The following is a 71,030-nucleotide window of genomic DNA, read 5'->3' on the forward strand; positions in this document are numbered from 1 at the left end:
TGTTCAATGTTTGTGTTCAAGTTTTGCTGTGTTCTGTGCAAGAGTTTAATAAGCTTGCTTAATGGTTACTTGCATGATGTTCTGTCTTTGCATGGTGTGACAGTTTTTACAAGAAAGACCCAAATACTGTTGACTGCTATGGTTTCAGAGCATCAAACTGTATGTAATTTTGCATATTAGCAAATATGTTTATTATGTGTATTTTTGTTGCAGCAAGATGACAGCCAAAATTGCACCTGGAACATGGATGCTAATAAAAAACAAGGTTGGTTATAGGAAGTATGCTAAAGTTGGGATAGTGGGAAGTGTCAAACATTGTAAAAGGTTTTTTTATATATATATTTTATTATTATTTTTTTTTTAGGATATCCCCCAACAGATTGGTGGTGTGGACTGTGGAGTCTTCATGTTGATGGTATTGTTTTATTTATAACTAAATAATTACACCATAATTGGTTTATTTATGAGGAACAAGGCAGGTTTTTTTATTATTGTTTTGCATTTACAGAGAGTGTGTGTGTGTGTGTGTGTGTATAATTTGTTTTCTTTTTTTTTATTCCAGTATGCTCTACATCTTGCCTTGGGAGCACCCTTTGATTTTACATCTGTAAGTAATTATAAAAGTAAATGTGTTTAACTGATGTTGTTGTAGCTGTTAATATTTTAATATTTCAGTTATTTTTTTTCCTTTTTCTTCCAGTGTGACATGCCAAAGATTCGGAGATTGTGGACTCTAATTCTTTTAGAGAACTTTGGGGTTTTCTCTGAAAGGTAAATACTGGACATTTCCTCCAGCCCACCATTTCATTTGCACCCCCTTCTGATCATTTTTAAATGAACCAAAATATGTATATTACAGTGCAGATACCCTTCAAGAGGCTCTTCCACACAGAGAACCAGCTGAGCTTAGCAGCAGTGAGGTATGTCTCAGATATAAAGCCCATATATACACACATATGTACAGTTGAAGTGGATCAAAACCTTTCATCAAAGTTGTATTAAAATCAAAACAATAACCATTCTTGTCTTAGGACAACTTACTGATTAACTCTTTTGATCCACTTCAAATGTTGACTAATCACACACAAATACATATGTAAATACATACATATATAAACATCTGTAAGAAATGTAAAAATTAATTTTTTCTTTAATATTCTGTAATCAAGGAGCTACCAGTAATCCGAGACATGGCAGAAGCTGTGAAATGGATTGATTCCAATAACCATCTGCTCAGAGGGCCGGTGGAAGAGCCTCTTTTCCTCACCATGACTGAGGAGGAAAAGGAAAAGGCCCTCAATGATCTCAGTGAAAGCACAGACTCTTCGAGGGAGCCCTTTACGTTTCTTTTTCAGTTCAGGGATGACATGGAATTAGTTATACAAGAATGTCATGACAAAATGGGCCTAAAACTGAACTGTTCATTTGATACATTTTATTTAAATTAATGCCATATGGTCATGACAATGTGTGAATTGTTTGTTTTGTAAATTGTCATTTTCATTTTATACAAAATTGTCATGGCAAATTGTTTAGCAAGTTTATTCCATAAACTTTAATTATCTAGTTTTTGATTTGTTTCTTTTAAAATTTTGTGTGTTTGAAGATTTTTACAGCAATGTTTTAATTTTTTTGTAGTGAAATGCATGATACACATGTTCTTTGCTTTGAAGTATATTTTTTTATGTTGTGATTAAAGTATATTTCATATAAAATGCCTTAAGTTTCAATTAATTTTTATTATCTCGAACTCGAGGAAATAGCTCACGTAATGCAATTAAATGAATAAGTATATACAATTATATTAAACAATTTTTTTTTAATGTGTCGTTGTAACATGCGCACATAAAGTATAACATTTCTTATGAATAAAAGCCAATTATACTTCAAAACCGTGGGTGGCGCTGCTCTGGTAAGTACGTAAGCTCCGCTCCTCGCTTCCGGTTCTGAAACAGCGGTTCTGAAACGGCTGTGCTGCGGGTCTGCAGATGGATATATCTCACCAGAGCTCGGGTTGCGATTTCTATACCTCTGCAGGACCCGTCCTGTAATAGTCACATGTCCTCCGTTACTTTTCTCAGCGCTGAGAGCAGCAACCAAAGACGGTCGTTTGTGATTACTGTATTCGGATTTTATTAAAAATAATTTCAGCTGATGCAGGACAGGTTTTAATATAGTAAATAAGAACGTGTGGGATTATTATATTTTAATTATTAAACATGTCAGTGTTTGGCGTACACACGAAATCGTCTGGGCCTCTGAGCATAGACATATAAATAACCATAGACATATATGTCTATGCCTCTGAGCACCACCTGCAGGAAGTTACGTTCACTTCCTCGAGCGTGACCATAGACAGTAAAAGTCTCTCCCATAGACATATGGTCTCTCCATTCATTGGCTGTGAAAGCGGAAGTGACTCGTAGGAACCTGTCTATCAATCTCAACACAAACATAAACGCTCGCAACACGGAAAGCAGGTAAGATAACCTTTACTTCATCAACTAGATCTAGCTGTTTTTATATACATAACCCTGTGTCATTACTCCCAACCCGCTCTGGATTAATAAACGCTTCATTTTAAGCAGTTTCTTTGAAAACATAGTCCGTTAGCTGCTCGGTCTAGGCCATGAATGTCGTTACAGATGAGGATGAACAATTGTGCTGTTGTCATTGAGCAGCCTCACGCAGTGTTCACTCGATCAGGTGTTAGACAGAGCTGACAGTGACTGTGTGTGTGTGTTCAGTCAGGATGGAGCTGGCGCACAGTTTGCTGCTCAATGAAGAGGCTCTGGCTCACATCACTGAAGCCAAGAGAGCCGTCTTCATCTTCGAGTGGCTCCGGTTCCTGGACAAAGTGCTCATAGCTGCCAACAAGGTAAAGCCCTCTGTCTGTTAGAGTGAACTAGTGTCAGAAACGACTGTCTGACCCGAGGCGTGTGCTCGTGCCCGCGCAGGTGGATGTGAAGGAGAAGCAGAAGCAGCTGGTGGAGCAGCTGACAGGGTTAATCAGCAGCTCTCCCGGGCCCCCCACCAGGAAACTGCTGGCCAAGAACCTGGCGGTGCTCTACAGCATCGGAGACACCTTCACCGTCTTCCAGACGCTCGACAAGTGCAACGACATCATCAAGAGCAAAGACGACACCGCCGCCTACCTGCCCACCAAACTGTGAGTGTGCGCGCGCGCGGGCACGTGTCTGCAACTCACAGTCCACGGAGGGGTTAAAGAGCTGGAAGGGCATTTAAGACCCCATTCAAATAAGAGAATTATAGATCTAGATCTATCTATTGGCCAGAAAAAAATATAATTATGTGTCATGCCTTAATGTAGCCACTAGATGACGGTATAGCTCTATATATAGTAGTCAACATTTGAAGTGGATCAAAAAAGTTAATCAAAGTTGTCGTAAGACAAGAACACATTTTGATGAAAGGTGTTGATCCACTTCAGATGCTGACTAGTGTATTGTGTCTGTATAGACAGGGCTGTTGAGTGTTTTGTCTATTGTCTGCTGGAGCTGGAGTATATGTGTGTGTGTGTGTGTGTCGCAGCGCTGCGGTGGCGTGTGTCGGGGCGTTCTATGAGAGGATGGGCCGAATGCTGGGCAGCTCTTTTCCTGAAACCATCAATAACCTGCTGAAAGCTCTGAAGAGCTCCGAGGTACAGCAGGTCTCAGTCTTCTGCAGTCAGATGTAGCGCGGGGGGTCTCTGAAGCTGAGGTGTGTGTGTGTGTGTGTGTGTCAGTCTCAGGGTCGAGGTGAGATCCTGCTCAGTCTGCAGAAGGTGCTCGGGGGTCTGGGGGGCGCAGCGGCCTCCTGTCACAGAGACATCTACAAGAACGCCCGCTCGCTGCTGACAGACCGATCCATGGCCGTCCGCTGCGCCGTGGCCAAGGTGAGACGTCTCTCAGCATCCAGAGGAAACAGACCGATGTAGACACACACTCAACACAATGAGTTTTGATTGCAGTTTCCTGTTATTTGTTAATACATGTAATACGGTCAGTTTGTTGAACATCGCTGTCATTTTTATTTTGCAGCTCTTTTTTTAATTTTATTTTGCAAAAGAAATGATTTTTATTCAAACAAATGCTGTTCTTTTGAACTTTCTATCCATCTGTGAATCCTGAAAAATAAAATGCATCCCATTTTCACAAAAATATTGGGCTGCACAGCTGTTTTCTTGAGCAGCAAATCCTCATATTATTCTGATTTCTGAAGATCATGTGACAATGAAGACTGGAGCAATGATGCTGAAAATACACAGAAATAAATGACTTCTGAACAGATATTCACATATAAAAACTGCTATTTTAGAATGAAATAATATTTCACAATTGTGCTGTTTTTACTGTATTTTTGATCATTGAAATGCAGCCTTGAGCAGAAGAGACTTGCGCCTGAAGGTTTGAGTGGTAGTGTGTGCACAGATCGTGTGAGTGGATGTCTAGCAGAGCTCACTGTGGCTGATGGATGCTCATGTGATTGTTCCTGTGTTTGGCCAGTGTTTGTTAGAGCTGCAGAACGAGGCTGTGTTCATCTGGACCACTGAACTGGAGAACGTGGCCACGCTGTGTTTCAAAGCTCTGGAAGGATCTACGTACAGTGTGCGTGTGGCTGTGTCCACACTGCTGGGAACCGCCATGGCCACAGCGCTCATGCCCAAACAGGCCACAGGTCAGCTCACACCTTTGTGTGTACATGATGTATTTTCATCCACCACGGCATATGCAGGAAATAACACCGTCACACTGTTCTCTCAGTCTGCATTGCACAGTCTGGTTTGTTTTCTGTTTGCAAGGTGTAAGTGGAGTATTACTTCATGCTGTGCAGTTTACAACCAGAGCATGCGGCGCAGAACTATGTCTCATAATCTAACACCTTATTTCATTATTTGATCCAGTGGATGGAAGCAAATACATTTGTGAAAAAGAATTTGATTAAAAATGATTACGTTATTATGAGATGCCACTTGCTAAACTAAACATGCAAAACTCTCAGTGTTGCATACTTTATCGAAATGTTTATTGATGCACATTGCATGTATACTTGTTGATTCTCCCAGTCGTCTGTAATTACTGTAACGTTGCGAGCTGGAGACCAAACTGAAGAGTGTTTTCTAGTGATCTGCACAGGAATGTTTTGTGTCTTTCCTCTGCTCTCATTTGGAGTGATCTGTGACTGATGTCAGCGAGGTGTGTCTGCTCTCAGTCATGCGTCAGAACGTGAAGCGGGCGACTCTAGAGGAGGTTCTGGAGCTGATGTCCACGGGCTTCCTGCGAGGAGGCTCGGGCTTCCTGAAGAGCGGAGGAGAGATGCTGAAAGGAGCCTCAGTCAGCCGTGAGGTGCGAGTCGGGGTCACTCAGGTGAGACTGAAAACACTCGCTCTGACTCTGACAGAGATTGATTCTGACGCGTGCAGCAGCAGAAGTGTTTCAGTCGAGGTCATGCTGGCCATGTGTGTGTCTCCACAGGCGTATGTAGTGTTCGTCACCACTCTGGGCGGTCAGTGGCTGGAGCGTAACTTCGCTGTGTTTCTGTCTCATCTGCTGGAGCTGGTGGCTCATCCGCGGGCCACACAGACTCACGTGGAGGCGGTGTATTCCCGCCGCTGCGTGTCCTTCGCCCTGCGGGCGTCACTGGGCGGTCTGCTGGGAGAGAAAGCTCAAATAGCTGCTGCGAAGGAAATCTGCCTGGCCATCAGCAAACAGATGAGAGCCGTGGGTAAGATACAGGTCACACAGTAGACACTTCCTCTGTCTAAATCACAGCTGTGCTCGACAGTGTCCCATTAAGATCTAGATTCAGGTTCAACATAAAAGGTTCCTCTTTTTTGATAAAACACCTTCTCCTTCTTCCTGGATACATTGTTAAACACAATTTGAAGTACATTTGAAGACCACAGTCAATCTCTGAGTTGGCGTCTATTGAGTTTTTTAATAGCAGTGACGAGGTCTCCATACTCTTGAGTTTTAGATAATGACTTAAATCCCATTTAATAACAGCGTGCTGCTTTCTGAAGGCAGTGTTCATGTGATGTGTAATAATCACTCGGAGCAGTGTTAGACCTCCTGACCATGTGTCGTCTCTCTCTCCCCCTCTCTCTCTCACCCCCCCCCCCACTCTCTCTCTGTCTCTCTCCGTCACTCTCCCCCCCCCCCCCCCCTCTCTCCCTCTCTCTCTGTCTCAGAGGCTGTAGTGAACGACCCCAGCAGTGAGGGCCGGGCCGGGGCCGCAGACGTGTCGGCCAGTCAGCATGTGATGGTGTGTGCTCTTAAAGAGCTGGGCAGTTTGGTCCGGAGTCTGAGCGCTACAGCTTCCCCTCTGATCCAGGAACCATCTGTCGGTAGGAGATTGCACACAACCATGCTGTGTTGGGCTGCCAGTCTTGCTCAAGCTGGACAGAATTCAAAATCAAAAGTCTTTGTGTGTTTCAAAATCATTACCATCAATGCTCAAGTGAACTATCCCCCACAACTGAACTGTGAACATCAACAAAGAACTGTGTGTCTCTCAAAACCAGACATGGATGTCCACGTATAACCATTAAAATGATACATAAAACACATGTAACTATATATAAGCACTTGGAACTGCAGCCTCATGTGACTGCAACGTATGCTTCCAAATGGAAATATAATACGGAGGCTAAACATTATATTAACAAATAACTATGTATATCATCAAAAAGTTGATTATTTCACTAATTACATTCAAAAAGTGAAACGTGTATATTATATTCATTCCTTACAAACAGACTGATATATTTAAATTATTATTTCTTTTAATTTTGATGATTATTACTGGCAACTAAGGAAAATCCCAAATTCAGTATCTCAGAAAATTAGAATATAACTTAAGACCAATACAAAGAAAGGATTTTTAGAAATCTTGGCTATCTGAAAAGTATGAAGATGAAAAGTATGAGCATGTACAGCACTCAATACTTAGTTGGGGCTCCTTTTGTCTGAATGACTGCAGCAATGCGGCGTGGCATGGAGTCGATCAGTCTGTGGCACTGCTCAGGTGTTATGAGAGCCCAGGTTGCTCTGATAGTGGCCTTCAGCTCTTCTGCATTCTTGGGACTGGCATATCACATCTTACTATTCACAATACCAGAAAACCAGAAAATCTATGGGGTTAAGGTCAGGTGAGTTTGCTGGCCAATTAAGAACAGGGACACCATGGTCCTTAAACCAGGTATTGGTAAATTTCCTGTTGGAAAATTAAATCTGCATCTCCATAAAGTTGGTCAGCAGCAGGAAGCATGAAGTGCTCTAAAACCTCCTGGTATACGGCTGTGTTGACCTTTGACCTCAGAAAACACAGTGAATTAACACCAGCAGATAACATGGCCCCACAAACCATCACTGACTGTGGAAACTTTACACTGGGCCTCAAGCAACATGGATTGTGTGCCTCTCCTCTCTTCCTCCAGACTCTGGGACCCTGATTTCCAAAGGAAATGCTAAATTTACTCTCATCAGAGAACATAACTGTGGATCACTCAGCAGCAGTCCAGTCCTTTTTGAAGCAAGACGCTTCTGACGCTGTCTGTTGTTCAAGAGTGGCTTGACACAAGGAATGCGAAGCTGAAACCCATGTCTTGCATACGTCTGTGTGTAGTAGTTCTTGAAGCACTGACTCCAGCAGCAGTCCACTCTTTGTGAATCTCCCCCACATTTTTGAATGGGTTTTGTTTCACAATCCTCTCCAGGGTGCAGTTATCCCTATTGCTTCTACACTTATTTTCTACTACATCTTTTCCATCCCTTCGCCTCTCTATTAATGTGCTTGGACACAGAGCTCTGTGAACAGCCAGCCTCTTCTGCAATGACCTTTTGTGTCTTATCCTCCTCGTGCAACATGTCAGTGGTCATCTTTTGGACAACTGTCAAGTCAGCAGTCTTCCCCATGATTGTGTAGCCTACAAAACTAGACTGAGAGACCATTTAAAGGCCTTTGCTGGTGTTTTGAGTTAATTAGCTGATTAGAGAGTGGCACCAGGTGTTTTCAATATTGAACCTTTTCACAATATTCTAATTTTCTGAGATACTGAATTTGGGATTTTCCTTAGGTGTCAGTTATAATCATTAAAATTAAAAGAAATAATTGAAATATATCAGTCTGTGTGTAGTGAATGAATATGTTATACAAGTTTAAAATTTTTGAATGGAATTAGTGAAATAAATCAACTTTAATGATATTCTAATTATATGACCAGCACCTGTATTTATCAGATACACAGTAATCTGAAATTTACACCATAGAAATATCGCCATAGCTTCAGAGTTATTAAACACATTTTCTTAGTAGCTTATGCATCTTATTTTTCAGAAGGGTAGCTTGTCTGTAGTTGAAGTGCTTAAATTGAAATGTTCACTGGAAATATTACCCTTATTTGAAGGGAGAGATCACCCAGAAATGAAGATCCTGCCATCATGTCATTGCGAGTCAATCAGTTTAATCCAAACCTCTCTTCATGAAAAATATTGTTGTTTAAAGATGAGCAGAAATGTTTGTTCCAGTATGTGGGTGGGTAAACTGTAGAATAAAGGTCATTTATCGTGTTAACTCCTTCACGCCCGCACCGTGGGCCCTGTTCACAGACCAGCCGGCCGGCTCTCACTCTCTGGACGTCTTGTGCTTGTGTTGGCAGGTTTTCTGGAGACGGTCACATCCGTGCTGCTGCACCCGAGCATGGCTGCGCGTCTGGCTGCGGCCTGGTGTCTGCGCTGCGTGGCTGTGGCTCTGCCGTACCAGCTCACACCTCTCCTGGAGCGCTGCGCCGAGTGCATCAACAACCTGAAGAACTCGCCCGAGGCTGTGAGCGGATACAGCTTCGCCATGGCCGCTCTGCTGGGGGGGGTGCATCAGTGTCCTCTGGGCATCCCACACTCCAAGGGCAAGGTCCGAACGAGTCACGCTGGACACATGTCATGTGACTATAACTAGGGCTGCACGAGACACAGACTCATTATCACAGTATCAGTATCAAGTTTCAAAGCTTGTGATCTGATTAAATATGTGCTGCATGTTTCAGAGTAAAGCACAGCCCTGTGTTCAGCTTGTGAATGTCTCAGAAGTACTGTGTTGTGATCTGTGTCGGGTTCCTGTGGTGTAACGGCTCGTGTGTGTGTTTCAGATGGTGGTGAGTATAGCTGAAGATCTGCTGCGCTCTGCGGCCCAGAACAGCCGTCTGTCTCTCCAGCGGACTCAAGCCGGCTGGCTGCTGCTGGGAGCCCTCATGACCTTAGGTGAGTCCGTCCAGCACATGACCTCTCTCAGACTCCCGACAGGCTTAAACAGCAGTGTAGTGAGCGTCTCGATGTGTCGTCCTCTCAGGGCCGTCTTTAGTGCGCTACCACCTGCCCAAGATGCTGCTGCTGTGGCGTAACGTGTTCCCTCGCTCTCAGAAGGAGCTGGAGGCTGAGAAGGCCAGAGGAGACTCCTTCAGCTGGCAGGTGATGCTGGAGGGCCGCGCCGGCGCTCTGTGCGGTAAAACACCTCAGTTCATCCCTCAGTCACACACTCTGCTGTATTACTCCATACGCTTGTGTAAAGCTCACATCACTTGTTCCTCGCAGCCATGCGCAGTTTTGTGGCTCATTGTCCAGAGCTGCTGACGGAGGACGTGATCCGCAGACTGATGACGCCCATCGAGTGTGCCATGACCATGATGTCTCAGTGAGTGACACTACACTGTTTCTGTTGAAATGATCGGGCCTGAGAAGTGCTTGGTGACTCAAACTGAGAAACTGATCGGAGTTATGTACAGTGAAGTCAGCTTTAATCTGGATTGTCACACCCATTTAATTATGAAGCTTATCCAGAACATCTGTGTTTGTGTCTGTAACCTTGTCTGGACACAGTGTTATTCATCGGTTTAAAACTTGGAGTTTTGGATTTAAGACCTGTACCACATTATTAATTAACACAATTCTGACTTTATTTCTTGCAGTTCCAAGAACTGTTGCACAATTCAGACTTTTTTCTCACCAGGCCCAGATTCTGAGAATTCACTATTCTTGATTCAAAATGACTATATATAAACTCAGAACTCTAAGTGGACTTTTATAGATTGGTTGAGTCTTTCTACAGTAATATAGACCTTCATCTTTATAGACAAGTGGTTCTCGTGTTCTGCTGTGTTGGGTAACCCTGATGAAATGCACAAACGCATTCGGTCTGTCCTTGGTGTAGTGAAGTGTTGTTGTGGTGTGCAGTGTTCCTGCAGTGATCAAGGTTCATGGAGCTCATCTGAAGGCCAGTGCTGCCATGGTGCGCCTGCGACTGTACGACATCCTGGCCCTGCTGCCGCCCAAGACATACGAAGGCAGGTCCTCCACAGACTCCTTCACTGCTGCGGTCTCGCTGATCTCTTGAGAGCTGATGATGAGTTCTGGTTCTCTCTCGATCCACAGGCAGCTTTAATGCTCTTCTGAGGGAGCTGGTGGCAGAGTTCACGCTCACAGATAACTCGGCTAACACCACCACATCTCTGCTGCGCTCGCTCTGTCATTACGACGACAGCGTGCTGATGGGCTCCTGGCTGCAGGAGACCGATCACAAGTCCATCGAAGATCAGGTAATTACTTTAAAGATGACCGATAGCGGTCCGATAATATGGTGCCCCTCTTTGACTGCGGTGTTTGTGTCACAGCTGCAGCCCAACAGTGCGTCCGGCAGCGGTGCTCTCGAACACGACCCGTCCTCCATCTACCTGCGCATCCCTGCCGTGGAGGCCGTGCCCGGACCGCTGCCGCTCGGGGTGTCCGTGATCGACGCCTCTGTCGCTCTGTTCGGAGTCGTCTTTCCACACGTCTCTTTCAAACACAGGTGCTTTCAGTCAGCAGTGTGGTGGCTTTCCTCCTCTTTATGTGTTTGATGTTATTTGGGGTCACAGACGATAGTGAGACTATATCAGTCCAACTGTAAAAAAAAAACACATACACAACAGTGCATGTTGCCTCCGTGAAGGTAAACTCCTCATGTCAGATGTGTTCATGGCATTAGCCGTTCATCTGTGCATCATTTGTGATCTATGTCATGTGTTGTTGGTCTGTTCCAGGCTGCAGATGCTGGATCACTTTGCTGAATGCATTAAACAAGCGAAAGGAGTCCGTCAGCAGGCCGTGCAGCTGAACATATTCACAGCGGTGCTGAGCGCTCTCAAGGTGTCGTGTCCTGACCGGAGTATCTACTTGTGTAGCTCATCATGCTAGAGCAGAGTACTGATGATGATTGTGTGTTCAGGGTCTGGCTGAGAACAAGAGCAGTCTGGGTCCGGAGGAGGTGCGGAAATCAGCTCTAGCGCTGGTGATGGGTGCGCTGGACAACCCCAACCCCATCCTGCGCTGCGCTGCTGGAGAGGCTCTGGGACGCATGGCACAGGTCGTGGGAGAAGCCTCTTTCATCGCTAGGATGGCCCAGCACAGCTTTGACAAGTATGCACATTCAGATCGTCACATTTAAAAGCATTTCTTGTGGTGTACACTAGATTGGCTAGAAGCAGAACGCAAATGTTCAAAAACCATGAACTGAACGCCAATCAAATCACTGGGTCTCCGTTCCCAACCCTTCCAATCGACTGTGTAGAAAATTAGCTCTAAAGGGAAATATATATAAATAATTACAATTAAACAGCGCGGGTGAATGTCTGAGAAGAGTAAGAGCAGTGCAGAAGACTGATGTGAGCCTCGAGCGGTCGGGGACACAACAGTGACCCACACTTTCAGAGGGAAAGTTAAGACTTTGTCTTCCAGTATGGTATTTTACATGTGTAACTGGATTGTGTGCTGATGAAAAAAACTGTTAACGATTCTTATAGCACTAATATGTTGTTTAAGTATCAGCATGTCATATTCACTCTTATTTACATCAAAATACCAATTCATAGATATCATACATGCGATATGTGAGGTCATGTTAACTGGTGTTTCTACTATAAAGCATGCATAAAACAGTCTACACAAGAACAGTAATGATACAAACAATAACCTGGGATATCCATGTTCATTAATAGAAAGGTTTAGCTATTAACTAAGAAAAGAAGTCTGTTTTGAAGTCACTTCCTGTTTGGTGGAGTGAATATTGGCCCATAAAGCCAGCCGTATCTGGTAATGTGTCCTGGCTGCTATGTTATCCAGTGGTCTAGGGGGTCGTTCACAGACATGATGGTCAGGGGTCAGGGGTCAGTTGGATTGTTCCATCCGTCACCGCTGGTTTTGTCACTGTGTGGATGTTGTGGCCGTTTCCTCCTGTTTGAGTGTCTCTGTCCTCTGTCTTCTGTCCAGGCTGAAGTCTGCGCGGGACGTGGTGTCCAGGACCGGTCACTCTCTGGCTTTAGGCTGTCTGCACCGTTATGTGGGCGGCATTGGCTCGGGCCAGCACCTCAAGACCAGTGTGAGCATCCTGCTGGCGCTGGCCCAGGACGCCACGTGTCACGAGGTCCAGGTGAGCTCCGAGAGACCGCAGGTGTTTGAGAGACTGTGCTGGTCAGGGCAGATGTGTGAGGAGATCCTGTGCTTGTTTCAGACCTGGGCGCTGCACTCCCTGGCTCTCATCGTGGACTCCAGCGGACCCATGTACCGCGGTTATGTGGAGCCCACGCTGTCTCTGGTGCTGACGCTGCTGCTGACCGTCCCCCCGTCACACACAGAGGTGCATCAGTGTCTGGGACGCTGTCTCGGAGCGCTCATCACCACCGTGGGCCCAGAGCTGCAGGGTACCTACAGATACACACAGAGCACTCCAGATTGATTTCCCAGACAGAGACAGCACACCACATTTCATGCACAGCGCACACTTTGTCCACTCGATCAGCTCGTGTTTGATTGATGCTTTCTCAAAGTCTTTTAGTGAACACTATATTATACATGATGTACATTATCTGGATATTACATAAAGAAAAACATCGGGACAGTTAGGAAAAATTTGTTTTGTTAGTAAAATGTGGAATAAATGTAGTCCTAATGTGATGATTAGTCAAAGAAATAATCACCGGATGAATCAGTTTTCACAAGTTGTTAGTTGTAACCAGTGCATCATTTGAATTTCTCCCCATCCCATGTTGCATCAGTTGTGTTGAGAGGAGTGTTGTATCATTTGTTGATCCCAGGTAACAGCGTCAGCATCTCTACGATCCGCTCGTCGTGTCTGGTGGGCTGTGCCATCATGCAGGATCACTCCGATTCTCTGGTCCAGGCGGCAGCCATCTCCTGCCTGCAGCAGCTGCACATGTTCGCCCCGCGACACGTCAACCTGTCCAGCCTGGTGCCCTGCCTCTGTGTGAGTGACACGTACCATCAGGAATAGACCGCTCTCCCACAGAGAGCACACGCAGTTAACTGTGTGTGTGTGTGTGTCCAGGTGCATCTGTGCAGCTCTCATCTGCTGTTACGGCGGGCCGCGGTGGCCTGTCTCCGGCAGCTGGCTCAGCGCGAGGCTGCAGAGGTCTGTGAGTACGCCATGAGTCTCGCCAGGAGAGCAGGAGACAGCAAGGACAGCACGAGCATCAGTGCGTCTCACACACACACACACACACACACACACACACACAGGTTCATCCAGTCCTAGAAACTCTAATCTCTTGGTCATTTTCCAGATCTGAACATCACAGAGACGGGTCTGGAAGGAGTTCTGTTTGGAATGCTGGACCGGGAGACGGACAGGAAGTTGTGCTCGGACATTCATGACACGTTAGGTCACATGCTCTCGTCTCTGGCTGTGGGGAAGCTTCCTCACTGGCTCAAGCTCTGCAAAGATGTGCTGGCAGCTACTACAGGTACAGCCGTTCACTGCCACTGCTTTTGAGCTCTCGGATATAGTGATATAGTCCAGTACAACCAGGTCTTGATAGTCAATAATGCATTTTGTTAATTACTTTAGACTTTTACACGGTAGGATAGAAAGAAATGATCTGAAACTGAGTGAAGCTTCCTCATGCATTTATCCAGATCTCTTTTGAACGACTCTATCTATACCTAATCCTTTAGACTGGTCTTCACTAAATCCAGCCCAGTTTTTCCCTGTTGTAACAGTCAGTGTTCTGAATTCTTCTTATGATAGTTGTTCAGTGTTTTCTTTTCCTCCAGGCGTCCTGTAACAAACCACTTAAAGAACAATCTGAGCTGTGTGACTCATGCACACACAACACATTAATAATAATGATTGTTATCATGGTTCACTTTATTTCACAGTGCACTCAGGGTCTGTTTACTTTAGGGTGAGTGATATGACAATACTATCTTAGTTATTTAAGTGTGCGAGCTGAGACGGGGTATGTCACTCGCTACGCAAAAACAGTACATTTGATAGATTTATTGATAATGTAAGAATCTGGTGATGTGAAATTGCCTTGTAGTGAAAAAGTTCATCTCTGTCACAGACCGCTGCACAGAATATGAAACATTTGGGAGTTAGACAGGCATAGATCAGCACAAAAACACTCTCAAGAAGATAAAAAGACCAAGTAATATAGTTTAAGGTTAGGGTTTAGTGTTAGAAACGGTGCCTAGTTTCCTGTAGTCTGCAGGATGTGTTACTCCATCTGTGCTTGTGTGGCAGAGGTGGGGGGGACGGTTGCATCCGTGGGCAGAAGGAAGGACGAGGAGGAGGACTCGGAGAAGAAGGATGAGATGGACGATGACATCATGTTCACATCACTGGGTCAGGATGACAAGTCCAAGCCGTCCGTGGCTCCGCGCTGGGTCACTCGAGTGTTTGCTGCTGACTGTCTGTGCCGGATCATTCATCTGTGTGAGAACGCAGACAAGGCCCACTTCGACCTGGCCGCCGCACGGCTCGCCAAGACCAGAAACCCTGAAGGTACACCTGAGTCTTCATCAGAGCAGGGGGAGAACAGTCATCCTAGATGATATTTTATTTCAGATCTGGAGAGAGTATGATTTAGCTGCACCTGTCTTCTGCAGGGGACTTCCTGGTGCTGCACCTGTGTGATCTGGTTCGTATGGCCTTCATGGCTGCCACGGACCACAGCAACCAGCTGCGCATGGCCGGCCTGCAGGCTCTGGAGGACATCATCAAGAAGTTCGCCGCTGTGCCCGAGCCAGAGTTCCCCGGTCATGTGATACTGGAGCAGTACCAGGCCAACGTCAGTTTCTGTGTGCCTCGTGCTGTGAACCTCACGAATACACTCATTCAGTTTGATCATCACTCGTGTGTCACAAACATACTCACTTAATGTGTTTCATAAGAAGTTAAATACAGTTTTTGTGGGGTAAACATTTCCCCTTGCTAGTCATAGTATAATTATTGACAGATTGTGATGTGCTTCGAGATTATTGATGATGAAATTATGTTGTGTGTGACTGCATCAGTTGAGACGTGAGCGTGACACTCAAGTGAACATGAGAGACTGGAGAAGTCCTGCATACGTCATCAGAGAGGAAAACACATGCATGACGAATGTTCACAACAGGATCTAGAACGTGCATTTAGAAATAGATGAGGTGAATTGTCTTTTCATGCTGATGTTAATGAATTCCTCTCATTATCTCAATCCCCAGGTTGGTGCTGCGCTCCGACCGGCCTTTTCCCCAGATACACCGTCAGACATCACTGCCAAAGCCTGCCAGGTACACGCTACACCCTTACACTCAGCACAGCCTGGCCTTCAGGAAACTTGCCTAATTTACCCCTCAATGGCTCATATTAATACCTTCTATTCTGTACCTTTTGAAAGGATACTACCCCAGTGACTGAGCAAATGGATATTTTGGCTATTTTGCTTCTTTCTGACTAGTGTTTTTTTTTTTTTTTATCTCATTTTTCTTTTTCTAGTGTCAGAAATCACTTCATCTTATATACAACAAACTGCACAGTTTTGCTCCAGTATTATTATTATTATTATTGTATTCATCTATATTCTGAGGGTTTTAGAGAGGGATTGTTTTTTTTATTCTTTAAAACATGATGGAAATACTGTACGTGTTGTTTTGTCCGTTGACAGTATTTTCTGATTTATGAAGTGATAAAACTAGAAGACCAAAATCTCCTCCAGAAAAGCCCAAAGTGAGCTGAGAACTGTGAACCTGACTTGATCCAGTGATCACATGTGTTCTGGACAGTCATGTTAAATGTGATGATCCCTCGATCACATGTATGGACGTAACACACATCACTGGTCGTGCGAGCGTGTGTTGATGTGCGGTGACTGATCAGCTGATGTCTCTGTCTCTCATGTGTGTTCAGGTGTGCAGCGCGTGGATCGGCAGCGGTGTGGTCAGTGACCTCAATGACCTGCGGCGCGTCCACACGCTCCTGGTGTCGTCTCTGGACAAGGTGCAGACTGGGAAGAGCCCGTCCAGCCAGCTGTACAGTGAGAGCGCCACTACTATGGAGAAGCTGGCGGTGCTGAAGGCATGGGCCGAGGTGAGTTCAGCAGCTGCGCTAATGATCCATGATCCTCCCGCTCTATCATCAGCTGTACTGACAGTCTGTCTCTGTCTCAGGTGTTCGTCGTGGCCATGAACATAAAGAAGGAGTCTCAGTCCAGGCCTGCGCGCCGTCCTCAGGGTGAGGAGGAGGATGAGGGAGATGAAGGAGACGTTCTTCCTCCAGACAGCCTGATGACGCTGGTTCAGCCGGAGCTGCCGTCTCTCAGCCGTCTGTGGCTGGCGGTGCTGAGAGACTACGCTCTGCTCACTCTCCCGGCGGAGTTCTCCAGTCAGCTGCCTCCTGAAGGTGAAGCCCGGGGACCACTGATCCTGCTTCTGAAGGAACCCAACACATTTATACCAAGAGATAGAGGGGACCCACTTTATATTAAGTGGCCTTAACTACTATGTTCTTACATTTTAATTAATAATGTAGTACAATGTACTCATTTTGTACATACATGTTTTTACATTGTACTTATATTAAAAAAAAAACGACATGTAGTTACATCTGTATTTAATTTCTGTAATTACATTTATAATTACACTGTTGACCCATACTTTACACCTTAACCCACCCTTAAACTTACCCATACCTCCAACCCTCTCCCTAACCTTACCCCTATCCCACCTCAATAGCAGCAAAAGTGTTTTACAATACAATATGAACACAGTAAGTACATTGTACTAATTTTTTATGTAAGTACATAGTAGTTAAGGCCACCTAATATAAAGTGGGACCGATAGAGGTTATGATCTACTGTTGTTGGTGGATTGTGATCTTGTCTGTTAGATGGTAGAGAGATGTTCTGCAGATAGAAACGTGTTAAGTCCTCACTGAATATGTGCCCGAGCCTGTTTAATCCGTGAGAGTGACACATGGTTTAAAGAGTGTGTTTGTTCTGGATTAATCGTAATTGTTCAGGTCTTAAAGATGTTGAGTTGTACTCTCTCAGTGGAAGCTGATAACAGCAGTGTCTCTGAACCGTGTGTTCATCAGGAGGGGCTTTCTACACCCCCGAGACCATAGACACGGCGAGGCTTCATTACCGGAGCTCCTGGGCGTCTGTCCTGCACGCAGAGGCGCTGTGGCTCAGCAGCACAGGCTTCGGTTCGGCTGAAGAGTCTGCCCCCCTCACTGCTCCGGCGAACACCGACGACCTCGTCAAAGACAGACTGCACCTTCTCCTGGGTAAACTATCTACCTCTCGTTTGGACTTCAGGTGTGTGTGAAGGGCTCTAATGTGTCCGGTAACGTTTCAGGCATCAGCATCGAGTTCCTGTGTTTCCCTCGGGCTGAGGAGCCCATCGAGGATGTGATGTCATGTCTGCACGCTCTCTGCACGCTGCTGGACTCACCGAGCGCTCGGACGCACATCGCAGAGGACCAGGTCAGAGCACTTCCTCTTCATCATGTGTTTCACGTCAGGCAGTAGTCAAGTCTTCTAACAGCAGTGTGTGTGTGTGTGTGTGTGTGACAGCTGCTGGCTGTGGAGCTGCTCAACGTGCTTCACCGGCTCTTATTGACACGTGACCCACCCAGCGTACAGCTGCAGGTGACCACCGTCGTGCAGAAGACCATCCGGGCAGCCCAGGAGCACCTGGAGCACGTCAGGAGCAGCAAGAGTAGGTGGTGTGTGTGTGTGTGTGTGTGTGTGACTGTCTGCCAGTGCTGAGCGATAGCATCATGAAGCACTAAACAGGAAAATAGTTTAAAAAGAGTGTGTGTGTTGTGTGTCAGCTGGAGAGGCTGGTGGAGATGAGGAGTGTGTGTCAGCGCTCGGTGAAGGAGGAGAAACCGGCGAGCTTGTTCCAGGGAAGTCTCTGGTGTTTGCAGCGATGGAGCTGCTGGTGTTTATCCTGGTGCGTCACCTGCCTCATCTGAAAGCTCAGGACAGCGAGAGCGTCAGACATCCTCCTCAACAGCTGTCTGACCACAGCAACCGTCTGGTGGCAGCCACGGTCACCGTCCTCGCCGAGCTGCCCTCTCTCTGCTCTCCTGCAGGTACACATCTGTGTCAGCTTTCGTCTTCAGAGCATCAGTGTTCACCCAGCACCGGTTTGAATGATCATGTCCAGACCCTAGAATCTGCTGGATTATTTCTAGGGTTAATCGAAGCGGTTTTGTTTCTTGCTGTAGGAAGCATGACCATCTTGCCCACGGTGCTCTTCCTGATCACTGGTGTGCTGAGAGACACGGCGGTGAAGACGGCAGATAACTCTGTGTGTGCGCCGGTGTCTGCGGCTCTGCAGGCCATCAAGACCATCCTCAGCTCTCCGCTGGCAGCTAAGAGCCAGCCGCAGTGGAGCGCTCTGGTCCGGAGCAGTCTGGCCACCGTCCTGCAGCACTCCCAGCCAGGTGAGAGAGAGCACGTGTGTCTGTGTTCAGCATCAGCAGCTCGGCTCGACTGTGTCTGACGCTCTCTCTCTGCTGTAGACGCGTGCGGAGCCGGCGTGGATGAAGTCAGTCTGCTGACGGCCGTCACGCTGTTTCTGCTGTCGGCCAGCAGTGCTCTGGTGGGGGTCTCTGTCCTGCAGGAGGGCTGCATCGAGCGCTTCAGACACGGACTCAACTCTGCTGACCCCTGGGTGAGCGACACACACTGTGCTCTCATGCTGATGATGACGTCTGAGGAGGAGTGTGTTGTGTTGATGAAAGCTCTTGTTTTGGTGTGTGTGTGTGTTGCAGACTCAGGCGCGCTGTTACCAGCTGCTGCTGTCGGTCTTCCAGCACTCGTGTCGCAGTCTCTCCACACCCTACATCCACTTGCTGGCTCCGCTGCTGGTGGAGAAGCTGAAGGCCGTAGAGCACAGTCCCCCGTCCACAGCTGCGGAGCTACAGGCCGTACAGGAAGGAGTTAAAGTGCTGGAGAGCCTCGTGGCCATGGGGGAAGAGCAGAACCGTAAGTGCTAAGAGGGTTAACTGACAAAATCACTGGCCCAACTATGAGTCTACTGTATCAAATCTGATACTCAAACGTCTAAGAGTTCAACATGATCGGAGCTTTCCACACATTCTCCTCTGATTCATAGTTTAGACACTTTTTAAACGTTTAAAACTCTTTTCAGTGTAATTGTACAGTTTGCAGGGTTCTACAGAACAACAGATTTGAGAATACCAAAAACAATCCCCTTCGTGTTAATCTGTGATCCAGCTTCCTCTCCTGAAGCTCTTCCTGTGTGTCTCAAACAGGGGTTCAGTTGCTGGCTCTGCTGGTCCCGACCCTCATCTCGTACCTGTTGGATGACTCCACCTTCTCCACGGCCTCCAGCTCCTCTAAAGGCCTGCACGAGTCTGCCCTCCAGAGCCTGATGCACACTGGTCCTCTGTACCCTGCTGCCTTTAAGACTGTTATCGGGGCGGCCCCGGAGCTCAAGACCCGGCTGGAGGCGGCCATCAGATCCAGACAGGCCAACAGTAAAGCCAAGAGCGCCGCCAGACAACAGCAGCCCACTGTACAAGCGGCTCCCACCATCAAACTCAAGACCAGCTTCTTCTAGACGCTGCACACACTCGTCTGTCCATCACACTGCTCCAGAGTCATGTGACTGCTCCTTACTTCCTGTGAATTCAGTCAGTCTTATGAAGTGAATAAAGGTTACAGTGACATTAGCATGAGCTTCAGGCTGTCAGGAGCATCCTGTTTGTTTTTTGGACACCTTTGAAACGCACCTTAAACGCACCTAAGGTCAAAATGAGGAACTTCCTTTTCAAAGCTCACATAACACACCTGGAAATATGACAAATTCCCATTTACCTGAATATTCCTTTATTACATTCCCATGTGTATTTTTTTTTTTACTGTCCTGCTATGTTGGTGTTTACTTTATTTTATTTGTAATATTATTATTGATTATAATTTAAATCTCTTTTTTTCTTTCTTTATATGATCCTTCTGATTTGTCTGACTGATGAGTGTTGTTTTAATCTACTGTTCAAGATTATTCAGTGTAAAGCGCTTGACCTGTGCTGTGTGTATTCAGACCAAGCGTGTAGCTCTGTAAGTGTAGTAGCAGTGTGTGGGTCTATTCTGTGTTTTAGAGAATGTGTTTGAGCTTTTAATAACTTGATTGTAACGTTTGCTTTCTTCCTGTTATTCTTAAAGAAAAACTATAATGTATGACATTTGTCTGTCCACGTATAATGTATCGATCACTATTTCTGACAGTTATTGATGAGCTGCTCAGTTGTTCTCATGTAATTAAACTAACAGATATAAAACCTAACATACAGAAGTGTTGCCTGGCTTTGTTTTGTGCTGAACACAAGGCCTGATGTAATGAAGACTGCTGAAATAGTCCGTGTTGTCTGATAGCATGCACCGCTCAGGACTCCCAAGCACAAGTTATTGTAATGTATGGCTTTTCTCCACTGACACTGATTCACAAACAGCTTTTTCTAGTTCCTTCAATCACATCTTTGCTTTTCAGATTATTAGAGTAATTTAACTATACTTTCATTATGTAGAGTACAAGTACACAATCTATGAACAGCACCCAACCAGAAGTGAATATAGTAATGCAGACTGTGCAAATTGTCTTATAATTTGAAAAATGATCTTGGCTTAAAGAGAGCATTTTCACTTGAATGAATTTAACTGATGTGAAGTTGACTTGATTTCCTTTTTAATCTTCTGAGTGATGAACCCCACAGATCTTCATTTGAGACGTTTACATGTTGAGTAACCAGGTTTGTTTCTCTCATTGCTAGTTTATTCTGTTCCAGGTACTTGTGTTTTGAGGTTTATTTCGTTTCATAGTATCTGCCTTTTACTTCCTGGTTTCCTGCATTTGCCCGGTTTCATTGGTTGCCAGAGTATTTGGTTATGTTTAGCTGGTCTCTGTTTCTCATGATCCTGTGTTTATATCACTCTTGAGTTGCCTCGGTTCACTGTTGATTATTGTCTTTGTTTTTTTTTTCAAAGCTGTTCTGTTCTTGTTTCCCCTTTGGCTCATTTTTGTCTTCATCCTCGATCTTCTTTAATAAATTGCTGCACTTCAATCCATGCCTCAGTTTATCTCTACTCCTTACCGGGACAGTACAGAATAAGCGACTCTATAATGGTCTATAACGCTCACTCGAGGACCATACACAAGGTGCATCAGATGAGTCTTTCTGTGCAGTTTTCTATGCCCAGATCAAGGCACACCTGCCCATAGATGGTCCTCGGTGTAACTTTTCTGCACATGTTAAATAGGTGTACCTGTGAGAATCCCCTTCATAGTGGGTGGGGTGGAAGTTCTCCCAGAATTCCCTAGTCCTGTAGTCCTGTATGTCCTGAGCCTTCTCTAAGTGTGGTGGTCACTAGTTCTTTAGTTAGTGTATCGTCTCATTGTCATGGCCAGGAAAGCTGTTCTTCTTCTGTCAGTTCTGCCTTGCATATACGGGTCCCCTGACTCCACCAAGAGTTATGAATCTTCTTCCTTCATGTTTCACCATGGTGGTCACCATCTCCGCCAAAGGCATCTACTCAATGCCTTGAAAATCGGATCAACATTTCAGTTCCTTGGACTTCAAGGCTTGGTTTTTGTCCTGACAAAGCAATGTAATTTGTGGGCCCTTATATACTCAGGTGTGTGCCTTTCCAAACTAAATCCACCTATGGTAAAGAGGATCCATACTCTCGTTTAACAGAGGCATCCAATTTGACCAATTCTGGCTTAAACAGAAAGGAGCAAGTGCCTAATGCCAGGTGTTCAGTCTCAGAGGGTTTTGGGGTTTATTTCTCCAGGGCTTAGCAGAGGGGAGGTTATTCTGCTGAGTTGGTGGCTTGCTACAGTGCTTTGCTTTTCCTGCATTCTGGAAATGATGTCCCATAGCAAGGGGGCTCAAAGCCCACACAGAGGGAGTCTGGAGTGGTGCAGTTTTCCTTGGAAGACAAGGAAAGCCTTATCCTTATCTTTTGACCTCTGGTTTTTCCCTAAAAACTGTCTTAACTTTAAGATAACCCCGCTGGTGTCCCAACTTCAAACCTTTTTTAAATCCAACTGTAAAAAAAAAAAAAAAAAAAACATGTTATATTTGCCCAGCAAAGTTTGATGGTGGAGAGACTTTTAAAGGACCCAAAATATGTGTTGCACTTTTATGATGTAATACTTATAAATAATTACAGACTCCCATCACATGTGTTTGCAGTTAGCTCAAGAAATTTGAAAAAAAAAAATTATATTAATCTGTTTCGATCATTCATTCTGTGATCGTTGCAGAAATGTAATATAAATATTATGTAAAGTGACAAATACATATCTTTAGCAACATTATTCTTGAAATAAATAGCAGGCACAACCATATATGTCTGTGGGTACAATATGCATCATCATTTTCATACGCCTTCAATAGATCACACTACAATGTGAAAGCTGTATTTAAAAATTTGTCCACTTGTTTAAATCTCTGTTTTCGCTGGACTCATTGAAGAAGAAAGACTAAAATATAAATAAAAAAGATGTGTAGAGAAGAATGTATCCAGATTAATGTGGACGTAGCCTGAGCAGTGGTTACCCGAGCCAGCTTTAATGCAGTGGGAAAGTAGCCAGTAGTGAAAGATGTGCTGATAAAGTGAGTCAAGAGTGACTAGTGTGGGTGAGATTTAGTAGCTGCGAGGGGATCGGACATTGGACGGCTGGCACAGATAACTTTGGAGACCTTGTTTTCTTTGAGGGGTGAGAAAGAAGAGTGGAAATGTGTGGGTGAAGGTTGGTTGTAGAGAACTGGTTGCTGATGGATGCCATCGTATAGCTGCCAAAGTCATCAACTGTCAGAGAGAGTAGAGAGGAATAGTTTCAATGTTTCAGGAATCAGTGTTCGGTAGAGAACAGTATGTGTTTGTTTGGGCTCATTGAGACCTGTGAGCCTTCTGTATGAGCTGATCACTGACAGGTTCTCACGCCCTCATTTCCATCACCTTTGCTTCATTTCCTGTTTGTATGTCCAAATGACCGGACCGTTCATTCACTCACTGCAAATTCTCATTAGCTGAGCTGTGTTTCCTGTTTCCTGCCATTGTGTGTTTGATTGTGGCTCTAATCTGCAGTTCAGTGCAGTTTAGTTGATTACATTTTAGATTTGGTAGCCTGTTTCTTTTGGGATGTTCTTTTGGACTGGTTCTTTTTGGACTTAAAGGGACAGTTAACCCCAAAATTAAAATTACCCCATTTCTCACCCTCAAGCCATCCTATGTGTATATGATGTTTTTTTTTTCAGAAAAATACAATCAGAGTTATACTAAATAATGTCAAGGCTATTCTATCCTTTATAATGGAAGTGGATGGTAGCCCAAAATTCGAAGTCCATAAAATTGCACCCATCCATTATAAAAGAAATCCACATGGCTCTTGGGTGTAAATAAAGGCCTACTGACAACTTTATACAACTTTATAAACCTTAATCTCTAGCTTCCACTAACTGTCATACACACATTCATGAGAGAGAGGTGTCCAGCGGATGATGTTGGCTAACGCCGTGAAGAAACACGGAAGCGCAGAGGAGAGAGCAAAACAAAACACTGGTCAGGAATTAGTACTACAAAACAAGGATTTGTAAAAAAAATGTTTAGGAGGTTTTCGATATACAGTAAGCCAAGAGGACAATGGTTTTCCTGTGCTCTAAACAAAACTTGTTTCTCACGAGATTAGCATATTCTCACCAGAGCTTATGCTACGCCTGTGTCCTACATCATCCGCTGGATGCCACCAAATGTGAGTACAACAGTTAGCGGAAGCTAGAGTTTAGGGTTCATAAAATTAGGGTTTATAAACATTAGTTATACATAAGTTTTTTTATAATAGATGGGTGCAATTTTTTGGTCTTCAAAATGTGGGCTACCATTCACTCCCGTTGTAAAGCATGCATTAGCCTGGACATTATTTAATGTAACTCTGATTCTATTAGTCTGATAGAATAATGACATATACACTTGAGTAATTTTCATTTTTGGGTGAACTGTCCCTTTAAACTCCACATTTTAGTGCCTGGATCATTATTTCTAGAATTGCACATTAAATAGAAAAATATGTTTTTGTTTTTAAGAGTAAAGGGGTTTTAAATTATAAGGGTTTTTGAATTCAATAAGATAACATATAATTGAGCCTGTTAATAACTGATTACATCAAGAAATATTGCTCATACATCAAGTTGCATATGCATCATAACACTATATATATATATACTGTGTATATCTCAAATCCAAAGCAAAGTGAGGAAAATAAATCAGTTCTTCACTGTGGACAATTACTTGTTTACATTCGATCACTTTGTCCAATAATAATATTAATAATGTTATATTTAGAGTCACTTTACAATAAAGGGAATACATAACAACAACAAAAAACTTTTAGTAGGGAATTGAATACGGAAACTGAGGAAATGCTATGAAGTGAGTGTTCCAGAATTATACAGTATAGGCCTACTGCTCAGATAGAGGGCATTTACGACTAATGCATTAAAACTGTAAAACAGTATGGACAATATGACACTGACATTAAACCCTGGCTTATTAGAATAGAAGCACAATGCCTGGCATCAGTGAGTTTATTAAGGAACCTGTGGGGGGAGCCACATCCTGCCCTTCCCAGAGCCCACCAAACAAACACATCAAACTCCTGCAGCGGGAAACAACCTGTTCACCGCTCCCACATTCCTGCAGCGATGATGGCGTCATGAAGTGTTCCTCAAACATCACTGACATTCCCATACTCACATCAAACCCTCACCATCCACAGGACTGAGCTCCAAACTCCTGACTCTTCTTACAGCAGGTGAGACGGGTTTTATAGTATGTTGTCTAGTATATCATACTCTACAGTGCATGAATCTTAAGTATTATATGAGTTGTGATATTCATTTTATTTTGCACAAACATTTTGTTTTAGAACATAATTTAATAGAAGTAAGTGTTATTAAACCATGAAATCATGAAACAGACCCTGTGCGATAACAGATCACATGTTGTTTTTTCTGTGTTACTGTGTATTAATGTAAAGTATTTAACTTTAGGCTGCTGGTTTTAATTAAACACATTGTTCTAAGTGTTTGATAGCTGCTTGTAATAGCTTTTTAAATAGATGCATTTTCTGTAGCACTAAAAGACATTTCTAGAGAGGTATGCGAACTGCATGAGCTCTGACTGGAGTTGAGCCAATGAAAGCAGATTAAAATGTTCTCACAAGTACAGCAGTGATGTAACTTCAGGTGTTATGTTGTTGTTTTGATTTGTTAACCCATGCAGAACCATCATGATGTTGGAAATCTATCTGGTAATGACAATTGCTGCCAGTGCTGTTTCTCAAGAGGCAGAAGAGACTGTATCATATACGGCAAGTGTATTTACAGTACATAATAAATATAAATAATACATATTAATGAGTATAGAATTTTGTTATTGCAGCTCATATATATTTTAATTTGACAGATAAAATGTTCTTATACAGTGATTTATTTGTTTTCCTCACAGCAGTGCACAGAAGGCTATGAATATGATCCCATTAAAGAGGTATGCAAAGGTAATAAAATAATGTGGTTGATACAATATTCTCTCTCTGGCCTTTTATGGTCAACAGTTGTCTTTTGCCTATTTTAATGTCTCTGAAAAATGATTCTAAAGCCTAATGCCAGTTTTCTCTCCATGTTCATGAACAGATATTGATGAGTGTGCCCTTGTCTCTGATGCCTGCAAAGGAGGCATGAAGTGCATAAATCACTATGGCGGCTACCTCTGCCTCCCTCAGAATGCCCAGATTTTTGTCACTAATGGAGATGAATCATCCCAGCCCATAGACACCATTCCCCAAACCCCCCTTAACCCGCTGAACCCCACTAACCCACAGACCCCTCAAACTCGCACCCAGTCAAACCATAGAGGAGTAGCAGCTGGAGCCGCACAGTGCTTGCTGGGTTTTACACTGGATGAGCAAAACTACTGCCAAGGTAAGCCATTGTTCTTAACACAACAGCAGTATATGTGGTAGCATTAGTCTCACTTGTGGGCTGGGTAGGAGAACTCTTTTTTTTTTCTTCAATGATTGATTTTCTGCAAACAATGCAGTTTTTTGCTAAATTTTCTGATTTAGTTTGAAATGGTTCCAAAATTTTTTTTTTTTTAAATACTTTGAGTCAGATAACAGGAAATCCATAAAATAAAATTATAATTCCAGTAAAGGCAAATTTATATAAATAGAGTTTATATATGCAAATTAATATTCAGGGCCCTGCAGAGACATTTTGGGTGGCATGTACTCAGTTGAAAAAAGGGCAGCCCTCCATATATATTTTTTACTAACTTGTCACAGTGTCACCAGACTCCTCCGTCACTCACTTGTTCCGTTCACAATCACCCGCACATCCACCTCTTCAGCAGCCTCATCAACTCCTGTATAAAAGAACACACTTCTTGAACCTGCCTACTTACCTCCTGTGATTACCTCTAGCATTGCCCCTGTCTCCAATGTCCTCTATTGTGTGTCTACTCTTCCAAGTCTTCATCCCTGAGAATTGTCTGTACTCCAGCTAATTCACATGCAAAGACAGTAAACCTCTTCATTCTCCAGTATTGCATTGGTCCAATATTACATTATTACTTACCCATTGCTACTCACCCATTTTCTCTGTTAATAAAATCACTGTGTCTATAGCCTGCTAAGTCTGTCTCTGAGTCTGGTATTTCCATAACAGAAGACCAGAACAAACACAGCAGCATGAGTTCCACGGACCGATTTCAGGATATTGTGGATTCGCTGTGACTGGCCTTCGTATCCACAAGAACATTGATCACCACACCAGTCACTCCTACAGCAACTGTTTGTGTAGTCAGTCCTATGGCCAACCTGGTGCTCTACTTCGGTTTGGAAGAAGGCTGCAACAGATTTTTTTCTCTACAGTTCTCACTGGCCCTCAAGATGCAGCTGCACCAATTTCCCACTGAGAAATCCAAGATCTCCTTTGTCATCTCTCTTATTAGGGCAAGTGCTCCAGTGCACGGAAACCATTTGGAACAAGGATGGCCCAGTCACCCAGCCATTCAGCAGCTTTGTAGCTTATTTCCGAGAAGTGTTTGGAAGACCACTTAGTGAATCATGAGTGAGTGAGCAATTGTATCACTTAAAACAAGTAAAAATGTAATTTTGCACTCTGGCAGCCGCTGGTGGGTAGAATGAGTGCTCACTCCTCAACCCAAGTAGCTGCTGCATTCCTCTGCCTACAATGATTCCATCAGTCTCTAGTGCTTCCTTCAACTCTCCATCCGTGTGTTTGGAAGACCAACAGGGCCAACAGTGTTCCTCCTATGAACAGCCAAAGTATGCCAGCTCTCCAGAACCAGGTACAGAGCCCATGGTTGTGGACAATGCTCATTTATCCTCTGCTTAGCGGCAACGGTGGCTGGTCCAGGGTCTTTGTTTGTTCTGCAGAGTATGATAGCATGTCATCTCTGTTTGCCCTATCCGTCCTCCTTAACCTGTGGTGAGTTTCATTCATACTCTTAATTCTCATGCATCTCCACTCATCACTGAGGTCACCCTTACTACTCGTGATATCTTTATTTCAGTACTCTCCCTCCTCAACTCTGGAACAGCTGGCAGCTTTATCTCTGGGGAGCTCTGCCATCAACTCCAGCTCAAAAGAAGTCCAGTCAGTAACAGGAAGACTGCTCAGCTTCTGTCATGTGTGTTTCCATGTGGGACCCATCAAGCTCTGGCTTAGCCAACTCCATCAAGGATCCCTAGATTTCCACGTTACGGAGCGACTCACCATTGGCATCATCCCAGGGCATTCCCAGGGCATTCATGGTAAATTAAACACAACCCAGTGCAATCCTGGAAAACAGGAGAAGTCCTGAAGTGGTGCGAAGGCTGTTACCCTGACCATTGTCTGGTCTTCTAGTTCATGGAAGGACCACTTACCTTCTGTGATTCTCTCATGCGATTACTGCCAGCATTTCCCCTGTGTCTCCAATGTTCTCCATTGCATGTCTACTCTTCTGAGTCTTCATCCCGGTAAAGTGTGTGAACTCCAAAAGCCTCTTCATGCTCCATTAAATCTCTTAATTCTCTAGTATTTCATTGCTCCATTAATACTTATCCATTCCTACTCATTAATTCTCTCAGTTAATAAATCCCTGTGTGTATTTTCCGCTAATCCTGTCCCTGAGTCTGGTATTTCCATAACAAAACTGTAGATAATCATTAAAGGGATACTTAATCGCCAAATGGAAATTTTGCCATTATTCACTTACCCCCATGTCGTTCTAAAACTGTACAAGCTCTGTTCATCTTCAGAACACAATTTAAGATATTTTTGGATAAAAACTGGCAGGCTTGTCCCATAGACTGCCAAATAAATAACAGTGTCAAGGGTTCAGGAAAGTGTCAAAAACATGGTCAGAATAGTCCATCTGCCACCAGTGTAAATGCATCTCAAATTCCACCGAAGATACAGCTTCTCTGCCCCCTCTGCAGTGAAAATATTTTCTTGTTATTATTTCATGTGATAGATAACAGCCATATAGTGTATTATTATTATAATTATGCCCTTGTAAAGGTAAAAAAAATAAATAAATACTGTGAAATGCCTAACCAGTTATGAAACTGCCTTGCACAACTGAGGACAAAAGCAGTAGAGAGCCTGCTGTAGAAAGGAGGTCAAGACTATAAAACCTCATAAACATGTGGAAGACCATCCCACAGCTTCACAGATCTCCTGGAGGGGCACCCCCAACAGTAAACCTTTTGAAGCTGTCACACTTCTAGTAGAATGAGCCCTTAATGCTAGAGCCATGCCTCATAGGCACTAGATATCTCTTTCACAATATATTTGCTAATGTTTTCTTTAGAGGCTATCAACCCCTTCTTGGGGGTCCTGAAACATACCAGTGACATGTCAGTTTACCTCCACTGAGATGTTTGAATATATAAGTATCAAGAGCCCTGACAGGGCACAGTAAATAAATGCCTCTCTTGGCCTGTAAAATCAGAGATGGTGATTTTGAAATGTCCATGGTTTAGGACCAGATCAACCCCATCGACAGAACCTAGGGACTTTACCATTACTGTTAGGCATTATCCTACAAGTGCTACAAAGGAACAGAGTTATCAAATGGTGTCTCCCCAAAAACCCATTGCATAACAGGGCTTCAAAAAGGACCACCACATAGACCTTAAGAATGGAAGTGGATAGACCCACAGAGAAACAGTTCTGAATGAACTCTAGTACTGAAGCCACTAGGCAGGTAACTGGGTCCAATTCCCTGCACCATGATGTGAAAACCATCTTCTTGGAGGGAGTATGATTCCCTCATGGCAGGAGCTCTAGCTTTTAAGATGGTTCAGGAGCTGATCCCTCTTAGGGGCCAGACCCACAAATGCGGGGAGATCTACTTCCACCCGGCTGTAATTTTAATTAATTCCAACATCTTGGAGTTTCCACAGAAAGGAAAGGGAAGTGTCTGTCATTGGCATCTTGCAGTGACACAAGCCCCCAGCACAGGTCCCTGGGATAGAGACTTTCTTCCTCATCACCAAGGAACCAAGGCAACCGTGCATCACATTTATCATTTTTATTATTGTGCATGGTTCACAATGAAAGGGATGGTACAAACTTTTGAACCTGTATCTTCTCAGAGTATGGTTTAACCAACGTAGATTTATCATGGGATGCAACACTTCCATCTTTCTTTGTAATAATGAAATACCAACTGTAGAAAACAGAATCACTAGCAGAAGAAGGGATTGAACTTCCTGTTCCATTATCCAAGCTTGCTTGGGGGCCACCATTGACAACATTACATCACATTTTGATGGTCTAGAATCAAACTGGATTCTGTATCCCCTTTTCTATTGTATGCAGGACCCACTGAGACATATTTGGCAGAAGTTTTCAGGCTGCCAAAAATGTCTTCTAGGGGAATAATCCTTTCGAGGCTGACGTCTGGTGTATCTTGGGAACTGATCTTGATGCCCTGAAAGAGATTGCTGCTGCCTGTATGAGTAGCTGTATGTAGATGGCTGGTTGATGCCCCCTGGCAGGAGCCAAAGTGTCTCTTCATGCACACAAGTACTGACATGGAGCAGATGATGACTCACGATGTCTCGTTGGTGGGCCAGTGATACAAGTCGGTGGCCTGACGGCAGTCATAATTAGCTTTTGTGCCAAACTTACCTTTTCTCCTGCTGGTCTTTTGATGTTTAGCTTAGTCACAACCTCCACCAGCTCCTCATAAGCATGGGATATAGGTGGTGAGTCCTCCATATCTCCATATCTATATAGAGAGAGAGCCGAGAAGTGCCAAAGCCATGCTCCACTTGTGACCCCCACTATCGGAGCTGCCATAATGGACTTGCTTCTGGACCAGGTCTCAATCATTGATTCATTATGCAGTGACAAGAAACCTAAAACGTACTTTCCATCCAGTAAATCTGGTTGAATCCAGCAGTCTGTAGCTGCACTTTGTGCTTTGGGTTCTATGTGGAATGATTACCAATTGAATGTTCCGCTTTTCATGTTAACTATTTTCATGATACTTGTCAGTGACCCATTCCCCTTAACTACATTTGAATTTCTGGCTTTAATAAAATACAATTTAATGTTATGATGTGCACTGATCAGACTGTGTGATTGTGTGTTTGGGCAGATGTAGATGAATGCTCTAAAGGCCTACACACATGCAATGCAGACCAGCTCTGCTATAACACCAGAGGCTCCTACACCTGTCAGTGTCATCCTGGATACCAGAAACATGGAGAACAGTGTGTGGGTGAGTTCACACTGCAATCTACTCATCAAAGCGTAAATATATACAATACATACAATCCTATAATAAGAATATATATTCATTCTGGTAAGTACTGGTTAGTACTGTTTTGGGCTGTTCTAGGAAACAAAACGTATCTGGTTAAACTTGTCAGCCGGTGTGGTCTTTCTGGTCAATATTGTTGCTGGTTAAACTGGAGGTATTTTGAACTGGTCTAGGGGGAACTTTATTTGGGAGGGGGCACTTTCAGTTACTTTTCTAGTGTCTTCTGTAAAACAATATTACACTTATATTTCATGTAAATAATATGCTAATAATATCCTAATACTGATAATTGGTTTTAATTCACAATATTCTCAGTGTTGCACTGAAATTAAATTAGTATAATTTTTTTCTTAAATAATAGACACATTTGCTGGAAATATTATTAACCCATAATTAGTGTTGGGTAACAATAGTGCTTAGGGGAAGTCATGTCTTAGTGGTTAGAGAGTTTGACTCCTAACCCTAAGGTTGTAGGTTTGAGAATTCCACTTCAGACTTGGTCTAAAAAGAAAATAATATTCATCTATGGAAAAAAAGTTTTTCTATCACCCTGTAAATGTGTTAAGAATTCTAAGTTTATTCAAACACTGTGTCTGTAAACCTCTTTACAGATAGAAATGAGTGTATGCTATCACACTACTGCATGCACAGTTGTGTGAACACTGCTGGCTCTTATTACTGTGAGTGTAAAGATGGCTACCAGCTCGCCAGCAACAACCACAGCTGTGTAGGTGAGTCAAAGACCTAACCTGCCTTCCTGTCTGCACAGCTTTGGACAAATGTGTGTGTTCAGTGGGATTCAAGATGACCTGCAATAGCTCTATAAACTTCTGTTTTGTATTTGCTCTCACCCTCTGGTGGTCAAGGCCTTTACTTAGCAACATAGTCTGTATTTTAATGCACAACCCTTTCTTTTTTAAGTAGCACATTACATTGAGCCAATTAATTCAAAAATTGCAAGGTGCTGAAGGGGATTGTCTGAGTTAATCCGAAAAATATTAAAACATTAAATAGCAGTCTGTGTTTTTAAGTGTTATATTGACAGAAGATTCATTATTATGCAACATACAGGAATCTTCTTATATATTAGAGTAGTACTCATAACCGTTTTACTCTTATTATAACTCTTAATACCATAAAGTGAAATACATGTCAGTATGATAAAAGGGCAAGAAAGCATAGCTTATATTACCATGTTTAACAGTTCTGCCAAGAATTTGATTTCAAATATTTAACACAGGAATTTAAAAGATTTCATAAGTGGGACAAGAGTAAGAGAAGCTTCAAATTAAAGGTGTATCTGTTAGCACAACATATTTCAAAAGAACAGACACCCTTTGGAATCAATCCTAGGGTTTAGTGCCCACCCTCTGTGTTGATTTAAGGGGGATTTTCAAAGTTTTAATTTGCAACTCAATATTGTTCAGCTGTTTTGAGGATACTAAGGAATGTGAAACATTAGCCTGATATCTAACCTCTAAATCAAAGCTTGAAGATCTTTACCAATAAATTATGTTCATTGATCAACCACATCAGGAATTCTTCAGTGATGAAAGGTTACAAAGGTTTTTTTGTGACCTTTTTTTGTTAGAGAAGAAATATGTGAACTAACTGTCCAAATAAATTGTTACTACTAACCAACTAAATTAACCAACTTAACTATTGTTACAAAGCAATAGTACACTTGGAATTGTGCTGAATATAACTATAAGTAAATTACCTGTATAACTATATTCAGTAACTGTGTATGCATTTGGCTTTTGTTTTAGATGTGAATGAGTGTGATCTGACTCAGCCGTGCCAACATCAGTGTTTCAACCTCCTGGGCTCATATATCTGTCAGTGTGATCGGGGTTATGAACTTACATCAGATACGGTCTCTTGTGTGGGTAAGTGCTAATGCTGGATGTCCCTGTGTTTGGTTTGAGTGCACTTTCTGCTTTCCAGGTTGTATTAGTTTGTGCACGCTTCTAGCAGTGAAACAGGCTCAGTGCTTAAGACATGGAAATGAGAGCTGACAAAAGTGGGGCAAAAACTTTGAAAATTATTTATTTCCAAAATTTGATTGATTTATTAATTGAAATTTATTTCAGTTAGAAATAAAGATGAGTGAACACCAGAGTTTTAAATCATCAGTCCCCAAGAGTAAAGTCAAGTCAAGTGTGCTTTATTGTTAATTCTTCCACATGTACAGCACATACATACAGAGAATTTAAATAGCATTACTCTCAGACCCTTGGTGCATACAGATATCACTTACAGTGGAGCATAAAAATACAGATAGATACAGATTAAATATAAAATACAACTATACAAATAAGGGCATGAAAAAATAAATAAATAAAGGGTGGGGGAGCAAAAGAGGAGAGAGGGGGTTCAGAGTTCAGTGGTGCCTGGGGCAAAAGAGGGGAGGGGGTGGGGCAATGTCGGGAGGGAGTTCAGCTCGACAGCCTGATGAATGAAGCTGTCCTTGAGTCTGTTGGTGCTGGCCTGGAGACTCCTGTGTGATGGGTGAAGAAACTGTGTGACGGTGTGTGGGATCACTGGCGATGCAGAGGGTTCTGGGGGTGAGACGGGTTCCGTAAATGTCCTGGAGGGAGTGGAGAGAGACACCAATGATCTTCTCAGCTGCTCTCACAATACGTTGAAGAGTCTTCCGATAGGATGCGTTGCAGGCGCCATACCACACAGTAATGCAGCTCGTTAGAATGCTCTCCATGGTGCCTCTGTAGAAGGTGCACATGATGGGGGCTGGGGCTCTGGCTCTTCTCAGTTTGCTGTGTTTTCTAGGCCAAGAGGGTGCAATGACTCAATACAAACATGTAAAAACAGTCCTTATTGTGATTAGAGTTATACTAACAGAAAGAGCATATTCATTACTTGACTTGTGACTCATTTTATATGTATGCGATATGGTGATATTAGGTGTTTGAATTAGCACTTCAGATTACCGGTACTCATTCACTCTTCAACTTTAGCTCAAACATGCCAAACATCGATCACACTGAAATGTTTTTGCATTTTGTGAAGTTTCATCTCAAATTCAAGTGTTTGAGGTCAAAATTTTGTTTGGATAGCCCTAAAAGTAATTGTTTATCATTAGATGAATTGTTTTCAGCCTGGCTTTAGACAACGATAATTTGTCTTTACTCTGTGCAGTTTAAATGTCACTGTTTGTTGAGTTTGGGTTGTTCTGCTGTGTGTCCAGACATAGATGAGTGCGCATTCTCCAGCTACATGTGCCAGTATGTGTGTATTAACAGCCCCGGTGGATATTCCTGCATCTGCCCAGAGGGATATCAGCTGCAGAGAACAAGAATGTGTCAAGGTATCGGCCTCCTCCTTCATAAAATATAACACTCATCATTGCCTGGCCTCCTTTCTATCAGTCCACACCCAGATATTTCACATCGGAGCAAGACTGGCCAGGAATTCCTAACCACATGCTAATGGAAACAATGCAGTGCTCACATGATTTACACTTTATTTTAAGTTTTCCTTGTTGCAGTTTAATTATACATTTAAGCACTGAGTTAAATTAATTAACAACATGTTCTTACTATAGGGTTAGGGTTTGGTTTAGGGTTAGTTACATGTAATTATGCATGATTTACCATTATTACTAGAGTACATGTAACATGTAACAAGAACACTAAAAATAAAGTGTTACCTCAGAAAGGCTGTTTATCTTTTCTAAACAGAAGGAAAGCTGTTCAGATGAAGCTTATGTTGTGTATATTGGCATTTGAATTTCCAGTAACAGTATTACTTTTGTAATTCAATGTACTTCTGACTAAAATGGGATATTCAACATGAAACGATTTTGTGTGTATTTTTGCCTGGAGCATGGAGCAAGTTGTTTGGCCTATTGGAAGGCCTGTATTTTCATATATACAGTAGATATGCCAAATTGCTAATCACACTCTTTTCTCTGGTATCATAGACATCAATGAGTGTGACACAGGCCATGAGTGTAGGGAAGATGAGATGTGCTGGAACTATTATGGAGGTCATCGCTGTTACCCTCAGAACCCGTGTCTGGAGCCTTACGTGCTGACATCAGAAAAGTAAGTCAATCTGTGTTTATATCTTAGTACTAGACCTAGAGATGAAGATCACAGAAATTGACCAGAGACACTTAAGCATGGAAAAAAAATTAAGAGTAATAGTAATATTATTGCTTTCATTCCTAGTCGGTGTTCTTGCCAGTCTGCGGGTGCGTGTCGAGGCCTGCCGCAGTCTATTGTTTACAAATATATGAGCATTCATTCAGAGCGCACCGTACCAGCAGATATCTTTCAGATTCAAGCCACAAACATCTTCCCCAGTGCACACTATACCTTCAGGATTAAAGCTGGGAATGATGGAGGAGAGTTCTTCCTTAGGGTGAGTAACAAGCCTTTTATTTGTGTATTTCTCAAACTGTCAAAATGAAGCCATTTCATTTGATATCTCTTTGACAAATCATGTTTTTGGCAATGGCCAACATGTTTAAAATGGTGGCTATTATTATTATTTTATGGTTTTGAATTACAAAGAGAACATGGTGGTAATTGTTACTCAAGTCTTATGTTCACAAATTAGATAATTCTTTATCTCTTCTCACATTCAGTTTTAATAAAGCTTCTTGTTAGGCAAGGTAAGACCTGATTTGTGTAGCAGATTGCACAAATGCAGGTAATTTAGTTTTCTTTTCCCAGTATCACATCATCAAATATAAATGTCTTGATCATGCTGAATGTAAAAATGTATCTGTGTCAGTTGCTGACACATTAGGCAAGAAATTAGACATTAGATAAGAAATTAGCTCCTCCCTGATTGTTTTCCCAACATTGTGGTAATATAAGGGAGCCTGTCATTTTATATACAAAACAAGACAATGATACATCTTTCATATTGTTGTAAATGAGTAAAAATTAAATGAGCAATAAATAATTAATTGAAAAGTACTTACAGGTCTTTGTCCACTGATTTCTTTGGGATTTTTTCATTGAGTGAGGATAAATTAATCTTATGAATACCCAATGAAATGCACATTTCACAAAGTACATAAAATAATGATCTGCTGGCTTACACTCATCTAGTCAATGCAAACTGCTGTTGTTGTTTTGTTTTAATTGCAGATGTTTTGTTTTCACAGTCAAACATTAAATGTGCAGTTAACAAATCAGACACTATCAAGGATTACTAAGTCAGGGAATTTAGAAAGCTATAGTTTGATCAGGGCTGGAGGTAAACTTGTAGAAAAGTGGATCTCAAATGCCAATGTTGCCCAGCCCTGATCTTTCCTAGCTACTGTACAACTGATCAGCCACAACATTAATGGGTGAAGTGAATAACATTGAATGTATTATCACATGGTTACATTTACATTTAGTCATTTAGCAGACATTTTTATCCAAAGCAGCTTACAAATGAGGACAATGGAAGCAATCAAAGTCAACAAAAGAGCAATGATGCACAAGTGCTATAACAAGTCTCAGCTAGCTTTGACACAGAACACGTAGCAAGGGCTTTTAAATAGTATAATAAATAAAAAGAAAACAGAATAGAGCAAGCTAGTGTTAGAGGTCTTTTTTGTTGCTTTTGTTAATTGTGTAATAAATGAAAAGAAAACAGATAGAATACAAAAAATATTAGAAATCTAGTTATTTATTTATTTTTAATAATAGAATTAGAACAGTGAGTGAGTGAGTCAGTGATTGTAAATTAGAGGGTCATATAAAGATGGAAGAGATTTGTTTAAAGCTGATTCTTGAAGTTGGCTGAGGACTCAGCTGCTCGTATTGAGTTGGGCAGGTCATTCCACCAGGATGGAACATTTAATTTAAAAGTCTGTAAAAGTGACTTTGTGCTTCTTTGGGTTGGTACAATCAAGCAAGTAACACTTGCAGAACGCAAGCTTCTAAAGGTCACATAAGTCTGAAGTAATGAATTTAGGTAAAGGGGTGCAGAGCCAGTGGTGGTTTTGTAGGCAAACATCAAAGCCTTGAAATTTATGTGCGCAGCTATTGGTAGCCAGTGCAAACTGATAAACAGAAGTGTGAGGTGCATTCTTTTCGGCTCCTTAAAAAAATATTTTTGCTACCGCGTTGTGGATTAATTGTAAAAGTTTGAACTGGCTGGAAGACCTGCCAAGAGAGCATTGTAATACTCCAGTCTGGGCAGAACAAGAACTTTAAAAAGGAGTTGTGCAGCATGTTCCGAAATAAAGGGCCTGATCTTCTTGATGTTGAATAAAGCAAATCTGCAAGACCGGATAGTTTTAGCAATGTGGTCTGAGAAAGTTAGCTGTTCATCAATCATATTCTGTTTTTGAAGGAGTTATGTGCCTAACTGGATGGTGAAATTGTGATGAAATTGTGATGAAACAATGCGTTTGCTGGAAACCCAAGCAGTTTGAGTTGAGTTGAAGGTGATGGTTCTTCATCCAGCAAGAAATGTCTGTTAGACAAACTGAGATGTGAGTAGCTACCGTTGGATCATCCGGATGGAATGAGAGGTAGAGTTGAGTGTCATCAGCATAGCAGTGGTATGAAAAGCCATGTTTTTGAATGACAGAACCTAATGATGCCATGTAGACAGAGAAGAGAAGTGGTCCAAGAACTGAGCCCTGAGGCACCCCAGTAGTTAGATGTTGCAACTTGGACACTTCACGTCTCCAAGATACTTTGAAGGACCTATATGATAGGTAAGACTCAAACCAATGGAGTTTGGTTCCTGAGATGCCCTTTGCCAGTAGGGTTGACAGGAGGATCTGGTGGTTTGCAGAGGACAGATCAAGCAAGGTAAGTATTGCAGATTTGGATTCCGCTTTTGCCAGTCTTAGGGCTTCAACAACTGAGAGCATGGCAGTCTCAGTTGAATGTCCACTTCTGAAGTCAAATTGGTTGCTGTCAATGAGGTTGTTCTGTGTGAGAAAGGCAGAGACTTGGTTGAACACAGCTCGTTCAAGTGTTTTTGCAATGAAAAGAAGAAGGGAAACTGGTCTGTAGTTCTACTAGGGGAGTACCATCCTCAGGAAATGTTAAGACCACCACATCTATTTCATCAAAAAAGTTACCTACCTGTGTTTAAGAGGGTAGGTAACAGTAACTGAACGAGATTCAAAGGAGCTGTTGATATCCAAAGGCAATGGTAAAGGAGTAAATTTCCAATCATTAGAGATTGGACCAGTACCTCAACTTCTTCCAGTCAAACGGGGGGATTGGAAGAATGAGAAATTATTAGAGAGTGGTGTAGCAGTGTCCTCTGGTTTGATCCAAGTCTCTGTCAGGGTCATGAGATTTAGCTTTGAATAACTAATAATAGAAGTAATGAAATCAGCTTTGTTTACCTTGCCGTTGTCCCTGCCCAGTGGAGTCACACAGTAGAGTCAATGGTCTTTACACTCTTCGTTCTTCACACGAGGAGGGCTTCACTGGAGGGCTGCTGCGACTGCTCCCATGCTATACTAACCTTTTTTATACCCGTCAGACAAACCAGAAATTGAATTCAGCTGAACACACTTTACTGTTTATGACAACAAAGGTGAATCACTCAGTACAGGTGTACTACAAGTAACAAAACAAAATGGTGTTCTGGGTTTAAATTCAGCCATCCAGTGGTGAACCAAGGGAATCTCAGGCAGAACATTACAAATGTATATTGATCACTCCTCTCTTCATTCTCTGCTAATGTCTCCATTGTTAAAAAGACATACTATCACAACAAAATTAACTATTCACCTAACTCTTGCATGATTTTTAAAACATTTTCCTCCCTCCTTTGTCCTCCTCATCCCTCTGCTCCATCAACTCTAACAGCTGCACAATTTGCCACACCACAAACTGTCAAACACATCTTACCTGCAAACACTATGTTTTTATTCTTCTCTCCACTGTCTGAGGCAGGAGTCTATAAACTCATCCTTTCCAATCATCCTACTACTTGTCAGCTTGATCCTATTCCATTTCATCTCCTTCAAGCCATTTCCCCAGCCATTGTACCTGCACTCACTCACATCATTAACACATTCCTTCACACTGGTGTTTTTCCCTCAACATTTAAACAGGCTCGTATAACCCCATTTCTTAAGAAACCCACTCTTAACCCAATTCTTTCATTGCAAAAAAACTTGAACAAGTTGTGTTCAATCAAGTCTCTACATTTCTCACAGAGAGTAAACTCCTGGAGAGCAACCAATCTGGCTTCAGAAGTAGATATTCGACTGAGACTGCCATGCTCTCAGTTGTTGAAGCCCTAAGACTGGCAAAAGCAGCCGATGGATGGCGACCAAATCTTCTATAATTATCTTGCTGGATCTGTCCGCTACTTTTGATATGGTGACCCATCAGCTTCTCCGGTCAACCCAATTGGAATATGGCATCTCAGGAATCGCACTACAGTGGTTTGAGTCTTACCTCTCAGATAGATCCTTCAATGTATCCTGGAGAGGTGAGATGTCCAAGTCACAAAATCTAGATACTGGGGTACTTCAGTGCTCATTTCTTGGACCACTTCTCTTCTCTGTCTACATGGCATCACTAGGTTCTGTCATCCAGAAACATGGCTTTTCATATCACTGCTATACTGATGACACTTAACTCTACCACTCATTCCATCCTGATTATCCAAAGATAGCTGCTCACATCTCAACATGTCTAACAGACATTTCTTTTTGGATGACAGCCCATCACCTTCAACTCAACTTGGCCAAGACATAACTTATTGTGGTTTCAACAAACCCATCACTTTTTTAAAAATGTCACCATCCAATTAGGCTAATCAACCATAACTCCTTCAAAAAAAAGCTATATACCATGGAGATGTGATTGATGATAAGCTGACTTTCTCAGACCACGTTGCTAAAACTGCCTGGTTCTGCAGATTTGCTTTATACAACATTAGGAAGATCAGGCCTTTTCTTTCAGAACATGCTACACAACTACTTGTTCAAGGTCTTGTTCTATCCATACTGGACTATTGCTGTGCTCTCTTGGCAGGTTTTCCAGCCACTTCTATTAAACCTCTACAATTAATCTAAAATACTGCTGCAAGATGAATCTTTAATGAGGCAAAAAGAACACACATCACACCTCTGTTCATCAGTTTGCACTGTCACCAGTATCTGCTCGCATAAAGTTCAAGGCATTAATGTTTGCCTACAAAACGACCATTTTTTCTGCACCCCTTTACCTAAATTCATTACTTCAGAGTTATGCCATTATTGCATTCTGCAAGTGAATGACGCATTATTGTGCCATCTCAAAGATACACAAAATCACTTTCACTTACTTTTTCATTAACTGTTTCCTCCTGGTGGAGTGACCTGCCCAACTCAATCCGAGTCCTTAGCCTCTATAAGAAATGACAAAAAAAAAACATCTGTTCCATCTTTATTTGGCCCTCTAACTCTACCACTTTCTATTCTATTTTAATTGTACTTTATCTATTTATCTCTATTTTTTTAAACTAGCTTTCTATATTTTTATTTTATCTACTTGTTTTTCTTTGTGTATGTGTGTGCATGTGTGTGTATGACCCTGGACCACAAAACCAGTCTTAAGTCACTGGGGTATATTTTTAGCAATAGCCAAAAAACATTGTATGGGTCAAAATTATCGATTTTTTTATGCCAAAAATCATAAGGATATTAAGTAAAGATCATGTTCCATGAAGATATTTTGTAAATTTCCTACTGTAAATATATCAAAACCTTACCTTAAATGGCTTCCACAGTCACCAGATCTCAATCCAATAGAGCTCCTTAGGAATGTGGTAGAATGGGAGATTTGCATCATAGATGTGCAGCCAACAAATCTGCAGCATCTGCGTAATGCTATCATGTCAACATGGACCAAAATCTCTGAGGAATGTATCCAACACCTTGTTGAGTCTATGCTATGAAGAATTAAGGCAGATCTGAAGGCAAAAGGGGGTCCAACACCTTGCTACATGTACTGCGTAGGCTAACCGAGACTTAAATTTGTGCTTACATATTGTTGCCCTTTTGTTAGTTTGGATTGCTTCTATTGTCAAGTCAAGTCAAGTCACCTTTATTTATATAGCGCTTTAAAGCAAATACATTGCGTCTAACATTCATTAGGAAAACAGTGTGTCAATAATGCAAAATGATAGTTAAAGGCAGTTCATCACTGAATTCAGTGATGTCATCTCTGTTCAGTTAAATAGTGTCTGTGCATTTATTTGCAATCAAGTTAACGGTATCGCTGTAGATGAAGTGACCCCAACTAAGCAAGCCAGAGGCGACGGCGGCAAGGAACCAAAACTCCATCGGTGACAGAATGGAGAAAAAAACCCTGGGAGAAAGTAGGCTCAGTTGGGGGGCCAATTCTCCTCTGACCAGACGAAACCAGTAGTTCAATTCCAGGCTGCAGCAAAGTCAGATTGTGCAGAAGAATCATCTGTTTCTTGTGGTCTTGTCCTGGTGGTCCTCTGAGACAAGGTCTTTACAGGGGATATGTATCTGGGGCTGTAGTTGTCCTGGTCTCCGCTGTCTTTCAGGGCAGTAGAGGTCCTTTCTAGGTGCTGATCCACCATCTGGTCTGGATACGTAATGGATCCGGGTGTCACACTGTCTAGTTTCTGTTTCCCTGGGTGTCCACCAGTGTGCTCCCTTCCCCTATTGCACTTCACCGTAGGCACTAGAATTCCTCTAGTTTGCTCCTGTCTTCACAGTAATTGGACTCCTGTTAATTGCACCAGGTGTAGTCACTTCATTGTCATTAGCCTACCTATAAATTCCAGTCTTTCCCTGTTGTTTGTATGGAGTCCTTACCCTTCGTGCATCAGCATTCTCGTCCCCTGAGGTTCTTCCTGTCTGCTCGTCCTCCGAGTTCCCTTTCCTGTCCCTTTTCCTTTGTTTGTTTATTTTGGACTGTCTTTTTGGTTTTGACCTTGGCTGTGTTGGACAACGAATTGGATTACCCTTTAGTGAATAAATACCTGCAATTGGATCTCTCTATCTCCCTGTGTCTCTCTGGTGCATGATCATCACAGAAAGACTCCATCAAAGAGATCAAGTGGTATGTCCTTTCATGTCTCCTCCCCAGCCAGTATGGTGGAACGGAGGGCGAAATACATTAAGTTAGCCACCTTCCGCCAAGAGGGCAATGATGTGGGTGCCATGCCACTGGTGTTCTGGTCCCTGGCCGAGGGCATGGGGTACAATAATGCGGCCCTTAAGGAATATTTTAATACTGGACTGGATGACCCGGTTCCTCAGAAGGAACTGGATCAATTGGACACATTCGAGTTCTGGGAGTTTGTGTGCTACTTGCAGCATCGGCTTCCGTGGGATTCCCCAGCCACTCCTGTCTCTTCTGGTAGGATGGCCGCCAGCCCAGCATCACAGCCCAAGGTGGTCGTCAGTCCAGCACCACTGCACAAGATGGCCGCCAGCCCAGCGTCACAGCACAAGGTGGTCGTCAGTCCAGCGCCACTGCCCAAGATGTCCGCCAGCCCAGCACCACTGCCCAAGATGGCCCCCAGCCCAGCGTCACAGCCGAGCGGCAACCTCCCGCTCTCTCTCGTGAGGCCAATAAGGAAGTGACTAAAACTGCAATTCATCAACTTGCCGCTTGAGGCTGGCTGCAAAAGGGAGTCAGTCCCATAGACTCCCCATGTTAAAATGCCCAACTTTACAGCAGAAAAAAAGATGTTTACAGCCTGGTTCAAAAAATTATTTTGGTCTATATTGCTAATTTTGCCCTTCATGACAACTGTGAGGGGGGTGAATTTTTTTTAAACTCATCCGTTTATATTATATTAAGACTTAAAGTTCTGCATAATTAAGGGCGTGGCCACTTGAGTGACAGGTGGATTGCTGCTGCTGACAATGCCGTCGCACTAGGTGGGCATGGCTTCAGCAATCAGCTCCCGCCTTTTTGCCCATTTTCGATTATCCGGGAGAGTCGCGCGGTGACGCGCTGCCAAGATGGCGACGGCCCGCTCTACACACTTTAGGCTTCAAAACCGCTAATGAGGAGTCTATGGGTGACGTCACGGACACCACGTCCATATTTTTTTACAGTCTATGGTCACAGCACAAGGTGGCCGCCAGCCCAGCACCAGTGTCCAAGTTGGCCGCCGGCCCAGTGCCACTGTCCAAGGTGGCTGCCGGTCCAGAGTTATGGCACAAGATGGCTGCTTATCCTTCACCTCTGTACCGGATGACAGCCTCAACTGACCTTCCAGAGTCAGGGTTAGTTCCTGTTGACCTTCCAGAGTCAAGTCAGATGCCCGTTGACCTCCCAGAGTTGAGTCAGGTTCCGGTTGACCCTCCAGAGTCAAGTCAGGTGCTCGCGGACCCTCCAGAGTCAGGGTTAGTCACTGTTGACCTTCCAGAGTCAAGGTTAGTCAGCGTCGACCTTCCAGAGTCAGGGTTAGTCACCATTGACCTTACAGAATCAGAGCTAGTCACCATTGACCTTCCTGAGTCAGGAATAGTCACTATTGACCTTCCAGAGTCAGGGCTTGTCACCGTTGACCTTCCAGAGTCGGGACTAGTTACCATTGACCTTCCAGAGTCAAGTCAGGTCACTGGTGATCTTCAAGGACAGAGTCAAGTCACTGGTGATCTTCAAGGACAGAGTCAAGTCACTGGTGATCTTCAAGGACAGAGTCAAGTCATCGGGGTTCTTCACGGGAGAATTCAAGTCACCAGTGATATTGATGAACAAAGGCAAGTCACCATTGATCTTGATGAACAAATACAAGTCACCAATGATCTTCATGAACAAATACAAGTCACCAATGATCTTCATGAACAAATGCAAGTCACCAATAATCTTCATGAGCAGAGTCAAGTAACCATTGATCTTCTGGAATCCTGTATAAACCCCATGGGATTACCAGAGTCTCGTCACTTCTCTGTGGAACTGCCAGAGCCTCTCCACGTCTCTGCTGAACTACCAGAGTCTCTTCTCGCCACTGCGTAACTTCAAGAGGCTCGTCACGTCTCAGTCGAACTCTCTGAGCACCCGACTGATCCTATTGTGGCCACGGAGGCTACCCTTAACATGTTCATGTTCTATGTTTCAGACTTTCCCAACCAGACTTGTCCTCCTGTTTGTCCAGCCACACGGATGTGGTGGTCTTCCGCACCGCCCTGGGGGTCTTCAGTCCTGACCACACGGTTGTGGTGGTCTTCTGCTCCGCCCTGGGGGTCTCCGGTCTTGACCACACGGACGTGGTGGTCTTCTGCGCCACCCTGGGGGGCTTTCATCCCGACCACACGGTTGTGGTGGTCTTCTGCTCCACCCTGGGGGCCTTCTGCCTCAACCACAAGGATGTGGTGGTCTTCTGTTCCGCCCTTGGGGGTGTCTGGTTCGACCACACGGACGTGGTGGTCTTCTGTTCCACCCTGGGGGGCTTCTGCCCTGACCACATGGTTGTGGGGGTCTTCTGCTCCGCCCTGGGGGGCGTCCGTCCTGACCACACGGTTGTGGTGGTCTTCTGCTCCCCCCTGGGGGGCGTCTGGTTCGGACACACGGATGTGGTGGTCTTCTGCTCCGCCTTAGGGGGCGTCTGGTTTGGACGCACGGATGTGGTGGTCTTCTGCTCCGCCCTGGGGGGGGGGCGTCTGCTTCGGCCGCATGGATGTGGTGGTCTTCTGCTCCGCCCTGGTGGGCTTCACGTGATGTCCTTCTTGGACTTGTGTTTTTGTGTTGTTGTTTTTTTTGTTGTTTTTGTCTGTCTTCCTCCTATGGACTTGGCCCTCTGTCCCTCCCCCTGATCCTCCGCCGGTCCACCTCCCTCCTGGACTCCTTGTTCTGTGTAGCACTTCTCTTGTCTCTGTTTCCCCATCTTACCTGGCCCTCCGTCCCTCCCCCTGGTCCTTCGCCGCTCCACCTCCCTCCTGGTCTCTTTGTGTTTGGTTTTCCCTTGGGTTTGGATGGAGCATCTGGCAGCTGCTCCGTGGAGGAGGGGGTAATGTCACGCTGTCTAGTCTCTGTTTCCCTGGGTGTCCACCAGTGGGCTCACTTCCCCTTAGGCACTTCACTGTAGGCACTAGAATTCCTCTAGTCTGGTTCTGTCTTCACAGTAATTGCACTCCTGTTAATTGCACCAAGTGCAGAAAATTTATTGTCATTAGCCTCCCTATAAATACCAGTCTTTCCCTGTTGTTTGTATGGAGTCCTTACCCTTCGTGTATCAGCATTCTCATCCCCCGAGATTCTTCCTGTCTGCTCGTCCTCCGAGTCTGCTCGTTTTCTGAGTTCCCTTTCCTGTCTCTTTTCCTTTGTTTGTTTATTTTGGACTGTCTTTTTGGTTTTGACCTTGGCTGTGTTTGACAACGAATTGGATTACCCTTTAGTGAATAAATACCTGCAATTGGATCTCTCTATCTCCCTGTGTCTCTCTGGTGCACGATCGTCACACCGGGTGACTGCAGTGACCCTCTGATTTGGATACAGATTGGATCTGGTGGCTACGGTGACCTCGGAATAAGAGAGAAACAGACAAATATTAGCGTAGATGCCATTCTTCTAATGATGTAGCAAGTACATAGGGTGTTATGGGAAGTGTCCCTGGTTCCGATTTACCTAATTAATGCAGCCTAAAAATCCTTTAACGGATTTGGATATTAAAAGCATATTAGTATGTTATGTGTAAGCCAGGTTAAAGAGATGGGTCTTCAATCTAGATTTAAACTGCAAGAGTGTGTCTGCCTCCCGAACAATGTTAGGTAGGTTATTCCAGAGTTTAGGCCCCAAATAGGAAAAGGATATGCTGCCCGCAGTTGATTTTGATAATCTAGGTCTTATCAAATTGCGGGCTTTGAGAACGTAGCGGACGTAGAGGATTATAATAGAAAATAAGCTCTTTCAAATACTGAGGTACAAAACCATTCAGGGCTTTATAAGTAATATGCAATATTTTAAAATCTATACAATGTTTGATAGGGAGCCAGTGCAGTGTTGACAGGACCGGGCTAATATGGTCATACTTCCTGGTAGAAGTTCCTACTAGAAGTAGTTCATAAAGTCATTACTGCTGTGGTGTTAGGAAATGTCAACAGTTGTTGAGGATTTATTTTTCGTTAATTTAGCCACTGTATTGAATAAATACCTTGTTTTCTTCTAAAAGAAAAGAAAGATAATCGAATCTAGAAGTTTTTAATGCTTTTCTGTAGGATAAGTTACTTTCCCACCAAGCAATACGAAATACCTCTAGTTTTGTTTTCCTCCAGCTGCGCTCCATTTTTCGGGCTGCTTTCTTTAGGGTGCGAGTATGCTCATTATACCATGGTGTCAAACTGTTTTCCTTAACCTTCCTTAAGCGTAAAGGAGCAACTGTATTTAAAGTGCTAGAAAAGAGAGAGTCCATAGTTTCTGTTACATCATCAAGTTGTTCTGAGGTTTTGGAAATGCTAAGGAATTTGGATAAATCAGGAAGATAACTTAAAAAGCAGTCTTTTGTGGTAGAAGTGATGTTTCTTCCATACTTGTAACAAGAAGTAGAATTTTATTGGCTATATGTATAATTATATAATTATATAATTTTTGGCTATATGAAGTTTGAACAAAACTAAATAATGATCTGAGACATCATCACTTGGCTGCATAATTTCAACACTATCAACATCAATTCCATGTGACAGTATTAAATCTAGAGTATGATTTCGACAAATTGATTTCGATTTGTCCTCATTTGCAAGTCGCTTTGGTTATTTGGAGCTACTGTATAATGGTGTGTTGCAAATATGCACCACACAATTCCATGTGACATGGATTTAAGTGTGCTCAACCACTACCTCATGTCTGCATGCAAATAATGTAGATTTTGATTAAAATCACCATCATTGAGGAAATTTGATGATTTTTGGGGGATATCTCTGATTTCCATGTATTTGTCGTTCATTGCATTAGCGGTTCAGCAGCATTGGTGCGATGCTGGTCTTGACAAAGTCCCTGGAGGGCCCTCAGGAGCTGATCGTTGATCTGGAGATGATCACTCAACACACAGTGATGAACTATCGCTCAAGCTCTTTACTAAGGCTCACCATCATCGTGGGACCCTACCCCTTCTAACACTACTGCTGCTTCACACATTTATACACATCCAGAGTGCTTGCATTAAAGTTACACGCAGCAACGGTGAGATGTTATGAATTGCTGACTGTTCTAATGTGTCTTTGTCTTACAGTCATAAAAAAATTATCTGAATCTGTGCTCCAGACTGCCACTAAAATGGTTGCCAATGTGACAAAAAAAATACATTTTATGTTAGTAATTTAAAATCTAAAAACTTTATTGGTTTTGTCATATTTCCTCTTCGTCGGAGTCGCAGGGTAGATGGTGTAGAGAGGATATTTAGTGTGATGGATCTCTTTGATCAACCACTGAAAAGTATTCAACAACAGAGTAGAATGGATGCCTTTGAATGAATTTCTTCTGTATATGAAGGATGGGTGATTGTTTGTCACACACAAGTACAGCACATTTACCAAAAGCATAATCTTATAATGAGTTTATTCACATTTGCAAGTACTGCTTGCTTTCAGAGTTTGTCAGTCAAAAAACTGGGGACAGTTTATACTGTAGGTTTGAGAACAAACATCTCAAATGGTTAGACAGCCTCAGAGTCATGAACTGATGTGGTGGGAATAACACGACTGGTGCCATTCTTCAATATAAAATGACACAATTTTCTATTACTAAACTATAACCATTTCTAAAAATGACCAGTAATGTTCTGTAACAGTTTTATATCAAATGTAAATTGGGAATCTTTTTAATCAGAAATTTTCAACAAAAAGTCATTTAAACCACATCACAGGAAAGCCCACAGTTGGCACCTTTTTGTTCCATTGTAATCTTTTTCTCTCTCTCTCTCTCTCTCTGTTTTTTTTTTTTTTTTTTTTTTTTTTTTTACATCAAAATCGTTTAATTTGATTGTAATCAGCACAATGCTACAAATGCTTAAATTTGCAGTTTCAAATCTTGCCTGACTGACAGGCTTTTTTATTTTATTTTTAATCAGAGGCATGTCAGTAATAATGGTGTGTCTGTTATTTTCAGAGTGAAATAACATCAGCTAGATTACTGCAGTCTATTGGTAAAACTAAAAAAGAAATTACACTTAACTGAAAGTTGTAGGGCAGCTCTTAATTGGATAAGTTGTTGTGCATAAATTTGTAATAATGATCTTGACAAGGAGCCCTGCTAATTTAAGAACAAGCATTTACTCAGGGCCATGTCTTCATTAAATGTGAGTCTTAAGTTGCCGGGGTATATTTTTAGCAATAGCCAAAAATCAGTACGATATTATTTAAAGATCATGTTCTATGAAGATATTGTGTAAATTTCCTACCGTAAAAATATCAAACCTTTTTTTTTTGATTAGTAATATTCATTGCTAAGAATTCATTTGAACAACTTCAAAGGCGATCTTCTCAGTATTTAGATTTTTTTGCTCCCCCAGATTCCAGATTTTCAAATAGTTGTATCTTGGCTAAATACCGGACAATCCTAATAAACCATACATCAATGGAAATCTTATTTATTCAGATTATGTATAAATTTTAATTTCGAAAAAAGTGTGCACATGACTGAATGACTCTACTGTATAACAGCTTTCTTTTGCTGAGGTTTTGCCTAACTGTTGTCAGCAGACAGTAGTGTTTTGCATTTTACAGTTTTTGGAGTCCTTTCTTTCTAACCCTAATCTCCTAATGTTGGTCACTAATAGATATAATACAGTGGTCATAAGTTGAAGCTCAAATTTGAGATCTATCAGTTGATGTGTACTTTGTCAAACATAGAAAGTGAAAGTGTTGACCTCTGGCATGTTAATACTTTGCCAAAGTTGTTTGGGTATCGTATGTTGGTTAAGTTACATTGCTGTTATGTTTTGTACTGATGACATGAAAATAACCAGATTCTGGCTTTGCAATTTCTCATAATTCATCTGCTTTCAAATAAATAGGCTTCAGCCTGACATTACTCACTAGCTGAAACACAGATATCTCAGAGCTTTAAAGGATGAGAAATACAACATTAATATCATGGTATGGAACTTTTTGGTGTTTAACAAAATGTGATTTTTAATTGTTGAACATGATTATTTGTACACTGAACAATAACAGTTAAAAATAAAGGAAAATACATTGATTATCTTCTCAAATGCCCCCCCCCCCCCCCATGATTTTCTTCTTCTTTATATAATTCATATAATGTTATAATCACTTCCTGTTTATCTAAAAAAAACAGCATTGGACCCAACACACCTTCCTGGAGTTTCTAATAATTCTGAAGACACTGATTAGCTGGGTCTACATAATTAGCACTCTTTCCAAGCAGAAAGCAGGATTCATCCTGAATCATTGAAAAATTGCATCTTTCCAAAGATTCTGGAAATAATTTATTTAAAGTTAGTGTCAGTGTCTGCAAAATGTAGGCATGAAACTATTTTTATCTGGCTGAAAACAGCACTGCCTTTGATTGTACAATTTGTAGTGAATATGGTTCAAATAAACAGGCAAACACTACACTTCTTAGACTGTCAATGTGTATATCAAATTTCCAATCTACATATCAAATATGTCACCCAGCTGCCACATAAAAATACACTGTTTAAAAGTTAAGAAAGCAGTAAACAAATTGTCACATTCATTTATGATAAACATTTATAAATAGAATATCATGTATTTCAGTGAAAGTACAGCAGTCACAAATTAAAAACACAACATAAATTTACGAGTGCAAGAGAAGATCATGTAAAAGAAAACCTTGGATAATTCCAGTTGTGGTTCCTAATTAGCACCATCATGCAAGGAGTCTTCATGCTGAGAAGAGGCAGGTGAATCTGACGAAAACCTCCTAGTCCTTCATCATAATTTATAGCCGATTCAGAATCCTATCTTATTTTCTTGTTTTAACTAGCAAATTGGCTGATTTTTTTTTAAAGCAAATTTATTTAATGGCAAAAATTTCTGTAACCATTTGAAATTAGAGGCAACCACTGCATTGTAATCAAAATCCAAACAAAAATGCTACGCACTTTTTTTAAAATTTGAATTAGATTGTATAATTTCAAGATTTAAAACAAAAATAGAATGGTCTGACCTAAGGATTCATTTATTCCTTTTTTTTTTTTTTTTGTCCTCTCCGCACACATTTTTCAGGGTCTATAGTTTGGATGTCCATCCTACTCATTTCCAAAGACTTCTGTCCTCCGCCATTTACAACACCGGAGCAGAAAAGACTTCACTTACTGTGTCCAGTATGTGCTCTTCAGATTTACTTCCACCACACTAGCCAGTGGCGCAAGTCAGAACAGCTTTTCATATGCCGTGGGGGCCGCAGTCAGGGGTGCGGCTGCCACCAGGCAAACAGTTTCACATTGGGTGAGGGTTGCTATTGCCCTAGCCTACGAGGCGCGTGGTCAAACTTCGCCTCTAGGAATTAGTGCCCATTCCACCAGTGGGGTTGCATTTTCAATGGCTTGAGCAAGAGGTACGCCCTTGCAGCAAGTGTGTGATGCGGTAGGATGGTCCTCTCCACACACATTTTTCAGATTCTATAGTTTGGATGTCGATGCTACTCCGGGCTCGCATGCCCTTGAGTCCACATCCCAGAGTCATGTCTGAGACCGCTTTGATGTTTGTGTGCACACACTACTCAACCTTTGTCTGGGGTCCAGACACTTACAGTGCAGCGGCGTTGGTATTCTTGTTCCCATTAGCACTATTGAGCACAGCATCGAGAGTAGCTTTTGATAGGCAACGTCTCGGGTTACTTGACTGTAACCCTGTTCCCTGAAAAAGCGGGAACGAGATGCTGTGCCTCAATGCCGCACTGTTGACGTGTCCGGACGTCTCTTCAGACAAAGGGGTAACCTGAGGATGTTTCCATTTCACGTCTATTTATAACCTGCAGGTGCACGTCATCAGTGACGTCACCTGCCGAGGTTATTTAAGCCAATTCTTGGTGTGTTTGACACACATGCTTCACAACCGGTCGAACAAAGAATGTTCTCATTAGCGCTATTGAGCTCCGCATCTCGTTCCCGCTTTTTCAGGGAACAGGGTTACAGTCAAGTAACCCGAGACGATAACGTGGATCAACAACATGCCAACGGTATTATACAGAAATACTCACAAATGTATCAAGGACTTGAGTCCCCTGAAGACAAATGGCGATATGGACTTGATTTGGTTATTTTCAGTGAACCTGGGAGAAAAAAAAAACAGCGAAGTCAGCTCAATGCAAAACACAAACCATTCCAGTCGTTACATATGAGAATCATCAGATTAACTGTTTTCTCTTGCAGTGAGACACTTACAGATATTCCAGATGAGGAAGACCAATAAATGCATCTTGATTTATAGAATCAAATTTGTTTGCTGTGAAAAGTCTAGAACAGATGATATAGAGCGAGTACAGGTGAGTGGGAGAGCTCACACAGTGGGCTGTTTCTCTTGTTTGGGATGTCTTAGTAGGTAGCTAATATCATAGTGTATTGTAAACGGTTTAAATTTGGTTATAAACTGCCTTGACCATTTTTTTTCTTTTTTTTTTTTTTGGAAATTTCATATTTATTATGATTTTAGACTACAATAACTGCAGAATAACTGAAAATGCTTGAATGTGACAAAAAATGTGTCTGAATATTTAATTAGTTTTTTTGGAATAAAATAATAATAATAATAATGATAATACACCTAAATCAGGTTGAAAGTTTTTAAGATAACAGCTATACTTTCATGTTTTATAGCATATGGTCATTTACAAGGGATTATATTTCACAATGTGTTAACAATAAATTTTGTCCAAGGATTAATACACTTCCAGAATGAAAACTCATAATTTACTCACCTTCTTCCAATCCTGTATGAGTTTCTTTCTTCTGCTGAACACAAAAAAAAAAGATATTATGAAGAACATTGAGGCACCATTGACTTCCAGAGTACATTTATGACAAAGCAGTTTATGTGTATCAAAAGGCATTATGAACATTATAATGCATTATATATATATATATATATATATATATATATATATATATATATATATATATATATATATATATATATATATATATATTGACACCCTTCACAAGGAATAAAAATGAATTGCCAATAAGCTGGCTGTTCACAGAGTGCTGTATCCAAGCATGTTAACAGAAAGTTGAGTGGAACGAAAAAATGTGGAAGAAAAAGATGCACAACCAACTAAGAGAACCGCCGGCCTTATGAGGATTGTCAAGCAAAATCGATTCAAGTATTTGAGTGAACTTCACAAGGAATGCACTGAGGCTGGGGTGAAGACATCAAGAGCCACCACACACACGTTTCAAGGAATTTGGCTTAAATTGTTGTATTCCTCTTGTTAAGCCACTTCTGTACCACAGACAACATCAGAGGCATCTTACCTGGGCTAAGAAAAAAGAAGAACTGGACTGTTGCCTAGTGGTCCAAAGCCTCTTTTCAGATGAGAGCAAGTTTTGTATTTTATTTGGAAATCAAGGTCCTAGAGTCTGGAGGAAAGGTGTAGAAGCTCATAGCCCAAGCTGCTTGAAGTCCAGTGTTCAGTTTCCACAGTCTGTGATGATTCGGGGTGCAATGTCATCTGCTGGTGTTGGTCCATTGTGTGTTTTTAAAAAATGAACTCCATGCCACACTGAACTGAAACCAGTAATTAAAGCAAAAGGAGCCCCAATCAAGTATTGAGTACATGTACAGTAAATTAACATACTTTCCAGAAGGCCAACAATTCACTAAATGTTTTTTTTTAATTGGTCTTATGAAGTATTCTAATTTGTTGAGATCTTGAATTGGTGGGTTTTTGTTAAATGTGAGCCAAAATTATCACAATTAAAAGAACAAAAGACTTCAGTCTGTGTGCATTGAATTTATTTAATACACAAGTTTCATAGTTTGTGTTGAATTACTGAAATGAACTCAATTCTAATTTATTGAGAAGAACCTGTACATTCAAACTGTATTGATCAGACAAAGCATGGGTTGATATTTATATAAAAACATGCTCTCTCTCTCTCTATTTCTCTGTGTTTGTGTCTGTGTGTGTTGAAGTGATGCTGATCGGTCTTACAGAAGATGGAGGGCTGGCGTGTGAATGAAACTCTCTTTGGCGATTTCATTAAAGCCAGACTTGACGAATGATCTGCAAATAAATAAATAAATGAACCAAGTTCTGCACACAAACTGAAACCGAACCATAATTATAACTAACGTTACTGATAATGACTGCTAGTGCTATAGTCACGAGGACTGCTGCGCTCACAGAGAGATAAGGTAGAATCCATAGAAGCCCAATCAGTGGGCAGAAGCACAGCCAACATCACAGGTGGAGAATGTGCGGGGCTTAGACGAGCCACTTATTGTCTCAAATCAGATTTTATTTAATTATTCAACAATTGAGATTTGCAACGCGAATTTCCATTTGCATGTCAGGGGATACACACTGAATTGATAGTTTTAAAATGTTTTAAGTTTTTCAATTGTTTTTACTTGTAAAAGAGATTTGAATGTGAGCAGTGAAGGATCTGCATCGTGAGCACTGATCTATATATATAACTGGATCGCTCATCACGTTCTAAACTGCCAGCAGGCAGTGAAGCCACCGGAAGTGTTCGATCCGCCATCTTACTAATCCCTACCAGCAGAGAGCACCATTGAGTTACATTCAAACCGCTGTCCTAAAATAACTCAATTTGAAGCTGATCAGTCAAACGGGACTCGTTTTTATGTTATGTGTAATAAAGTAATGTTTACTTCCAATGTTATCTGCAGTGTTTATTTCTTAAATCCGTACTGTATATAGTCAGTTATTTATCTGAATAAATTCAGATTTCAGAACGAACACTTTGTAGTTTGTTATATATGTTTAGGTCGTGTCCATCTGATGTTTATCATATTCATGATGCTCACTACTGTAATGAACGTAGCTTTTTAATAAGTAGGGGAAATTCCCGACATTTAAAAAATAACCATTTACATAGGGTGTTTGCATTGTACTAATGTACAGTGATACTTCATAATTATAAACACTGACTTGTTAGGTGATGTTTTCTCATTAAAATCATACAAATTCCTATTAATTCAATGGAACTTTAGGGATTACCAATATGGCGGCGCGGCGGCTTCACTTTAATGACGTCATGAGCAATCCAGTTCTATATTATAGATCAGTTATTGTGAACCTCACAGCGCCACCTGGAGGAGAGAACCCGCGTGTCTCTGAGAAACAGTCCACACTCGGACAGGAGGGACACGGAGAACAGTGCTGACCGAGGCAGGGTAATGACATTTAATACAGTTTAAAAGGATGAATTCCACTTCTACAGATCGTTCTGCTGTTCCGTGGGGGCAGATTATATTCAATCACATATTGCACAATTATGGCTGATTTAAACATAGTCATGCACACACAATTATTAGTTATTTCTTATAATTAATTATTATTATTTCTCTATCTTTTCTTTTTTGAAATAAGTAAATACTTTTATTCAGCAAGACTGTGTTAAACTGATAAAAGGTGATTGTAAAGACTTACATTGTTAGAAATAATTAATGTATTTTCAATCATTTTATTCATTAAAAGACTGGAAAAAGTATCACATGTTCCAAAAATGATAATAGATCATCATATTAGAATGTTTTCTGAAGGATCATGTGACACTGAAGACTGGAGACATGGCTTATAAAAGCTTTAGCTTTGCATCACAGAAATAAATACTATTGTAAAGTGTATTTGAATAGAAATCCATTAATTTAACTTTTAGGCTAATAATAATTCACAATATTACATTTACATTTATTCATTTATCAGATGCTTTTATCCAAAGCGACTTACAAATGAGGACAGTGGAAGCAATCAATAACCACAAAAAGAACAATGATATATAAGTGCTATCACAAGCAGGCCGTAGCAGGGGTCAGCGGGGCCACGGTGAAGGTTGTACCAGTGGGCCCTATTTGAAATGGTTTAATATGTATATTTGGTTATTTTTATTTATTTGTGCTATTTAAACAATGTTTACGTTTTTTTCAAGTTTTGTCAAGTAGGTGTCCAGATACAGAAACCGAATAATTAAATTTAAATAGCACTGGATAGTCTTCAATGTAAAATTCAATATACAATCAAACCAAGATTTATTCAGACACCTTCAAGATTTCTCACATTATTACCGTTTTATCTGCTATTGCTTCTAAAATGGTTCTAAAATATGACAAGATAAACACTTTCAGAACAAATTTGTCTTGATAATGTCATAACTTCATAACCAAAACTACAGATAACTGTTTTAATGACAATATTTACACAACTATCAATATTTGTTGACCAATTACCAAGCAATGCTTCATTTTGTTCAGACTGTGGTGTGAGGTTGCATTAGCAATTCAGAAAAAAACAAAAAAAACACACACACACACACACACAAGCAATACATGGTGCTATATAAGCTGCTGTTTTTAAGGTATAATTTTTGGTCCCAATTTTATATATATACATTTTTTATCAGTTTCACTAGTAAGTTCACTGTATGAAGATTCTTTGGGTATAAAATGAAAAAAATTATATCTGGTGTCTGAATAATTTTTGGTTTGGTTTGACTGTTAAAACCACAAACTAATTCAGCAGTGAGTGATTTTCTTTCATTTCTTGGATTAACATTACAGCAGCCAGTAGCTAAATTAGGCGCGGTCACTTTAAGAGACTATGAACGCATCCAATATTATACACATCCCATTTTTTTCCTCAACTGTTTACTTTCACTTAAGAAATAACTGACTGTTTTTTCGAGCATAATTTCCAAGGTGGATTTTTTGACATATTTTGTATGTATTTGTCGGCACAAAAGCAAAAAGAAGCAAATTCGGTGTTCAAGCGGTGTTGAGACGCCTTTCTCTGCATGAGCCCTGAACACCAGAACACAGCGAGTATTGAATTGGGCTCTTTCACATCTTTTTGTTTGTTCAAACTGCGATTTGTATTTGTTCGTTCAGGAGGGACTTTGAGGAGAACTTCGCAGAAGAGAGCTCGGTTCAGTGTCGCTGTCCGTGATACGCGGCTCTCGATCTCTCTCCGAACCGAACACAGCGCGCGAGTAACTGGCTACTCTGTTCAGCTTTTCCGCGTCTTGGGTTTGGATGCATTAATCTTTAAATCTACAAGTGGTTAGGCTTAAAAACACTTGAAAAGATAAGCTTTTGTGACGACGCGCAGTAGTGGCCCGTCAACTGTCCTGAGCATCTTTTTAGGCTGGCCTCAGCCACCCGGTTGAGATCGTTGGGGGCCCCCCTTCAGCCGTTGGCCCCTACAATCGTCACCACCTTTCACCCCACTAGCGGCGGCCCTGATCACAAGTCTCAGTTAGGTTAACACAGTACACGTAGCATAATATAATAAATAAAAAGAAAACAGATAGAATAAAAAAAAGAATAGAGCAAGCTAGTGTTAGAGGTCTTTACACACACACACACACACACACACACACACACACAATTGAATAGTAAATGAAAAGAAAATAGAATATAAAAAGATTAGAAAGGTAGTTAGATTTTTATTTTTATTATTATTATTATTATTATTTTTTTAAGAATAGAATTAGAATAGTGAGTGTTAAAGTTAGAGGGTCAAATAAAAATGGAGGAGATGTGTTTTAAGCTGATTCTTGAAGAGATGGCTAAAGACAATATTACTTTTTTTTTTTGTATTTTGTATCGGTTAAATGTGTGTGTGTGTGTGTGTATACAGTAATGTAGATTACTGACTGCTAGTTGTGACAGGCGTCCGCGCATGTTACTGAGAGAACGAGCAGAGAGAGAGAGAGAGAGACCCTCTCCTCCGGGCGCGTGCACGCTCTCACAGTCTTCTGTCTTGCTCTATCTCCCTCGTGCATATTCACGAGTTCACCCTTACATCTAATCTGAAGGCAAATAGTAGGCATATTTTGGCGTGCTGTCCTTGGGGAGGGGTCCGGGCCCGGAGCATAGCCCGAACCCAAATAACTCCCCCTATCCCTAATTTGGGATAAATAGATTAGAAGTGAGGAGATGGGGTGGAGGAGGGATGCTGAAAAACTGGTGGGACAGGAGGTAGGAAAACTGGATATATATACGCTTGCGTGTTAATTAAGATGATTAGCTAAACGAGATGCACCTGGGTGGTTCTTCAACTACAGGCAATTTTGGCCTTGTGAACTTGAGGGAAAAAAAAGTGTTCAAATCGAAATTGTCACAATATAATAGTTAAATATAACTAGTCTAGTTTAATGATCCATAAGAGAACGCACTTTCATTATAAGACAAATTGGTGTTTTTTGACATATTTTCCGATCTGCACTAAACAAATGTCATTTCCATATTTGATTATTATTTAAAATTAATATGATATACATAATTTCTTAACAGTGTAAGACCACTGTCACACATAGTTTTACCAATTTATACCTATATTGCAATTACCATAGATTTGTGGATTAAGTAAATTAATTGTCATGAGGCCCAAACGCAAAGCTTACATCCACCACAACCTGAAATATAATATTGCATTGGTTAGATACATTTCTGAAAATTACTACTTGTGTTATTACATTAAGTGGAAGATTATCCCATAAACTATGCAGAAATTTTTAATGAGTGAGTAGAATTTTGTACATATTTTTTAAAAGAGTTATGAGGTGGTGGAAATGACTGGGTGTTGTGGAAATGACAATGAATAGACATCCATGTGGAAAAACACAAAACATATATTTAAAACACATTTAACAAATCATTAGTCATTAGTCTGTTTGGTTCCATAACCAGATGAACAGTTACAGTCTTACTGTAAACAACTAACCACAAATAATCACATGAAAAATGTAAGTTAAGCATAAATTGTAATTGTAAAATTATAACATTATAATTGGTTAGATGAACACTGTTTTGAATTTTGGAATACTTAAAAAACACCTAAAAAGTTAGTCATGTCAATGCATTGTAACATGAACTAATAAGCATCTTGAGCATGCACACGTTGTATATGAGTTAGTTTGGTATTGTACAATTCTAATCGGTCTCTTAGATGAACACTGTTCTGAAGAGAACATTTAAAAGACACCATAAACTATAACATATAAATTATCATATAACATGAACTGTAAAGCACCTAGATCACGAGGGCTGTGCGTGTATGAGAGAGAGAGAGAGAGTAACATAGAGGCTTGTCCAGAGGGCAATTATGGTGACCAGACGGTATGTGTGTGAGAGATAATGTACATGAAAGTGAGGTAGTGTGTGTGAAAGAGTTTATGAGATAGGGAGTGTGTGTGTGTGTGTGTGTGTGTGAGAGAGAGAGAGAGAGAGAGAGATGTGATTCAAGGCCAAATCTTGTAGATTTCTTTCCAAACTTCCGTCTTAGGCCTAATCCCAATTCTACCACTTAGCCCTTCCCCTTTTCCCCTACCCCAAAGTTTTGCGCGTTCACGTGAAGGGGTAGAGGTATCTTGATTCTCTTTTGGTTGGAGGGGTAAGGGGAAGGGCCAGATAGCCCTTCAAATGAAGATTTTTCAGGACCACAATTCAATCGAAGGGGTATGCATTAACTCGGCAACATGGCTGCTACAGCAAACAAAAAGACACATAAATGTAAGCTTTTTTGGCATAAATAAAGATTTTAACGAAAAGTAATCATTTGTTTTATGTTACATTCAATTGTGAGTTCATATTAACGGTCATGTTTGCAAAAAAATTGCTAATATTTGCTAACTTCATATAATTTCAGACATGATAGTGCCACAGCATATGTCTGATCAGGTCGATAACTGCCATAGACATAATTAGAAATCACTAAACCATAAGGGAAGGGGTATAAAATAGAATTGGGATTGGGCCATAATCTCCTTGTGCCGTTTTATCACTGGTACGGACTCAGGAATGAGGCCTATTATATCCATGGGTTGGTACCAGATGACATCATCTCTCAGTGGCCAATAAAAGCGACTGATCCCAATACCGGTGATTGTTTTCACTTGAGCACCACTGAGACCTTTCTCCAGTTGACTTCCGCAGCATGTTAAAAATAGATAAAATTAAATTTCAACAAATATATATTTGAATAAAAACATAAGAGTTGTACATTTCAATAAAAAAATATTCATATGTAGCCACTCATTCTATGAATTGCACCTTGTAAGCATAAATGTCATTTCCACCTCACCTTTGTCATTTCCACCCAAGAAGGTAATGTGGTGGAAATGACGGTGATGGAACTGACAATTCTACAGTATTTATACAGATTAGCTATGAATTGGTAGCAACCATTACATGCATGCAAAATAAATCTAATTGTGTTTAAAAAAATCAATTTATTTACAGACTCATTTGATGTTACGCCATGTTTGGAAATGACACACAATAAAAATATTTTAATTTCAAGCAATATTTACCTTGAGTTTTCTTCTCCAAGTTGCTGAAGAAATTTAAAATCTCCTCCATGTCAGACATGTGCTGTGATGTCATTGTTCATCTCCATAGAAACTACCCAAACAATCTTTCAAAAAAACCTTTTAAAAGGACAGTGTTGTGGTGGAAATGACGGCAATACTGTGGGACAACTACATTTTGTATATAAAATCACATTAATAGTTGTCTGACCTTAAAATCCTCAATTATGTTTTGATTCCTTTACTGATACTTTATTCAATCATATTAAAAAAAAATGGATGAATCATTTTTTTTTTACACTTTTTTTCATTATTGAAGATCAGAAGTCTGGGTGTGGGACAAGCACAAAACAGCAATATTTGCATGTATAATGATGTTTTAAAAAGGTGAAAAAATAATTATAGACTACTGGTAAAAAGTTCCTAAAGTACTTTCATTGTTAATTTAACTATGAAAGTGTGAATTTTTAAGTAGTTCTTAACCTCTCTCTTAACGTTATGGCACGATTTCCGACACGTTCGAACGCTAAGTATATATTCTGTAAGTCACACTTTTGTAAGGTTGGTCCGGACTATTCGTAAGCTCTCTCTTAGCGTTGTTTGAGCTCATGATGCTATTGTACAGCCTCTCTTTAGAAATCAGCGCAGCGCAGTACAAGTCAAACTATGGTATGACAACAATGATTTTATGTTATTTTTAAGACTCATAATAAATTATATTCGCAATGGATACAGGCCTATTTATGAAGTTGACTTTATGTGGGATCAGAACTAATATGGTGGTAATTAGCCTAGGCTTTTTCGTAATGTAATTAAAGCGAATTGGCAATACATTTTTTGATAATTAAAATCTGGCAAACAATTTGGCTCTAAATGGCTAAGATCTATAAATGGGTAATCATGGTGGTGTCCAGTAAGCGACCAACTATAGCAGCAATCCAACGTGTCCTTGTATTGAATCAAAGACGGAGCCAGACGCGGAGCCGTTTACTCCAAGTCAATTTTTTTATTCTGCAAAACTTTAGCCATTTTGCCATTTTGCCTGACGTGGCTATATAAAAAAAATTCACCTCCCAAGACAACTCATTATGGAGCTGCTGGACCTTCTCAGACATGCGCTTGCCAGGTTAACGCAGCGGAATACTGCTTTAAGCCCTGAAGCCCAGCACTACATTATTATTATTTTTTGCTACAGAGAGATTCATTGAGGTCGTGGGAGAGGGCTACGGCCTAATCAAGACCTCGGTGTGGAGGTGCGTCCACACTGTCACCAACGCCCTTCTGCGCCATGCCGGGGATTACATCCTGTTGGATGGCACACTCATCACTATCACAAATTCATCAGTGATTGATCAGGCATACACATCGTGAAAGGGAGACGCGTCCATAAACGTGCAGGTTATAGTGAACCATAGGGGTTTCCTCTCTGACCTGGTGGCAATGTCCAGCAAAACTTCAATTTCCTCTGACGAGAGGCTTGGTGCCCTTTTTTACGTTGCTTCCCCACCATATTCTGTATCTAACTCTGTCTCTCTCTCTGTTCATTGTAAATCAATACCGCATTAAACAGAAGTAACTGCAGCTGCTTGCCAATCAATTCTGATTGTAAAGTACCTTACCATTAATATAAAAGTGTATTATATAATTTGTATAAGTCGTTAAAACCATGTCAAGAAGTGGCACAAGTGGCACAACGGGATAAGGAGGGTGGATGATTAGCGAGGGATACCCGATTCGTCTAACCGTCACAACATATCGTGTGGACATATTACTGACCATTTGATAATTAAATTTATAGGTTATATTCTACTGGTAACTTAAAGCTGCAGTCGGTAACTTTTAATAAACAGAACTGCTTGCATCTTGTGGAAGAACATCGTAGCCGGAACTACTTCTCTCTGTTTATGTCTATGAAGAATCACAAAGGTACTGGGTTACTCCGCCGCGGTATCCCCGAAGCAATCTAAAATAGTCTGAATATAAACACTTATTATAGGTGCACCCTAGTGATTCAGGACAAGCTAAAAACACGGTTTGGAAAATGGATTCATGGTGTACTCGCTTATTATATACATTTTTCTACATTTTGAACACAAACAAAGTTACGGACCGCAGCTCTGATTGGTTGTTTCTTAACGGGAGCAATGTATTTCTGCAAATGGTAATAGGACACTGGGAGGAGCCAGAGGAGCTTGATTTTTTCACAGATTATCTGTCTCATATTCTACTGTCAGGACATAATGACAGGTTTAACAAATATGTAAAAAATACATTTTTACAAAAGTTACTAGTCTTTCTTAACGCTGTATTCCACCTTCGTGATAAGTGGAAAATCGATTCATGATCAATCGATGCCAAGTAATTCAGCACCTTCACTTTGGACAGCTCTCTTGTAACGTCGGACGTAAGAGGCAGCGTGCTAAGAAGCTTCCTAAGGGACACTTCGGGGAACACACTTAGGAACATAAACATCTTTGGTAAGATATATCTTTCAAGGTCTTCTTAGCGTGCTAAGAGTGAGCGTTATCGGGCAACTGGGCCCAGGTTAATTTCTAAGAAAATGCTTGCTTTACGTTGTATTACAAAGGACAGTAATGATAATACAGTTCATTTAAATGTTTTGAAAGGGAAATAAGATGACTGTTACATGAATTTTTAAAAGAGAAATATATCACAATTAAAAAATGGTGCTAAAAAGATAAATAGTGATTGGAAAGCTGTTTAAAAATATGCATAATTACTTATTAAAGTCAGTAATTTCATGTGTGTTATTTAAAATATAGATTGTGAATTCATGATGAATAATTGTTTTGTTTGCACTAAAATATGCATCCTCCGTGAGCAACCTTTATAATTTCCTTGACATTTTTGTGTTATAATTTATCCTATTCCCAGCATCACAAGCCTTGCTTTAAAGATTGGCCCCCATCACAAAAAACACACTTGGCCACTAGTGGGCCACCCTGCCACGGCTATAACACGTTTCAAATCATTTTACTTAATTTATCTCTCTACTCAGGTCTTCAGTCACTTTGCCGTGTGCCTTGCAAGGACAAATAACTTGCCTTTATCTTCTCCTGGTGTCGTGCACCAAGGTTTCAAGTTGAGACTTGGTCATCCTCTCAGGACAAACTAGACCTCACCTTCTCCTTCCCCTGAGGTGAGGATCGGTCAGAGTCCATCAACAATTAGTGACGATGACACAGGTGAAACTTATTTAGTTACTGTATTGAAGACTCACAAATTAAATTGAAAATACTGTTGTGTGTGTGTGTGTGTGTGTGTGTCGGTGTGGCTTTCTGCCGTGATCCAGTACTAAAGACAGCCATGAAGAAGTACACGGTGAGATACATTAACACTTAACTTTTGTATTCAGATAATGTAATCTACACACACACTCCTCCTTTAATCATTTTACTTAATTTATCTCCCTACTTAGGTCACTAACTAACACTTTTTTTTATTTGGGTTACACTTGAATCAGGACAACACAGTTGAAAGGCGGAGAGAAATTGCCATTTGCTGCCTCATAGTCTATCTTGAATAGGAGGAGGAGGACCTATTCAAACAGTACCATGTAAGTAATTGAGTATACTTTTAATTTTTACTTTTGTTTGCATTGCATGTCTCTGTAGCCTTCCCATGTTTCAATCCTGTGCACCAGCCAGCTCCTGTGGGCTAGGCTTTGAAGTACATGGTCACCCTTCATTCCCTTATGCACGTCACCCTGAAGAGCTTGAGCCATGTATTTTATACTTCCTAACATCTTTTAATTTCTTCTTCAAGGATGTGGAGGAGCTCGATGCAGACTTTGCGATGCAAGTGATGAAGATTGCCATCATCGATTCCTTCTTTTGCTGGATATTTTTCCTGGAGTTAGTCAGGAGTATGAGCAGTCTGATATTGATGAGAGAAGAAATGATAATGTAAGTACTGCCAAAGTTTATTGAAGGAAGCTTTGCTCATTTGATGTTGGAATTAGTGCCTTGAATGTACAGCCACCTGTAATTTTTATTTTTATTTTTTTTTATCATTTTCATGTGTACACAAGGATGGTGGTTCATGCACAGGGTTTTACTTAATATAATAACACTGTTCCTCCTCATTAATTTCTGGGTACAAGATTCAAGATTTTTATTCGTCACATACAAAATCATAAATAGCTTATATAACCAGCAGTGAAATGTGTCTCAGGTCCGCTCCATGGACAGTGCATTTATTAAAGACATGTTTTGTGTCTTAGGAGAATGTAGCCTACAAATGGTGCTGATTGCACTTTAGAGGATTTAGTGCTAAATAAATAAATATAAAATAAATCTATCAACCTTTCAGAATGTGTTTGTCATCTTCTTTCTGTTTTCCCTCAGTCACCCTCAAACAAAAAAAAAAACACACATACCATCCTTATCTAATAACAGTCCTTTGTGATAGGATCACGATTAATTAATTGAATTAAGGGAATTATACAGAAATCCTCAAAGTGCATTGCACTTAAAACATTAGAAATGAAAAACAAGAAAGATGTAAAGGTTTACTGAGTTCAAATGGTTGCTCTTTTTTCAACTTGAAAAATTCATCAACTTTCTGTCATGGTGTCTGGTCTGTGTTTCCCTGGGTGTCCACTAGTGGTCTCACTTCCCCATAGGCACCTCACCGCAGGCACTACATTTCCCACAAAGCCTTGTCCCTTTATCACCGTAATTGCACACCTGTTAATTGAGCTCAGGAGTCTTCACTTTCATCGTCATTATCCTGTCTATTTAAACCTGTCTGTTTTCTCTCTGTGTCATGGAGTCCTTATTTTTCTGTCACCTGGTTTCCTCGCGGTTGATTTTTTGGTTATGACTCCCTGCTTGTTTGATTCTGATTTTTGGATGACCCAATAAACACACACTGCTTTTGGATCTCTCGTCTCCTGTCCTGATTGTTACACTTTCACACTGCAATAATATTTGTTCAATATTATATCAGAAGGACAAATTAACAATACCACATGCAGATATAATACAAACAAGATGTCTGGCCATCCTTAAAATGTCTGGTAAACAGAGATTTGCAACAACATCTGTGCCACATGGACAAGTCAAAAGATCAACCACGCCAGTAGAGCTTCATGTTATAAAACAAGTCATTCTGTGTTATTTTTAGTCATACAACTAACAAAAGTAGCAACCTTTTTAGAATTGTGACAAGAATAACAATGTCTTAAAGAAAAAAAAATAAAGCAAATTTTGGACTAGCATCCACGGTAGTTCAGACTTTGCGCATTCGACTCAGAGTGTGATGTCCGCGATGAAGCGAATTCGGTAATTCTGCGAACAGCAGAGAACTTGATAACATGAGTCAGCTCGCCTTGGCTACTGCCATTTTCCTCTCTGTATATGTACAATAAAACGAAATAGGATATGAAATACCACTGCCTCATTTCATTTTTCATTTAAAAACAATAACAGCAGCAGAAATGCACTTAGTTCAGGGAAATGTGTATATATACAACCATTACAATGAAACGAAATATTATATCAGTTGCTTCTTTTTATTTTAATTTTAACATATAGATGAATTTACCCAAACGACTAGCCAAGGTGAGACTGCTCTCGGAGGATATATGAGCACTGAGCTCCCGCTGATCTCGTGGAGCTGACTATCTCCAAAATTGGCAAAACACATTTTAAATAGGCGCTGTCTTTATAAATAAACCGCAAATTTGAGTTTTAAACAATCACATTCTCGCCTGAAATACTTTTAAAATTACATTTCATGACACAATAATAGTAATATTTTGAAAATAATCTGAAAAATGGTGGCTGAAATCACAATGCTGCGTGAACTCAACCAATCAAGATGTTTAGCGCACAAGTCCCACCCCCAAAAGTTACGTAACTTTGAAAAAGTACTACCTCACCAGCAGGGACTTTCTGAGGGGCATTTTTTTACTCATAATTTTATTTAGTTCCTGTTTCCTGCGGTGGAAACACACCAAGTACCGGCCCACAGTCTCTAGTTCCTGGGTAAATTTGCAATGGTGGAAACGTGACTGTAGATGTTATTTACACTAAGTGAAAATAGCAGTATTTTCAGGGGTGCGGGAAGAAGTTTTGAGCTGGGGTTGCTGTACGCGTGGGATGGAATGGGGCGGGGTGGTCGAACTTTGTGCAATATTTTCATTAGCAATAGATTCTATTTATACAATGTTAAAGATTGTTTATTGAATACTCCGTTGTGTGCTTGGGTTTAGCATGCAACCATTCCATGTCCAGCATTGTGCAAAGAATGATGGCCCAAAAGAATGATGTAGTGTCCCAAACCTGGATTAAAAAAATGATTGCCACAAATGTGCTATAACTGTCACAAACAATTAATCACCCATACCTGGCCCGGCAATGGATCTGGATAGTTTTTAGTATTGATACAAATTCTCCTGAAGAATTGGATTACAGCAATACAGCAATACGTTAATCCCTTATGATCATTTTATTATGTGCTTGTGCTGTATTTTATGACAGCATATTAATAAAATGTTTCATGGTTAACAAAATAATGCATGATAATTATCAAATACTTTTTTTTAAAATCAAATTAAGACTTTAAAGTGTAGTGTTGTTTAAAATTAATATTTAATATGACAAGTCATAACAGAATGAAAAATTATAATTAGGTCAAAGATAAATAAGTCAGCTGCATTCAATGGATTAATCTGGGCCACACTCCTCCTCCTAACATTGAGTCCTTGTGTGTTTTGCTGTGCTCCATGTTGAGCCATCATTGCCAATCATTTACCAAGTCTGGCCGACAGGATATATACTATAGCTGACAGGAGGCCAGCAGTACCAGCTTGAGGCCACATTCGGGCAAAGACTCCTTGCTATGTGGGATGATGGTTAGTGGGGCAAATGCTGGAGGGTTTCTCCTAAAAAAGCATTCAAACAGTGTCTAAAGTAGAAGATGCTTTCCCCAGAAATCAGAATAACACACTTTATCAAAAAGGTATGCTTCACAACAGTCTACATTAGTGTGACAAATCCTTCACTACGTGATCACCTGATCATATACCTTATGTAACTTCAGTTGGTAAATCATTTCAAAACTGATGATTATATGAGTATCACTTCTCTTATTTTAGGTATTGTTTTCTCCAGCCCAGTCACTTGTCGATTTAGCAAGATCTGGTGAAATTACATGACTGCCACTTTAAATTTTTTGTTTCGCATATCATATACGCAAGTAATCTTTATTATTATTACTATTATTATTGAACAATATTATTTATCTGACAAAATACTGAAGTCTCCAGAGTGTCTATTATCACTTATTTGTCATTGGTAGTGATGTCTCATTAAATGTGTAACCTAACAATCAAAAGTGTTAAACAGACTTGTGCTGATGCAATTAGTGCTGTTGTAGAGATGGTATCTTAGGCTTATTCCCCTTAGGATTGGGTTACTCATCATTAAAACACTTCGACTGAAACACCTAGTTTCTGTATAAAAAAAATTATATTGTCACTTTAATAATATATTGTGATGACTGCTCTTTGATAAATACTCTTCAATTAATAATTAAGGAAAAGCTTTCCAAATGCCTCACATTTGTTGTTGTAACATGAACTCTAAATAAAATGACATCATTTTCAAAATACTTTAAATTATTGCAAATGTGACCTATAGGTACAGTATATATTCTACATATTATAATGTGTATGTAATTCGTTAATGGTAACTGTTGGAGCACTGGCACTTCTTACTAGTCTTCTATCCTTCAGCCATCTGTAATTTGTGATTAAGGCTGATCTATGGTGAAATAATCATGTGTACTTCCTGTCAGCTTGTTTTGTACATGCATCCATTTTTTGTGTATTAATTCTTCACAAAGTTCAAATCATTGACTAATGCACTGGTTAGGCATATTAATAAGTCTTAATAAGTGAGTCACTGAATCATTCAATATGTTCGAAAGGACTGATTCATTCATGATGATGATGATGGCTTTATAAATGGGTAACTACATCAGTTGCTTTATCCAGTGTTTCCCAATTCATACTTTGGGACCCACCTTCCAGAATCTTTTTAAATTTGTTTGTTGTTTCCCCCTGATCGACACTACAGAGCACCATCACCGGAATACTAGCTTTCCCACAAACTCCATTTACCATAACCCCATACCGGGCGCTGATTATGGGCACATTTGTTGCTTATTCATGGGACATTCCGCATGCTCATTAAAAAGTCTTCTTTGCTCTTCTTGCTCTGTTGTTTAGACTCTTGTATGTAGTGTTTGCTGCCTACCCTGACCCTCTGCCTGTACTCTGATTTTACTTTTGCATCTTCTCTGATAAGGCCGTCTACTGGTGATTTAACCATGCCTGTCTTAATGCTGATCTTTTATAAATAAATCTGCAGATGGACTCAGTTGACTCCTCAATACAGTTTTAGATTAACTAATTTACTAATTAAAACATCTAATTGGTTTGTTGGGGAGAAATCTAAAACATTCTGGGAAGGATGACCCATATCTTTTCAGAAAGCACTGTGTGTTTCCAGAGGAATTACAAAACTGTGATGTGTATTAACATACAAAAAAAAAAAAATACTGTAATATAGATAAAATATCGGATAGGTCTATGAATATTAAAGTAGGGGGTTGGTTGACAGCTGAATATTCAAACCTCACATTAAGTTGAAATGCTATTTCATGCATACTGAGTTTTTTTTATACTGTTAAAGAGTTGGATTCCCATGCTAAACATGGACAAAGTTTCAAAAATTAAATTGTACATTTGAAGGAGTATTTCTGTTCCAAAAATACTCCTTCCGGTTTGTCACAAGTATCGGAAAGTTTTTTTCGAGTATGGGTCTGTTTGACGTTAGATGGAGCGGAATTTCATTATATGGGTCCTAAGGGCACTTCTCCCGGAAGAACGCGTGCTCCCATATAGCAGAGCACTGAGAGCACAGACATTCACTGATCAGAGTGAGAGTGAAATGTCACAAAAGAAGTTTTTGTTTTAGGTTGCGAGGGCAAGACAACTACCGATGATGGTGTGCCTGGTTCCATACCCTTTCGCTGTCTTGAAACCAGGTGTTGACCGCAGGTATTTCAGATGGTTCACCTGACCAAGGGAACAATGGAGGTTGATAACCAAGTACACATTGGAATGGTGTCAGTTTTGTGGAAGGGAATTTTGAGCATATTCTGCCCATATTAAGTATCGACTCCAGAGGTTTTGATTTGAGTGGCAAAAGATACGAAAGGAACCGGCTAACATCTTGGATTTTTCGTTCTGCTTGACCGTTCGACTGGAGGTGATAACCTGAAGTTTAGCTCACAGTTACATTCATTAAGGCAAAGAATGCTCGCCACACCTTGGAAATGAATTGGGGTCCTCTGTCGGACACAATGTCCTCAGGAATACCAAAGTTACGAAAGACATTCTCCATCAATAGTTCTGCAGTTACAAAGGCTGTAGGCAAGCCTTTCAGAGGGATGAGGTTGCAAGCTTTAGAAAAGCGGTCAATGGCCACAAGGATGCAAGTATTGCCCTCGGAGGGTGGTAAATCTGTTACGAAATCAACTACGAGGTGGGACCAGGGTCGATGAGGAACAGGTAGAGGCATAAGTTTTCCAGCAGGTAAGTGACGTGGATTCTTATTCATAGCACAGAGGATGCAACCCTGGATAAAGATCTTGATATCTTGCAACATGTTTGGCCACCAGTAGCGAGTTTGGAGAACTGAACAGGTCTTACTTATCCCTGGGTGACCTGTACTAACTGACGAATGAGTAGAGGAGATTAGAGAGGTACGGAATTATTCAGGTACGTAGATTTTTCCAGTTGGTTTCTCTGGAGGACTAGGTTGGTGTTGCGAAATTTCAAGGAGCTGTTCATTTAGGTCCGACTGGATGGGATTGACAAACAATTTCTCTGGCAGAATGGTTTCAGGTTCTTCATGGAATGTTTCGGGGGCATGGAGACGTGATAAGGCATCTGCTCGGATGTTCCTTGACCCAGGACGGTAAGAAATCTGGAAATGGAAACGGGAAAAGAAAAGGGCCCATCTGGCTTGACGCGAATTGAGTCTTTTAGCTTCTTTAAATACTGGAGATTTTTGTGATCAGTTAGGACTATGAATGGATGTTTGGCCCCTTCTAACAAATGTCTCCACTCTTCTAGAGCAAGCTTGACTTCCAGAAGTTCTCAGTTCCCAATGTCGTAATGAACCTCAGCGGGGGATAACTTGCGTGAAAAGAATGCGCAGGGCATAGGTTTGGATGAGGAGTCTGAGTACTGTGATAAGACTCCTCCTACCCCGGTAGTAGAAGCATCAACTTCGACAATGAATGCTCTTTCAGGATTCGGGTGACGAAGCAAGGGAGCTGAGGTGAATGCTGTTTTGAGAGACTGAAAGGCGTGTTCCGCCTCAGAGTTCCATAGAAGAGTCTTGGGCTTTCCCTTTAGGAGAGAGGTCAGAGGAGTGGTTAGCATGCTATACTGGTTAATGAATCTCCGGTAAAAATTGGCGAACCCAAGGAATAGTTTTAACTCCTTTACAGATTGCGGAGTGGGCCAGGAAGTGATGGCTTTGGTTTTACGGTCATCCATCTCAACTCCTCTTTCACTGATATTATACCCCAGAAACTCAACAGAAGTTTGATGGAATGTACACTTTTCTGCCTTCAGGAACAAAGAGAATTCTCTGAGTCGTTGGAGTACTAGGGAGACGTGGTGTTGATGTTCTACTGGATCGCTTGAGAAGATTAGGATGTCATCAATATAGACTATTACAAAGTGATTTAGGAAGTCTCGGAATACTTCATCCATGAAGCTTTGGAATACTGATGGGGCGTTGACAAGTCCATATGGCATGACAAGATACTCGTAGTGTCCTGCGGAGATGATGAACGCTGTCTTCCACTCATCCCCTTCTCGTATTCTAATGAGATTATACGCACTTCTTAGATCTAGCTTGGTAAAAATCTTAGCCTCTCGGAGTTGTTCAAGAGCAGATGGGACCAATGGGAGTGGATAGCTGAATTTGACTGTGATTTTATTCAGTGCTCTGTAATCTATACATGGACGTAAACCTCCATCTTTCTTAGGGACGAAGAAGAAACTGGCGGCAGCAGGTGATGTGGAGGATCGGATATAACCCTGTTGTAAGGCCTTCTTTGAAGTATCTTTGCATGGCTTCTTGTTCGGGAATGGAAAAGGAGTAAATTCGACCCTTTGGGATGGGTTCCCCTGGAATCAATTCAATGGCACAGTCCCAAGCTCGATGTGGAAGTACCTTGGAGGCTGCTACAGGATTGAACACGTCAGTGAACGATGAGTAACAGGACGGGATTGACACTGACAGGTTTTCTGTGGGACTTTCGATGGATGTCGAGCTCACTGGAATCGACTGGGGTGGGTCGGCACTGAATGGGACTGGGAATTTAATGTCAG

At 41.3% G+C, this 71,030-nt stretch overlaps 2 protein-coding genes across 5 annotated transcripts; both read left to right on the forward strand.

Annotated features, from left to right (window-relative positions):
- Positions 1-2,348: 2,348 nt before the first annotated feature.
- Positions 2,349-20,634, forward strand: heatr5b (HEAT repeat containing 5B). The gene is made up of 36 exons (XM_026279290.1): positions 2,349-2,480; positions 2,748-2,878; positions 2,958-3,169; positions 3,553-3,661; positions 3,746-3,895; positions 4,506-4,677; positions 5,212-5,366; positions 5,475-5,724; positions 6,191-6,346; positions 8,660-8,910; positions 9,146-9,257; positions 9,346-9,498; positions 9,588-9,687; positions 10,227-10,340; positions 10,429-10,588; positions 10,664-10,839; positions 11,072-11,177; positions 11,257-11,447; positions 12,297-12,456; positions 12,538-12,727; positions 13,121-13,290; positions 13,372-13,519; positions 13,607-13,786; positions 14,569-14,829; positions 14,934-15,115; positions 15,531-15,599; positions 16,216-16,395; positions 16,476-16,707; positions 17,401-17,592; positions 17,664-17,791; positions 17,882-18,026; positions 18,142-18,405; positions 18,541-18,759; positions 18,838-18,989; positions 19,090-19,303; positions 19,594-20,634. Exons 2-36 carry the CDS (start codon positions 2,753-2,755, stop codon positions 19,899-19,901), a joined length of 6,087 nt encoding a protein of 2,028 aa, XP_026135075.1. The 5' UTR covers positions 2,349-2,480; positions 2,748-2,752; the 3' UTR covers positions 19,902-20,634.
- Positions 20,635-24,956: 4,322 nt separating this feature from the next.
- On the forward strand, positions 24,957-49,318 carry efemp1 (EGF containing fibulin extracellular matrix protein 1). Of its 4 annotated transcripts, none has more exons than XM_026279293.1 (11): positions 24,957-25,157; positions 25,628-25,715; positions 25,856-25,901; positions 26,038-26,325; positions 31,022-31,144; positions 31,798-31,917; positions 32,956-33,075; positions 34,395-34,514; positions 35,130-35,253; positions 35,380-35,572; positions 47,062-49,318. In XM_026279293.1, exons 2-11 carry the CDS (start codon positions 25,635-25,637, stop codon positions 47,221-47,223), a joined length of 1,377 nt encoding a protein of 458 aa, XP_026135078.1. In that variant the 5' UTR covers positions 24,957-25,157; positions 25,628-25,634; the 3' UTR covers positions 47,224-49,318. The 4 variants fall into 4 exon arrangements, with proteins under 4 accessions (XP_026135078.1, XP_026135077.1, XP_026135080.1 ...); XM_026279292.1 differs by having other exon boundaries at positions 24,958-25,157; positions 25,853-25,901; XM_026279295.1 differs by lacking the exons at positions 24,957-25,157; positions 25,628-25,715 and having other exon boundaries at positions 25,871-25,891.
- The last annotated feature ends 21,712 nt before the right edge of the window (positions 49,319-71,030 follow it).

The sequence above is a fragment of the Carassius auratus genome, chromosome 13 (assembly GCF_003368295.1).
Source record: "Carassius auratus strain Wakin chromosome 13, ASM336829v1, whole genome shotgun sequence".
Taxonomy (NCBI): Eukaryota; Metazoa; Chordata; class Actinopteri; order Cypriniformes; family Cyprinidae; genus Carassius; species Carassius auratus.

Excerpts from the sequence above, each read along its gene's own strand:
- heatr5b (XM_026279290.1), top strand. The coding sequence starts at position 2,753 with ATGGAGCTGGCGCACAGTTTGCTGCTCAATGAAGAGGCTCTGGCTCAC. Across the intron at positions 10,341-10,428 it reads CCCAAGACATACGAAGGCAG|CTTTAATGCTCTTCTGAGGG; the intron begins GTCCTCCACAGA and ends ATCCACAGGCAG. Across the intron at positions 17,593-17,663 it reads CAGACTGCACCTTCTCCTGG|GCATCAGCATCGAGTTCCTG; the intron begins GTAAACTATCTA and ends GTAACGTTTCAG.
- efemp1 (XM_026279292.1), top strand. The coding sequence starts at position 25,635 with ATGATGTTGGAAATCTATCTGGTAATGACAATTGCTGCCAGTGCTGTT. Across the intron at positions 31,918-32,955 it reads CAACAACCACAGCTGTGTAG|ATGTGAATGAGTGTGATCTG; the intron begins GTGAGTCAAAGA and ends CTTTTGTTTTAG. Across the intron at positions 34,515-35,129 it reads GAGAACAAGAATGTGTCAAG|ACATCAATGAGTGTGACACA; the intron begins GTATCGGCCTCC and ends CTGGTATCATAG.